The sequence below is a fragment of the Phragmites australis genome, chromosome 21 (genome assembly GCF_958298935.1).
Source record: "Phragmites australis chromosome 21, lpPhrAust1.1, whole genome shotgun sequence".
In the NCBI taxonomy this organism is placed as follows: Eukaryota; Viridiplantae; Streptophyta; class Magnoliopsida; order Poales; family Poaceae; genus Phragmites; species Phragmites australis.
The window spans coordinates 5,030,923-5,099,699 of record NC_084941.1 but is presented as its reverse complement, the minus strand read 5'-3'; the positions used below and the strand labels follow the sequence as shown (position 1 = coordinate 5,099,699).

At 47.1% G+C, this 68,777-nt stretch overlaps 7 protein-coding genes and 1 pseudogene across 9 annotated transcripts in view; 4 read left to right on the top strand and 4 right to left on the bottom strand.

Annotated features, from left to right (window-relative positions):
- Positions 1 to 4,027: 4,027 nt before the first annotated feature.
- LOC133902975 (probable inactive receptor kinase At3g02880) lies at positions 4,028 to 6,842 on the bottom strand. The gene is made up of 3 exons (XM_062344303.1): positions 5,544 to 6,842; positions 5,061 to 5,450; positions 4,028 to 4,982 (listed from the first exon to the last, which is right to left on the bottom strand). The coding sequence occupies exons 1-3, from the start codon at positions 6,469 to 6,471 to the stop codon at positions 4,378 to 4,380; spliced, it is 1,923 nt and encodes a 640-aa protein (XP_062200287.1). The 5' UTR covers positions 6,472 to 6,842; the 3' UTR covers positions 4,028 to 4,377.
- Positions 6,843 to 8,721: 1,879 nt separating this feature from the next.
- Positions 8,722 to 10,468, top strand: LOC133903826 (glutathione S-transferase T3-like). Of its 2 annotated transcripts, XM_062345288.1 has the most exons (3): positions 8,722 to 8,776; positions 9,307 to 9,741; positions 9,819 to 10,468. In XM_062345288.1, the coding sequence occupies exons 2-3, from the start codon at positions 9,322 to 9,324 to the stop codon at positions 10,383 to 10,385; spliced, it is 987 nt and encodes a 328-aa protein (XP_062201272.1). In that variant the 5' UTR covers positions 8,722 to 8,776; positions 9,307 to 9,321; the 3' UTR covers positions 10,386 to 10,468. The 2 variants fall into 2 exon arrangements, with proteins under 2 accessions (XP_062201272.1, XP_062201271.1); XM_062345287.1 differs by lacking the exon at positions 8,722 to 8,776 and having other exon boundaries at positions 9,176 to 9,741.
- Positions 10,469 to 10,680: 212 nt separating this feature from the next.
- LOC133904058 (uncharacterized) lies at positions 10,681 to 12,206 on the bottom strand. Its single transcript, XM_062345533.1, has 2 exons — positions 11,790 to 12,206; positions 10,681 to 11,713 (listed from the first exon to the last, which is right to left on the bottom strand). Exons 1-2 carry the CDS (start codon positions 12,026 to 12,028, stop codon positions 10,681 to 10,683), a joined length of 1,272 nt encoding a protein of 423 aa, XP_062201517.1. The 5' UTR covers positions 12,029 to 12,206.
- A 796-nt stretch (positions 12,207 to 13,002) lies between these two features.
- LOC133903044 (protein TIC110, chloroplastic-like) lies at positions 13,003 to 30,629 on the top strand. The gene is made up of 15 exons (XM_062344387.1): positions 13,003 to 13,780; positions 14,926 to 14,985; positions 17,893 to 18,016; positions 18,160 to 18,228; positions 18,312 to 18,410; positions 19,240 to 19,306; positions 19,514 to 19,578; positions 19,846 to 19,934; positions 26,449 to 26,573; positions 26,652 to 26,752; positions 27,037 to 27,250; positions 28,174 to 28,328; positions 28,464 to 28,586; positions 28,732 to 29,709; positions 30,093 to 30,629. Exons 1-15 carry the CDS (start codon positions 13,266 to 13,268, stop codon positions 30,342 to 30,344), a joined length of 3,036 nt encoding a protein of 1,011 aa, XP_062200371.1. The 5' UTR covers positions 13,003 to 13,265; the 3' UTR covers positions 30,345 to 30,629.
- Positions 30,630 to 32,096: 1,467 nt separating this feature from the next.
- Positions 32,097 to 34,081, bottom strand: LOC133904139 (uncharacterized). 2 transcript variants are annotated; one of them, XM_062345641.1, is made up of 4 exons: positions 33,905 to 34,081; positions 33,737 to 33,790; positions 32,810 to 32,929; positions 32,097 to 32,464 (listed from the first exon to the last, which is right to left on the bottom strand). In XM_062345641.1, the coding sequence occupies exons 1-4, from the start codon at positions 33,938 to 33,940 to the stop codon at positions 32,333 to 32,335; spliced, it is 342 nt and encodes a 113-aa protein (XP_062201625.1). In that variant the 5' UTR covers positions 33,941 to 34,081; the 3' UTR covers positions 32,097 to 32,332. The 2 variants fall into 2 exon arrangements, with proteins under 2 accessions (XP_062201625.1, XP_062201624.1); XM_062345640.1 differs by having other exon boundaries at positions 32,097 to 32,467; positions 33,905 to 34,079.
- An 8,087-nt stretch (positions 34,082 to 42,168) lies between these two features.
- LOC133903707 (aquaporin TIP3-1-like) lies at positions 42,169 to 43,427 on the top strand. The gene is made up of 2 exons (XM_062345149.1): positions 42,169 to 42,635; positions 42,751 to 43,427. The coding sequence occupies exons 1-2, from the start codon at positions 42,488 to 42,490 to the stop codon at positions 43,386 to 43,388; spliced, it is 786 nt and encodes a 261-aa protein (XP_062201133.1). The 5' UTR covers positions 42,169 to 42,487; the 3' UTR covers positions 43,389 to 43,427.
- Positions 43,428 to 45,043: 1,616 nt separating this feature from the next.
- Positions 45,044 to 45,834, top strand: LOC133904057 (aquaporin TIP3-1-like; annotated as a pseudogene).
- A 19,773-nt stretch (positions 45,835 to 65,607) lies between these two features.
- Positions 65,608 to 68,777, bottom strand: part of LOC133903847 (uncharacterized) — a 3,282-nt gene continuing 112 nt past the window's right edge. Inside the window, exons 1-6 of the mRNA XM_062345313.1 lie at positions 68,224 to 68,777; positions 67,573 to 67,692; positions 67,415 to 67,468; positions 67,146 to 67,309; positions 66,198 to 66,374; positions 65,608 to 66,118 (exon numbers count right to left, since the gene is read on the bottom strand). The exon at positions 68,224 to 68,777 is cut by the window's right edge and continues 112 nt beyond it. Of these exons, the coding sequence (XP_062201297.1) occupies positions 65,899 to 66,118; positions 66,198 to 66,374; positions 67,146 to 67,309; positions 67,415 to 67,468; positions 67,573 to 67,692; positions 68,224 to 68,658 (1,170 nt within the window). The 5' untranslated portion in view covers positions 68,659 to 68,777 and the 3' untranslated portion in view covers positions 65,608 to 65,898. The remainder of the gene's footprint in view (positions 66,119 to 66,197; positions 66,375 to 67,145; positions 67,310 to 67,414; positions 67,469 to 67,572; positions 67,693 to 68,223) is intronic.

Genomic DNA, 68,777 nt, shown 5'->3' with positions numbered 1-68,777 from the left:
CTTGTCCTCAAGTGCTAGAAGGGAGGGAGGGTCAAATAGGCGAGGGACCTAAGGAAGGGGAAGTCATGGACGGGGCTCACCTTATGGGACAACGACGATGATGTTTTTTGGTGCCCCTGCACCATTGGCTGAGCGGCCTCATCGTCTTTCATGGCGATGACTTGCGCGAAGAGGGGCGAGCAGCCGAGGCGCATGCCCCTCATGGCATCGTTCAACCCATGGAGGGTGTTGCTCAACCCATGGTGCCTTGAGGCGGCCAGGCGACAACAGACGGTGATGGTGAAAGCAAGGCAACGTCAGTAGCTTCACAGCATTCACCAAAGAGAAAATGAGGGCAAGGGTCAAATTCCTGGGATCCTATAGATGGTTTAATAGCAAGGAATTGGATAGAGGCTCACCGGAGAAGGAGATCGGGCGGCAATGGCGCCATGGCCAAAAAGGAGAAAGATGGCTTGAGCTGCTCGACTGCTGCATGATTCACACTATAACTTGAGGGGTTTTACTGCTGGAAGTAAGGGACGCATGGTGATGCACTTTTGGCGAGGCGGGAGATCGCTGAGATGGCATGGATAGTGGTGGAGGCTTCGGGCGTGCACACCGGCAACGAGGAACATGACACGCTGATCATGGAGGCTGGTGCGGTGCACGAACCCATCGAGCTAGAGGTCGTCACACCATCGGCCCCATGCTCTGGAGCAGGAGGCAGGCACGTGACGAAGCTGACAGAGCGCCACCACCATCACTGTTGATTTCCAACTCCGACAATCGTCCATCCCATCCGACCCCACGGTGAGCTCCACCATCCTCCACTCTACCTCCTTTGCCCCTTCTTTTAACCTATCCATGATCCAGCCAAACCCTCACCGTAGCCTCCCTCTATGCCACTACTGCTCGTTGCCGCTAGCCACTGCCAGTGCTTCACTAATCGAGTCAAGTGCCTAGAACCATCCACAACGACCCATTGCTACTCCCCATCGCACAAAACCTCGTTAAACCCCAGCTGAGATCGATTCCTGTCGAGCACCTCTTTCGGCTTCATCTCCAGTGAGGTCGCGTCGGCGATCCTGCCGTCTTTTGATGATGCAGACCGTACTAGCGCACTCACTATGTCCCGTAGGTGCCTCATGCCTCGCACGCACTTGAGGCCATCGTCTTTTTGCCATTTTTGGTCGAGCTCCAGCGAGAGCACCGTCGCTGTCGCTCTGTGTTGGCGCCCCTCCGTCGCTATCTTTCTCTCTCTACCTCTCCCTCTCTCTGTTGGGCTGACGCGCAGGACCCACCGCTGTCGAGTCAGCTGGGCCAGCCACCAAGTCAGCTCTCGCTGGCAATAAAGCATACTGGGTTGTCGCCACGTAGGACGAAACTGCCATCAAAACCACTTAATGAGGTAAATTACAATGGTTTGAATAGTTAGATGAGGTGGGATATCTGTTTTGTGGTTCAGGGGGAGGGGACAAATAGACTCGAGCAATAGTTGAGGGAGACAATATGGACTTTTACCCTTTTGAAATTTAGTTCAAGTTATTTGTGTCCTCTGCAAATTTGAAAAGCGAGCCTTCAACCTAGCCCGCTTCTTCCTTTGCCAGGCCACCCCTTACCTTGTCCTCTCTCTTGTTCTTTCCTTTGTCGTGTGGCCCAGCCCACCCTACAAGCCCATCTCTCCCAAGCACATCCACGGGCCACGACTAGACGCCAGGAGAGCCAGCCTATCTCGCCTCTACATGTCACACTCATAGTCGTGCCCCGTAACACTCCACTAGTTTCCCCACACTCCCTCATCCTACCCTGACACCATCGTCCGCTGCCGGCGTCGTGGCCCCAATCCGTCAATTTGTGTGTAAGTGTATTCAGAGTGAAGCTGGGATTGCGAATTGCCCTCATGTCTTTATAGTGAATTTGTTATTTGTGTGCTAGTGTGAATTTATAGCTGCCGAGACGACTATCCTAGGGTTACCAAAGTTATATTCACATCAAAAACAATCAGGCTGACTAATCTAAATAGGACATAACTAGCTCAACATTTCAAATTATGCCGATAAATAATATCCTATGCAATTATTTTGTAGAAAAATGGCTACTACGGATTGTGATGATAAAATATGGGTTTAATATGATCAACGAGAGAAACGGATTGAAACTTACCTCCGTTGAAGTCCTCGAGGGGGTTATGCTTCACGTCTTGTGTTCCTAGCTACTACTCCTCCTCTTTGAACTCTTCGGTTTCTAAAACACGGCACATAAACAACACAAGCCCACAATTAAATGAAAATAAAATACAAATAAATTTGAAATAAATATACAAATGATGAGAAAGGATAGTATTTGAATTTATATCGGTGGAAGAATCATCTAAATCAGAGTTGCGACGGAGGACAAACGGGCTTCAAAAGTTGGCCAACAAAATAAATTCGGGAAAAAGAAAAGGGAAGAATATTCCCTATAATATTCTCTAAAAAGGATTTTCGGAAAAAAAAAAAAAGAAAAAGGTTACCGTGCTGTAGACTAGGTTCATGGATCTTGTGAACTGGAGGAGCTCTAGTCTATGGTTCATGGTGGACTGGGGCCATAGACTGTGTAGACATGGCATCTAATTCGGTTAAATGGTGGGGCCTGTGCTGATGTAGCGTCAACGTGGCGGCGACGTGGTTGGCCATATGTCGGCACATTGGAATTGGTTCCCGGGGCAATGTTGAGATTGTGGCATTGGGAGTCCATGGCGGGGGTTTGCTGTAGGTGGATCCCGGCCTTGAATTGGACTGAGAGCTAGTCTAGGAGGACCAGCACAACACGACGGAGCTCATGGTAGGCATCTCGACGATGGGCGACGACCAAAACAGTGCTAGCAACATGCCGGAGTTGGGAGTGGTGGTGACCGTTGGGGGAAACACACGGAGAGGCAATCTGGGCTGGGGTTTAGGGTGTCGAGAGTGTGTGCGGGGTGTGAGGAAGCGATCTCAGCGCTCATATTGGCCAGTAAGGCATCAACAGCGGCCGGTGACGGAGGTGGAGATCGGTGGCCATGGCGACTCGGTAACAGCTTGGAAGAGAGAGGGGGAGGCTAAATAGAGGGATAAGGGAGGTGGAGTGAGGTTGGGTGAAGCTCTCCACGGGCCCAATTGGCTGGCGATGGGTTCTGGTGGTGGATCGACAGTGGGTGCCGCCAGCAAAGGGGGATGAGACAATTGGCAAGAGAGAGAGAGAGAGAGAGAGAGAGAGAGAGAGAGAGAGAGAGAGAGAGAGAGAGAGAGAGAGAGAGAGAGAGAGAGGGAGGAGCTGCTACCTACTCAAGATAGCCGGCGGGCATGGGATGACGGTGGCTTGGCTGTGCTTTATATAGGTGGAGGGGGAATAATAGCCACGACAATGATCGGCAATCACGTGGATGTCGGGTTGTGGTGTGCAGCTTTCGCCATACACAGAGAGAGCGAGAGAGAGGTGGAAGGGGAGACAAAGCGGTGACCTGCCAATGCCCGTACGCGGTTCTGTCCGCGCGGAGCTGTGTGCTCGTCACTGGTTCATGTGCGCAATGACATTGCAGAGAGGGGAGGGGCGACAGAGTGGCGGAGGCGGCACGATGGTGGCAGAGGGTAGGCGGGTGGTACTGTAGGCCGTGACTCGGCACGGGGTCTGTGGCTGGTGAGCTTTGGTGCAAGCGCGCGCGGCAGGTGCGGGAGGAAGAAGAAGGAGACGACATGCCGGTCAGGCTGGTGCAAGCGGGCCGCGGGAAAAGAGAGGGTGGGCCAGAGGGGTGAGCTGGACCGGAGGGAAAGAAACAGAGAGTGGGCTAGGCTAAAAGAGATTTGGATTAGATTGAGCTCAAGGGAGAGGAAAAAGGAAGATATTTTGAAATTAATTTGAATTGATTCTTTTGAAAAAGATTTTTGGATTTTAAATTTTGTTAAAATTTAGGATGTTATAGAGTTGCCGAGATATATATTAAGAAAAAAATAAAAAGCTAGCTAGTTTTTTTTTCATCATAGGAGAAAAAACTAGAGCTTACAAGAAACAACACAACTCGATAATCTCCTAGCGAAAAGAGAGAAAAAACATCTAGCATCCTCAAACGGACAAAAAGTTAGCTAGAGTACATGATCACAGTTAACCGCTGGTCAATAGAATGAATGGATCGGAGTGTTCATCACCAAACCCCGGAAAAGAAAATTCTATGCATTGGTGCCACCAAACACTCATATGAAATTATGAACTCTGCATTCTTCTCCCTTCTGTATCAACGGAATCGATCGGAGAGCGTTGAAGTACTACCCAATTGATTACATTGATACATTTGGAAAAGAAAAGGTAAAAACGACTTTAAGAAGCTTGAAATCAAGCATGATCATGTCGATCAACCAATCCAACCCTGCACCGTGGCAGACCTCAGCGCTCGGCTAGTTCCGACCCGTCGCCGGCGGCTATCTCGTCGATCATCCTGACAATGTCCTGCACCTTGGGACGCCTGTCGGGCTCGACGGCGGCGCAGAGCAACGCGACCTCCGTGAGCCGCAGCATGTCACCGTGCCGGCCCCGGTCGCCGACGATCTCCACGTCGAGGATGTCCGTGGACCACTCGTGGCTGAGCGCCAGCCGCGCCCACTCCGCGAGGTCGCCGTCCTCCTCCACGGGGACCTTCCCTGTCACCAGCTCCAGCAGCACGAGTCCGAGGCAGTACACATCGGCACGGGACGACAGCCGCCTGCCGCCGCCGCGCGAGAACTCCGGGCACTTGGCCGCGGCCAGCCGGTGCGCGTGGCGCGGGAGCAGCGGATGGAAGCCGTGGTCCGTCAGCTTGGTCACCACCTGCTTCTGCTGCTTGCTCTTGGCGGCGAACAGGATGAACACGTTGGAAGACTTGAGGTTGCCGTGCGGCGGCCGGTGGAAGTACGGCAGTGACTGGTGCAGGTAGGCCAGCCCGCGCGCCATGCCCTTCGCTATCGACAACCTCGCCGGCCACGGCAGCGGCGTCCTCCCCTCGCCTCTGTTCCCTGCGCACGCGAAAGCAGAGCAAAGTTTTCATTGCGATCGTGTCAGCCGTCAGGTGCGACGCACGCGTACGGACGTACCATGCAGCAGCTGGAAGAGGCTGCACCCGGGGACGTGCTCGTAGACGACCAGCTTCTCCTCCTTGGAGTAGTAGCACGCAACGAGGTCGACGACGTTCTCGTGCCGGAGCTTGCCCAGGATCTGCATGGTGTGGTTGAAGTCCCTGCGCGGCACGTGCGCCATGTTACGCAGCCGCTTCACGACGACGGGGCCGGCGTCGAGTGTCACCCGGTACGTGATCCCCAGCCGGCCCTTCCCGAGCATCTCCGCCGTGGACCGGAACAATTCGTCGAGGTCGAAGCTGGCCCTGTCAGCACGGAAGAACTGCAGCTCCTCGCTCTTGCCGTAGTCCGTGCTCCGGCTGCCGCTCCCTCGGCCTTGCTCCGCCTTGTCCTTGATGTCTCCGGCTCCTGCCAATTTGCATTTCACAAAGCAACAGTCCCTGTCAACACTCAAGAACGTCGCAGGAAAGATAAGAGTTAGGCAGTGAAGTGAACTGTCACCTGCGGCACCAGCACGGCCACCCAGACGGACCTCCCGGCTCTTCTTCGTGTGGTGAAGGAAGATGAGCACGGCCGCGAACGGGACCAGCGCGGCGATGAGGGCTATCACGATGATGCTCCACGTCGCCAGCCTGAAGCGCACGGGCTTCCGCGCCGCCCGATCTCTGTCGTTAGCCGGCCTCACGACCGGATTGTCGCTGCTGGTTCCGGCGGTGGCTGGAGCAGCGGCCGACGGCGGCCCCGCCCGGCACACGGCATTCACAGCCTCGCCGCAGAGCCTGAGGTTGTGGTCGAACGCGCTCACGGGGAACCGGCGCAGCGCGCGGGTGCCCGGGACCTCGCCCTGGAGGAAGTTGTAGGACACGTTGAAGACGACGAGCCCGCGCTGCTCGAACGCCGGGACGGTGCCGTTGAGCAGGTTGTCCTGGAGCTCGATCCGCTCGAGCGCGCGCAGTGAGGTGGCGTACTCGAGCGGGATGGGTCCCGAGAACCGGTTGCTGGACAGATCGACGGCGCGGAGGCGCGCAAGCCCATCCAGCCCCGGGAGCGCGCCGCGGAGCGCGTTCCCGCGCAGGCTGAGCGCCTCGAGCCGCGACACGCTGCGGAGCGCGCCACGCGGGAGCGCGCCGGTCAGCTGCACGCCGTCGAGCGCCACGCCCACCACGCGCCCGTCGCCGTCGCACGACACGCCGTGCCACCGGCTCCGGCCCCCGTGGCACGGCGGGCCCGTCCAGTTGGAGTGCAGGTCCAGCGCGGACCGCAGCGTGTCGCGCAGCACCAGCAGGTCGCGCCGCTCGTCGCGGAGTTCCTCCAGGTTCGACTCCGTCACCTCCGCACCTCCCTTCACCACCATCACCGCAAGAACCCAAGAAACCATCACCCACAGCCATAGCCGCCACCTGCGCTGACCACGCTTGTTCCGGCTCATGGCGTCCTCGATGAACTCGCATCAAATAACATACATCTTCCCATTCACCGAACAGGGTGATAAACTAATCGATCCTAGAGGTTGGAGGAGGATGCTTGCCGAGAAGTGCAAGGCAAGGGAGTGCGGGAAAGATCGGAGCAGCGGGCAGAGAAACAAACCATGATAAGAACACGTGGAGACAGACGCCGGGTGGTAGTAGGCGGCCGTGGTGCGTGCTGGTAGCAACAGGGAGCCAGGGAGCTAGCTGGATTTGGTGGATTCGACGTGAACATCTCAGCAGATCGGTCGCGGCGGCCGGGACGGGCCAACCGATCCGGATGGATGCAGCTGGAGTGCGGAAGAAGAGCTGACGAACCCAAGTGCTGAAGAGACTTGGGACGTCGAGACGCTTCCATCTGTCTGCTCACAACAAGGCCTGTATATATGATCTTTTTTTTACTTTATTTGTGCATAAATTTCTTTTTCTCCCAATTTTTTTTTTTAAAAAATGAACAAAAAAGGTTGCACATCTGATGGTACATAGCTATAGGCGAAAGAAGTGCTAAACTAAAAATTAACCGGGCTAATGGGACTAGAATAGTATGCCTTTTTTCTTCATAAATAGAATAGTATAATTTGAACGAACTAAACATACATTTTCTAGTAGCCTGTGCTCAGCAGGCTATCCTCTAGTAGCTCCACCATTAAAAAAATGACTCCACAGTGGCCAAAAGGGCAAAAGAGGAGAAAGATCTTGGTACTTAAGCGCTGATGTGTCACAATCTTAAGCAGAGTTCAGCTTTCATATCACTTGTAACACTTTGAGACCATATGCTTCGTTTTAAGACCTCATTGGTATTATTTTTGTCCCAGTGAACGCTTTACTAAATCAGCTCATTCTCAGAGAGCTCTGCAGGGACTGAATATGGCGAAGGTTATTATCCCCTTGAGAAAAACTTGGGCAGGTTTACGGTGCAACTTTGATCTGGAAATTGCACCAACCGATGGATATGGTGGGGCGGGGGAATTGGACGGCTGGGATCTGACCTGGCCCGTGGCGCGTGATTGACGAGTCGCACCGAGAGGCTGAGCTTTACTCTTCCTACAAGCCATCACCGTGCAAGAGAATCTGAAACCATCTTCATCTTTTTCCTTTTTCTTTTCCTTCTCTTTTTTAAATCTTGCCCTCTCTTTCGGGCTTCGAAGAAGCATCATGCTTTGTGATTGCTTGGGTCTAGGGCTTAAAGGCTTAACCCATTCTCTCTGAAGATTATTGGAGCGTAAATCACTGTCCGATCTGGGTGAATGAGCTTTGGAAAAGAAGCTAATGACGCAGACATGCAGCGGCGAGCCTTTGAGGATCGTGAGATCGTACTTCGGACACGAGACAGTAGGATATGCAGATGCAGGTAACGGTGTGCCACTGCCAGCAGGGCCCCTTTGTATTTTCTTTCCCATTTTTTTGGCAGTAGGATTGAACACTGAAGCTATGTGATGGCTTTTGATCTCTGAAGGTGTTGGGCTTTGCGTCGACTGCTCAATGTTTTTATTGTCACGGGTGAAATTTTTTTTGCAATGATCTTCCGTAAGCCAACCGGTGAGTTGAACAAGAAAAGGATATATGTTCGGTTTGCAACACCAACTAATTCACTTTATATATTAAGGTGTGTTCAGAATGTAGGTTATGTAGACATTTTAACTCCCATAGCATTTTAGAAAAATTTCAACTTCCCAAATGGACCTAAATTGTTGAAAGTCAATTCAAACTGCACCACCCACAATTCCCATACCATTTTAGGAAATTTTTAGCTTCCTAGATGGACCTAAGAGCATCTCCATCCGGCCCCCTTTCCCACTCCTTATCCTATTTTTTAGGAAAAACAGTACAAAAACCTCTCCAACCGGCTCCCTTTCTCACCCCTCATCTTTGAGGGACCCCTAAAATTGCATCTTCGAACCTCATCTGTAGGAAGTGTGTACCGAGCCCCTATCCATCAACGACCGAGCTTCCCGCGCCGCCACGGACATCTCCTCCGCCATCCACGCCAGGTACACCTTCGCCCCCCCTCCCCTGTCCCGCCGCCTGGCACGCCGACGCCTCCTCCGCTTGCCCGGCAAGCGGCTCCTCCGTTTTGGCCGACGCAGCCGCCTCCTCCGCGTGCCCCACGCCGCCGAACCCCGTGGCCGCCCGCGCCGCTGGCCCCCTTCGCCGCTCGCGCCGCTGGCCCCCTGGCTGCGCCACCGGACCCCTTGGCCGCCCGCGCCGCTGGCCCCCTTCGCCGGCTTCCCGCGCCGCCACAGACATCTCCTCCGCCATCCACGCCAGGTACACCTTCGCCCCCCTCCCCTGTCCCATCGCTTGGCACGCTGATGCCTCCTCCGCTTGCCTGGCAGCCGGCTCCTCCGTTTTGGCCGACGCAGCCGCCTCCTCCGCGTGGCCCACGCCGCCGGACCCCTTGGCCGCCCGCGCCGCTGGCCCCCTTCGCCGCTCGCGTCGCTGCCCCACCGCTCGCGCCGCCGGGCCCCTTGGCATCCCGCGCCGCTGCCCCCCTGCCCGCGCCACCGGCTCAGCACCTCCGGTGCCCCGCCCAGCAGATCTGAGCGAGAGAGGAACTCGGAGAGGGAGGGAGTCTGGCACAGAAGGAGTCCGGCTGGAGAGAGGGAGGGAGTCCGGCCGGGGAGTGGGAGAGAGGAGGAGGGAGGCGACTGGGAGAGTGAGGCGACGGGGAGATATTTGGAGCCGGCTGCAGAGAGGTTTGGAGTGGGCCGGCTTTAGAGAGAAATGGTAGAAATTGATTATGTGTAAATTTTGCAATGCTAAAAATTGATTATATGTATACAATTTGTGTTATGCAGGTGTAGGTTACAACAATGGATAGTTTTTTGGATTTGATGAGTGATCCAAACATTGAAGACAATGGACCGTATTGGGATGATAGTCAATTTGCAAGCCCACTTGAGGAGCAACAAACGCCACATGTAGAAGCTGGTGCATCCCAAAAAGCAAAAAAGGCTAGATCAAAAAATTTCAGTGTAAAAGAAGACAACATGTTGGTGTCGGCATGGCTAGAAGTTAGTTTGGATGCTATACAAGGGAATGAACAATCACGTGCTACGTATTGGCAAAGAATTACTGATTATTTTCATGAGCACAAGGACTTTGCATCTGATCGTAATTCCAATTCTCTACAGCATCGTTGGTCTGTCATACTAGAAGGTGTTAACCGATTTTGTGGATGTTATGTTCAGATTCAAAACAGGAGGCAAAGCGGGGTGACAGAACAAGATAAGGTATAATGTTCTCTTCTTTATTTGATTGTCATTTTATATGGTGGTGCAAGTCTAATAAGGTGTACTTACATGTGTAGGTAATGCATGCATGTGAATTGTATAAGTCAAAAGATCCGAAAGGCAGATCGTTCGGATTGTTGCATTGTTGGAATATCTTGCAGCACGAGCAAAAGTGGAAGGATAGGTGCGGCGAGAAAAAACAGAAGACATCCACCACTGGAAGTCCATTGTCCAGTCCTGGGACCAATGAGAGTCATCTAGAGGTTGATGGGGAGGGTCATACTTCAGAGCCCGTGGTTAGGCCAGTAGGTAGGAAGGCGGAGAAAGAGCGACAGCGGCGAGGTAAAAATCCCATTTCTTCTGGAGATAATCTTTACATGGAAGCGATGGAAAACTTGTGGGCTAAGAAGAAAGAGGCAGAAGCCTTGAAAGAGGTTGCAAAAAAAGAGCGCAATGATGAAAGACTTGCACTTGAGAAGAAAAAGATTGAACTGAAGGAACAAGATATTGAGTTAAGGAGAAGGATTGAAGATGATAAGGTGATGAATATGGATCTTAGTGCTATGAGTGAGCGACAACGACATTACTATACACGCTTGCAGGATGAGATCATTGCTCGGCTGTTTGGCACAGGCTCGGGTTGAGCTACTTCATATATAGAACTTTAAGTATTTTGTTGGCACTTTAAGTATGTTGTATAAACTTTAAGTATGTTGTATAAACTTTAAGTATGTTGTACAAACTCTATGTTAGTTTTATGGACTATCTATGTTAGTTGTACAGACTATCTATGTTAGTTGTTGTGTGATGAAAAATCTGCATACATTACCATACGTTATTACAACTGCATACATAATAGGTACTGACTACATTATTACGAGTGCATACATAATTAAAACAGTACATGGCAGGTACCGACTATATTGGTACAACTACACACTACACCCCTCCATATTTTTTCCACAGGTGCTCGACTAGATCATCACGAAGCTGTGAGTGAGTTTCCCTGTTAGTAATGGCTAGATGAGTTCGAAGAAACGCTTGCAGTTCAGCCGTAGGACGATGAGAAGCTGTCACAACTTCTCCCATCCCATCAAAATGGTGGTCACCTTCTGCATCTCGCTCATCTTCAACGATCATATTATGCATGATGATACAAGCTGTCATGATTTGTCCTAGTGTGTCTTGATCCCAAAATCTTGCTGGCCCACGAACAATGGCAAAACGAGATTGCAGAACTCCAAATGCTCGTTCCACCTCCTTCCTCACCGCTGCTTGTACTTTCGTAAAATATTTCCTCTTATTCCCTTGTGGAGATGGTATTGGCTTAACAAATGTGGCCCATTGAGGATATATGCCATCTGCAAGGTAATACCCCATTGTATAATTATGATCATTAATGGTGTAGTTCACTTCTGGAGCGTGCCCTTCAGCTAGATTTGCAAATAGGTGAGAACGGTGCAGAACATTAATATCATTGTGAGATCCTGGTAAACCAAAGAAGGCATGCCAAATCCAAAGATCATGTGAAGCAACGGCTTCTAGAATAATGGTGGGCTCGTGCACATGACCGGTAAACTGACCTTGCCATGCTGCAGGGCAATTCTTCCACTTCCAATGCATGCAATCTATGCTCCCAAGCATACCGGGAAAACCCTTTTGCTCTCCAATTGTAAGTAATCTAGCTGTATCATTATCATTTGGGGATCTCAGGTACTCATCACCGAAGATTTCAACAATAGCTTTCACAAACCTTTTAAGACTCTCTACAGCAGTACTTTCTGCAATCCGAATATAATCATCAGTAGCATCTGCTGCTACTCCATAAGTTAGCATCCTAAATGCTGCGGTTATCTTCTGCAAAGGAGATAACCCAAGACGTCTGATTCTATCTCTTTTCTGCACAAAATAATCATCATGTTGTTCTACAGCTTGCAGTATGCGAAGAAATAGAGAACGAGACATTCTAAACCTGAAGAAAGTAATAAGAATCAGCCGAACCCCAGAGGATGCACAAAAATAATGAACAAACAAAAACAGATACAAACCTGCGACGAAAGAAAGTTGGACCGTAGGTAGGAGCATCTGAAAAGTAGTCTTCGTATAGCCTCCAATGCCCGGCTTCTCTGTTGCGGTTGATATACTGACGTCCAGGCACAGAACCCCCAGGTCGTGCAGCATTCAAAAGCGCATATTGAGTGTGTGCTTGGTGTAGTGTAGCAAGAATGAATTCGTCGTCATCATCCTCCTCCGACGACGATGAATCTACCAGAAAATGATGACTCATTTCGATCAGAGAGGGAACTACAAAGGAGTGTGACTTGTGAATGGCAACCGGGGACTGGCCGGGTTTACATAGAGTTGGAAGTAGCTGTTAGAAAAAACTAGCCGTTTGAAAAAAAGTAGCCGTTGAAAAATAAATAGCTGTTGGACAAAAGAGTAGCCGTTGGGAAAAAATAGCCGTTGGGAAAAATAGCCGTTGAAAAAAAAAACGTTGAAAAAAAGTAACCGTTGCAAAAAATAGCTGTTGGGAAAAAACCGTTAGAAATATAGCCGTTAGAATTAATTTGGTAGTTAAAGGATAATATTAAAATATGGGTGAGTGAAATATAAGGGGTCAGATTTAGGGGGTCGGTTGGAGCGCACAGAGAAATAGGGGGTCAGTCTGGATAGGAAGAACCCCTATATGAAGATATAAGGGGTCAATTTTAGGGGGCCGGATGGAGATGCTCTAAGGTGTTGAAAGGCTAAGGAGTCAATTTAAATTACTCAACTCACACCTACTGGTGGAGATGGAATGTGAGAGATATTTTTGTTTATTAGATATTGGAGTCTGGCTATACCATAATGTTAAAATTGAAGATTTTACATGTTTACATTACACACATCCAATAATTTACATAAGGTAAAAACATTTATAAATATCATATCCACTCATCTTGCCGTTTCCTACTAAACAATATGAGGTAGAAAGAAAATAGTAAATCTCATATTCAAATACACATAAGTAGAAAAGTTTCACAGCCGTTACAACTATAGTAATCTCCTAGAAATGGATAGCTTGAGCTTGACATCGAAAACTACCGGATTCTTACATAAAATAGGAGAAAAAAAAACTCCACCAAAAACAGTACATGTAAATCCGGCAGATAGCAGCTGCGAGACGCCATAACCATACGCCCAACCCAACCAAATCTTGTTCCCACGTACAGGAACCAGAAATTCTCTGAATTTCTAGGCACGGAACGCCCCTGAAACAGGCGACGGGATCACGGCGCGGGGCCCCTGACCGCGCCCGCGCAACCGGCCGAAAACCCTTGGTCCAGCCGCCCCCTCGCGCCCGCCGCACCAATCCCACCCCATCCCAACGCTATCCGCAGCCCTCAGGCTGGTCCGCCTCGCGCCTCCTCTGCGAACCCTCCCCTCCCCATCCACCCCACCCCACCCCACCCCCGCCGCCGCCGAGGAGGAGGACACCCAGCGCGCCACGCCCGTCCGCGAGGCAGCAGGGATCTCTCACGAGCATGGGGCTGCCGCTCGCCTCCGCGAGGCCCTCGCCGCGCGCGCCCGGCGCCTGCCCGGCGCTCCTCTTCTCCCCGCTTAGGCCCTTCCCGCTCCTCCGCTTCCCCCCGCGGAGACCCGCGGCCTCCGCGCGGCTCCGCCTCCGGCTCCGCGCCGCGTCGGGCGAGGGCGTGCCGGGCGCCTCCGCGGGAGAGGAGGTGTTCGGGGCCCGGAGGGAGCTCACGGGCGTGCAGCCGCTGGTGGAGGCGCTGCCGCCCGCGGCGCGGACGGCGGCGGAGCTCGCGGTCGCCGCGGCGGCCGCGGCGGCGGGGTACGGCATCGGGCTCCGCGCGGGTGGGGGGTCCCGCGCCGTGGCGGTGGCGGGGGCGGCCGTGCTCGGCGCGGCCAGCGTCGCGGGTGCGGCGGCGGTGAACTCCGTCGTGCCGGAGGTCGCCGCGGTGGGGCTGCACAACTACGTTGCCGGCCACGACGACCCCACCAAGCTGGACAACGGCGAGGTGGAGGCCATCGCGAAGAAGTGAGTTTGGAACGGGTTGCCCTGTGTATGGTTGCTGCATTGCCTGTATGCTTGAATGGTGTTTGAACTACTGCCGTGCTACTGAAAATATCAGGCTAGTTCTGGTATTTTTGTCAGCTCCCTTATGTTAGGATTTGAATGAATGATTGTTGTTCTCATACTAAGGCCGTGTTTGTTTGAGCTTCTGCTTTTGAGCTTCTCTGAAAAGCAGTGCTTTTGGCTTTTCTGAAAAGCTGCTTTTGGAAATAGGTTGTTGGCTTCTGCAATAAATTTTTGGCTTCTCAGCACATAGCTTCTCAGAGAAGCACATCTCAGCGAGCTTCTCAGCTTTAATTTATTTTCCTCAGAAACAGGCTTCTGGCTTCTCCAGAAGTCACTTCTCCAGAACCTCGTTTGTTCTGGTTTCTGGCTTCTGCCAGTAGCAGAAGCAGTTTTAGAAGCAGCAAACAAACACAGCCTAAGGCCGTGTTTGTTTGAGCTTCTGCTTTTGAGCTTCTCTGAAAAGCAGTGCTTTTGGCTTTTCTGAAAAGCTGCTTTTGAAAATAGGTTGTTGGCTTCTGCAATAAATTTTTGGCTTCTCAGCACATAGCTTCTCAGAGAAGCACATCTCAGCGAGCTTCTCAGCTTTAGTTCATTTTCCTCAGAAACAGGCTTCTGGCTTCTCCAGAAGCCACTTCTCCAGAACCTCGTTTGTTCTGGCTTCTGGCTTCTGGCTTCTGCCAGTAGCAGAAGCAGTTTCAGAAGCAGAAACAAACACAGCCTAAATAGAGTAGTGGGTAATGGGTAGAGAGCTAGCTGGTTCGAATCAAGTGCCGTTTAGTTGAGGTTTTTATTTTGTTTATGAACTGAAGACCTTTTGTTGTGATATGCACTTTGGTTTTTTTTTTCCAATTTAGCCTCGCACTAATGTTTATTTAGCCACTTACTTTTGAAGCTCCCATTTGTTGTTGGAATGCTAGTAAATTTTGGTTTACCTAATTATCTTGTTTTGGTAAAAAGAAGCAATGTAGAGTTTTCATGTATGTAAGCTAAGATTTTCTTTTGGGAATGTGAATTGCATAATCAGTCCTCTCGAAATTTGCTTTGTTCAATGCCACTCTTACTCCTTTCTCCATAATCTTATGATTTATTATTTTTTGTTTTAGATATGGAGTTAGTACACAGGATGCAGCCTTCAAAGCAGAGCTCTGTGATTTGTATGCCAGGTGAGATTCTTTTGAGGCCCTTGATGTTTTTTCAGCTAACTCAAATGCTTGTGAACATGGGAATGCTCATAGCAACCAGAAAATATTGTCTAGGCCAAATGTAATTGTATATGGCATTAATTCTATTGTGATCGAGGTGCCGAATTGTGGTTTGACCAATCCTTAGTTACTATCACTACTATCTTACCCCAGAGGGAAGTATTTATACTAGTATTTCTTCCCTTCCCCAATAGCCTTAAGAAAGTGTTATTTTTTTACCTACCATACTTCTCCTGTATGCAATTTTTACCATTTATTGTTTTTATGATAATATATTTGAAAACGCACAGGCGTACAACATTTTGAAATTATTTTTAATGACATATTGTTCTCATATTGTGCCCATATAACCAATCTACTAATCTAGACATTTAGCGAGATATTATTGGTTCAAGTGATCGAGATTCATCCACACATCTGGTACTTCCCATAATGACACTTGTATGGCCCGGAGGAACAACTTTTATGGTACTCATTTGAATTAGTTCTTAAATAAACTTACATCTTTTGGAAACTGGCAAGCAGTTGTCAATTTCCATGGATGTTGGCAGTTACCTTCTGTAGTAAACTGAGAATCTCCATAATTGAATAGTGTCAGTTTTGTTGCTGAATATGATTTTACACTTCCTGTATAATGTTTATTTTTGGTCAAGTTGCAATCAATTGTATATTTTATCTTAAAACATTCTTCCTGTGCCGGTGAATGTGTATAGACAGTATTCCTTGTAATTAATTCTGTATGTTTTTGTGAGATCATTTTCATTATTTCACCAAATGATTCTTCTCTGCAAGCGGCCCTGTTCAAATTATGGGGTACAACAATCTTTGGTTGAGATATAATTTATTGTTTTGCCTGATAAAATTGCTAACTATCTGTGAGAAGACTTGGTTGCAACTTTTAGGTGATCAAGTGACAGTATTAGATCCTTGAAAAATGGGAAAAATGCAACCCCCCCCCCCAAAAGTTGTTTTGTTGCAAAAAATCCCCCAAAAGTTTGACTTTGTTGCAAAACCCCCCTCAAAAATTCAAAAAAAAAATTCACAAAAAATTCTAAAAAAAACTAGAGACAATTCTAAGACCTGTGAAATTTATTTTCAAAAATAATATCCTTTGCATCATATTTCATGGAGAGGAAGTTTGGAAAAAAAAGAAAAATGTGCAGCTCATTTATTAACTCATGTTATTTTAACTTTGTCATGTCTACCATTATTTTTCCTACACAAATAATTGTTTAAGTAAACTAATAAAAGTGGTTTCACTAATTTTGGGAGTGTTATGGATTAGTTATGAATTAATCTATCTGCAACACATTTACCCAATCCTGCACGTTACAATAACTATTTCAAGATTTCATGTATTTTTAGACGATAGAGGATCATGTAAGAAGAGTAAAAAAATTGGTTTCATGATTTTTTGATTAGTAAATAATTAACTATGCATTTAACTCGAATTAATAAATGAGCTGCATGTTTTTCTTTTTTTTTCAAACTTCCTCTCCATGAAATATGATGCAAAGGATATTATTTTTGAAAACAAATTTCACAAAAGGTCTTAGAATTGTCTCTAGTTTTTTTTTAGAATTTTTTGTGTTTTTTTAATTTTTGGGGGTGTTTTTGCAACAAAACCAAACCTTTGGGGGGTTTCTTGCAACAAAACTACTTTTGGGGGGGGGGAGTCAAAATCCAAGTGACTTTTTTTTTGGGGGGGGGGGGGTTGCATGTTTCCCTTGAAAAATTGACAGTATTAGATGTCATAGACTTGTCTTGTAACTTTTACTAGGCTAAATTTGTAATATGCTATTCACCATTCACTACTTGTTGACCCCTCCATTGTACTACCAGTTGGAGGCATGAAGGTTGTTGATTATGAAAAAAGAAATCATTATAATCTTCCAGTTTAAATGATCTTCTTTCAGTAGTTCATCTTCACTAATGACTATATTTTAATAAGCAATTAGTCCCTGGATGTTTTTAATCTATGCTAGGGGATTTAGGCAAGTAATTACAATTATTGAAACAGATGTACAATTAACAGATGCCCTAATTGATGCGAGTGTTGGTTTACATCGGGATAACTACCGCACATAACGTATGACTTGAAGGGGATGAGGGGTTAGTAGAAGGGAGATTGGAGCATGGATTGGGATGAGAGAACTAGAGTGGTTCAGGGAGGCAAATAGATTAGAGAAGATCTTGGTTGCCTGATACAGATATTCAATGCGTCCCTTTTACTATGGACGTGCTTGCCTCCTTTGGCTCTATTAGCTTACAAATTAATTTTCATATTCTCCCTAGACTCTTATCTGCTAAACCATGGACTCTGATTCCTAACCAACTATGCAATCCTCAACATGGGTACCGATCTCCTCCTGGAGTCCTTGCTGGACTTGGACTGCACATGCATACTAAGCCGCGAGATGCTTCTGTACTTGTTGCCCTGTTCCGTGCAGAATTTTCAATGCAGTGCTGAACTGCTGTCATGCCATGTCCTGCTGCAGTACATCACCATTAATCCAGCGTTTTCCTTCACATGAAATCCTATTGTGGTCAGAGCCAATGTGGTCCACAGCACTAGTAAATACCAAGCTCATCTGGTGGTGGTGGTGATGGTGTTTGTGTTTGTGTTTGTGCATTGGGGGTGTGGGGTCCAACTTTGAATTTCAGCCTTCCAATTTCGTGATGGTCAGCAATTCAGCTTGCCATGGGTACACCCCATATTTTGAACTCATGCTTTTTATTACAAAAAATATCAACTATTTACAATTCGCATATCAGTATTTTTGTAATGGGTTATTATTCTTCAAGAAGCCTCACCATCCTGAACATCAGTTGTTTGATCATCCTTGTCCTGCCCATGCTTTTGTGCAGGTTTATTTACTCAGTACTTCCTCCAGTAGATGAAGATCTCAAAGGTAGTGAGGTTGAGGCTATTACAAAATTTAAAAGAGCTCTTGGGCTCGATGATGTAGATGCTGCTAACATGCACATGGAGGTATTGCCTCCTGATCCAAGCCCTTTTATATCTTACTATTAGTCTCATATGTTCTTATTGCTTTACTCTCCATTTTTCACATTTCCTCTGTTTTATGCCTATATCTTTATGCCTTTTACCTTGCTTTTTGTAAATTGTGATAGATTGGTAGACGCATATACAGAGAGAGGCTAGAAACAAGTGATCGTGATGCTGACATGGAACAAAGGCGGGTAAGTGTTTATGAGAACATGCATTAGACACTTTGAAACCTTTTCTGTTGACCCTGATTATAACCATGGCAAATACTTTGTAGGCATTTCAAAAGTTAATATATGTATCAAATCTTGTCTTTGGAGATGCATCCGCATTCCTACTTCCATGGAAACGCCTTTTTGGGGTAACTGATTCTCAGGTAGTTTTAGCTCTTGTTCATTTACCATCTTATACTCTGTATACAATGTCTCAGTTTATGCTTTGATCTCATGGAGGAGCAGAATGTCACCTTGAGTATGATATTTGATTGCTTGTTCTGAACTGTGAACTTTGAAGTCTAATTTCACCTAATTTCTAACAATATTGCCACTGTGGTTATGAAATATCTCTTAAAGTGACAGGCTTGCTCTTTGAATAATGCTGTGCTACTTGTTCTTGATGCAATGGGGTATTTTAGAGGGTTTGGCCGAAATGTTACTTTCTTCCAGTCCAAAAAGAATGTGCTTTTTGACTTGCCATGGTTGTCCTACATGCTCCTTGTGCCCAATTTGAATATGTCCAGATATATCGAGAGTGCATATTTGATGTTCCTATGGGCATCTTCCTTTTTATGAGAAGTGCATAAAATGCCCACCCCAACCCCCCACCAAAAAAAATAAAAATAAAAATTGATGCGTGTAATGTATGTGATGTTATCCACACAAGCAACATTTGAAGCTCCACTTTACAAAAAGAAAAAAAACATAAAGACCAGTAGTGCATGAGACATAAAAATGTTTGTTTTTTGACTAGCATTGTCAAAGTTCAAACATTTGACTAGAATGGATGCAAATGGAAAGAGTATTTCTGCTGATAACCTGAGAATACAAGTTGTCTGTGACTTGTACTATATGGCCATTCACATGTCTCAGATCCTTTTTGTTCATATTTTGGCGCACGTCTTTTCAACTGTTTGTCTGTTCCTTATTGATCTGGCGACGGCTTTTACTTTTCTATACGTCTAGTTTTACATTATGGTTGTTTTCCAGATCGATATTGCTATGAGGGAAAATGCGAAGAATTTATACTTGTCGCAGCTCAAGTCTATCGGGAGAGGTACTGCTGTAACACATTTCTTTTGTAGGCATTAGTTCCATTTTGAAGTCATGCTGTGCTTACAAGATTTGCTATATCAAGTAGATTAGAGTAGTACACTGGACAGATAGCAATGGTATTTTTTGTTATATTAATTACTTGATATATCTCTTATAGTCTTATTGCATTTCTTGAATATTCACAACTCAAAATGTTCTCTTTTTCTAGGTCTTGACATAGGCACGCTCATTGATGTAAGGAGAGCACAACTTGCATATAAACTTTCTGACGAGGTAACCCTTCTCTTCTAAGAATATATGCTGCTCATTTGCTTTTGCTTCATTGGGTCTTAAAATTCATCAATACTTGGAGCACAACGTCATATCCATATAGCATGCTAACTATGTACATACACCAGTTAAGAATCTAAACAAAAACAAAAGGTTACTATATTTGATTATTGGCATTGATCTAAGTATGCTGGAAAAAGACAAATTGCATCAATCTAAGCATGTTTTGTTGTTAAGTAAGATGTCCTAAATCTCTTAGATTTCTTGCAGATTGCTGCGGAGATGTTCAGGGAGCATGCTAAGAAGCTAGTTCAAGAAAACATTTCATCAGCTTTAGACATCTTGAAGTCACGTAAACCGTAAGAAACCTACTTATCTATTGCAAATCATGCTACCAGATTTCATCATTTGACAATTTTCATGAAAACCTGGGTGATGTTCTAAGATAAATAGTTAATGGTTCTAAGGAAAGGGCATAACCATTTTTCTAAAACCTGATATATAAGATTGTAATTTGGTATAAATTTTGGCCATATGTAATAAGGAAAAAATCTCTAACTAGCAATGAGTAACAATCATCTTTTTATCCTTGCTTAAATCAAGAAATCATCCATCATGTGCCACATTTCCCACACATGGCCCAGTCCTGTTGTTATGAAGTGTTTATTGTCCTTGCAGGGTTTCACAATTGTCTTGTCTATCATGGGCAACCACATATGTTCTCAAATCTCTAGTTAACATATGAACTGTGTTCATATACATTATCAGTTAGACTTGTAGTTAAGAGAAGTGTTTAGGTTTGGTTTTACTAGTAGAGGGACTATCTAGCTATAGCTACTATTAGGAGCAGCTGAGCCATTTGCCTTCCAATGGAATGTGAGGACTGAGGAGACCAGAGGATATTTAAGAAATTGCATGAGCTTTTCTTGACCCATAATTAGCAATTATGAATCCTTGTGGAGGATGATAGGATAAGTCCTTGTGCAGTCTTTGTGGGGCTGCCACATGGTGGTCTTGCTGCCCATATGCTTTAGGACAGCATCTAGGACACTAGGACAGCATCTTAGACTAGAGGACAGCATCTAGGACAGCATCTTAGACTAGAGGACAGCATCTAGGACAGCATCTTAGACTAGAGGACAGCATCTAGGACAGCATCTTAGACTAGCATCTTAGACTAGCATCTTGGCATATGCTTGGCTGGCTATGGGCCTATAAATATGTATCCCCAACCCCTCAGGTTGGTATGGCATTTGTGTGAGAAATAGAAAAAATTGCCCCAATTCCTAGTGTCATCCTCTCTCGATGAGAGTAAGAATTCTTCTACTACCAAAAGTAAGAATTCAGCGACTAACAAGTGGTATCAGAGCCTGTTTATCCTGTAGCCTGAGCATCTCCTGCTCATCTCCCCCCTCAGCCTCACAGCAGCCCCAGCTAAGAGCAGCAGCAGCCCCGGTTGCTCCTGCTCATCCCTCTCCCTCTACGCAGAGCAGCAGTAGCTCGTCTGAAGCAGCCCTCTCCCCACGCAGCAGCCCTTCCCCGGTAGCGCGTCATGTCCGCAGGGCAGTCTCAGCGCTCGGTCGCCTCGAGCACGCGGCGCCGGCAGGAGGCCGAACTTGCCGCGGCAGAGGAACGCGAGCGAGCGGCGGCAGAGACCGCTGCGGCGGCGGCAAGGGCGTCGAGGCTGGCAGTGGCGGAGCTAGCAGCAGCCAGAGCGGAGGCAGAAGCAGCGGCGGCGGCGGTTGCAGCGCGTGCGGCGGCAGCGGAGGTCGAGGCTCTGCGCGGCAGCACCGGCAGCTCCATTTCTGCTGACGACAGCGCCGACGCGGACCTCGAGCTGCCGGAGGCAGAGGCAGCGCGAGAGCGGGCGGCACAGTGGGCAGCGGCGCACGCCCACGAGCGGGGCGGCAGCCCAGACAGGCGCGGAAGCGCCGGCGGCGCTCCTGGAGGAGGCGCGCACGCCGGCGGCGCTCCTGGAGGAGGCGCACACGGCAACGGTGGCGGACGGGTCGATGGAGAGCGCGGCCTTTACAGGCGGCGTGGCTCTCTCTCCCCGGATCGGTACCGTGGTCACCACGGGTTCCAGGCTGTTGTCAGGGACGTCGGCCCCGGCGGTGGGTGGCCTACCCTCACTAAGACCAACTACGTCGAGTGGGCTGCGGTGATGAGGGTAAAGCTCCAGGTGCGGCACATATGGGAGGCAGTCCGGTACGGCGACGTCGACTACGACCAGGATCGACGGGCGCTGGATGCCCTCATCGCAGCAGTCCCGTCCGAGATGCAGTTCTCGCTTACCAATAAGCGGACTGCCAAGGAGGCTTGGGACGCCATCGCTGCGGCACGCATCGGCAGCGACCGCGCCCGCAAGTCCACACTGCAGGCACTTCGCAAGGAGTGGGAGAACCTGGCCTTCAAGCCAGGTGAGGACGTTGATGACTTTGCTCTCCGTCTCAACACTCTGTTGCAGAAGATGGTGCAGTTCGGCGATGACACCTACGGCGATGAGAGAGCTGTCGAAAAGCTCTTCCGCTGCGTCCCCGAGAAGTACAAGCAGATGGCTCGCTCGATCGAGTCTCTGCTGGATCTCTCCACGATGTCGATCGAGGAGGCGATAGGTCGCCTCAAAGTTGTCGACAGCGATGAGCCACAATCTCTCTCGGGGCCCATCACCACTGGCGGGAAGCTCCTTCTCACTCGGGAGCAGTGGGATGCCTGCCAGGGTGACCGGAGGAAGGGGGAGCCTTCTTCCACGACAGGCGGCCGCAAGCGTGGCAAGCCGCGCAAGGCACGCAGAGACGCCCAGGCCGGGGCGCGAGGACGTGCCGAGGGTGATGCCCGCGGAGGCGCCCAGGGCGGCACCGCCGGCAAGCACAAGCCGGCACGAGACGACACCTGCCGCAACTGCGGCCGGCTTGGCCATTGGGCCAAGGACTGTCGTCAGCCACGACGCGGCCAGGCCCACGTCGCACAGGCGGAGGAGGAGGAGCCGGCTCTGTTCATGGCTCATGCGAGCATAGAGCTACCTCCAGCGGCACCGGCCGCAGCGGCTCTCCTCCACCTTGACGAGCCAAGAGCACACGCCCTCCTCGGCGACGGCTCCGGCAACGACAAGACTGACGGGTGGTGCCTCGACACCGGCGCCACCCATCACATGACCGGTCGCCGGGAGTTCTTCACCGAGCTTGACTCTAGCGTCCGAGGCTCCGTCAAATTTGGGGATGCCTCCGGCGTGGAGATCAAGGGCGTCGGTTCCGTCATCTTCACCGCCGTGTCTGGTGAGCACAGGCTGCTCACCGGAGTCTACTACATTCCCGCGTTGAGGAACTCTATCATCAGCTTGGGACAGCTGGATGAGAACGGTTCGCGCGTGGTTGTTGAGGATGGAGTCATGAGGATTTGGGATCGCCGTCGTCGCCTTCTTGCCAAGGTAACCAGAGGCACAAATCGACTCTACGTCCTTAACGTGCAGGTGGCACAACCCCTCTGTCTCGCCGCTCGTCGGGACGACGAGGCGTGGCAGTGGCACGAGCGCTTCGGGCACCTTCACTTCGAGGCCCTGAAGCGGCTCAGTGCCGCAGAGATGGTGCGAGGCCTGCCGTGCCTCGACCATGTGGAGCAGCTCTGCGACGTCTGCGTGCTAACGAAGCAGAGGCGACTCCCCTTTCCCCAGCGGGCGAGCTTCCGAGCCAAGGAGAGGCTCGAGCTTGTGCACGGGGACTTGTGTGGCCCGGTGACACCGGCCACACCGGGAGGACGACGCTACTTCCTGCTGCTCGTCGACGACCTCTCCCGCTACATGTGGGTGATGGTCCTCGGCAGCAAGGGAGAGGCTGCGGACGCCATCAGGCGCGCGCAGGCTGCTGCGGAGGCGGAGTGCGGCCGCAAGCTGCGCGTGCTGCGCACCGACAACGGCGGCGAATTCACAGCGGCTGAATTCGCGTCGTACTGCGCTGATAAGGGCATTCAGCGCCACTACTCCGCGCCGTACAGCCCGCAGCAGAACGGCGTCGTCGAGCGGCGCAACCAGACGGTTGTGGGGATGGCTCGGGCCCTCCTCAAGCAGAGGGGGATGCCGGCTGTCTTCTGGGGAGAGGCGGTGGTGACGGCCGTCTACATCCTCAACCGCTCGCCTACCAAGGCGCTCGACGGCAGGACGCCGTACGAGGCTTGGCACGGGCGCAAGCCGGCGGTCTCCCACTTGCGGGTCTTCGGCTGCCTCGCGTTCGCCAAGGAGCTTGGCCACATCAGCAAGCTCGACGACAGGAGCACTCCGGGAGTGTTCATAAGCTACGCGGAGGGCTCAAAGGCCTACCGCATCCTCGACCCGAAGACACAGCGTGTGCACACGGCGCGCGACGTTGTGTTCAACGAAGGGCGAGGATGGGCGTGGGACAAGGCGATGGACGACAGATCGGCTCCGACGTACGACGACTTCACTGTCGAGTACGTCCACCTCGAGGGAGCTGGGGGAGTAGGCAGCTCTTCTTCGACGAGCGTGTCTACCCCAGTCCCCGAGCCTCCACCGACCCCGGCGCCTGCTACTTCGACAGCACCACGTTCTCCAGCCAGGACCTCGGCTGCGATGAGTTCTTCGCCGGCTCCACCACAGTCGGCAACGCCACGCACTCCAGCACCGACAGGCACCTCTCCGGGCACGTCTACTCCAACACCAGCTCGTGTCGAGCACAGCCCGGTTGAGCTCGCTACTCCGCTCCCTCACGACGAGGAGCGCATCGACGCGTACCACGACGGCGAGCCGTTGCGGTACCGTACGATGGAGAACCTTCTCGGCGACCAGCCGGTGCCGGGACTGGTGCCTCACGATCTGGAGGCGCAGTTGCACCTTGCGTGTGACGACGGCGAGCCTCGGTCGTTTGCAGAGGCCGAGAGACACGCGGCATGGCGCGCCGCGATGCAGTTGGAGATGGATGCGGTTGAGAAGAACCGCACCTGGGAGCTTGCTGACCTCCCTCGTGGTCACCGAGCGATCACCCTTAAGTGGGTGTTCAAGCTGAAGAGGGATGAAGCCGGCGCCATCGTCAAGCACAAGGCTCGCTTGGTGGCACGAGGTTTCGTGCAGCAGGAGGGGGTCGACTTCGACGACGCCTTCGCTCCCGTGGCACGGATGGAGTCCGTGCGACTCCTCCTTGCGCTAGCTGCCCAGGAGGGCTGGCGTGTTCATCACATGGACGTCAAGTCGGCGTTCCTTAACGGCGACTTGAAGGAGGAGGTCTACGTGCACCAGCCGCCGGGATTTACGATCCCCGGCAAGGAGGGCAAGGTGCTCCGCCTGCGCAAGGCCCTCTATGGCTTGCGGCAGGCACCGAGGGCGTGGAATGCCAAGTTGGATTCCACGCTAAAAGGGATGGGCTTCGAGCAAAGCCCGCACGAGGCGGCCATCTACCGACGGGGCAGTGGAGGAACTGCTTTGCTGGTGGGTGTCTACGTCGACGACTTGGTGATCACCGGCATCAAGGATGCGGAGGTGGCGGCATTCAAGGAAGAGATGAAGGCCACCTTCCAGATGAGTGACCTGGGACCTCTCTCCTTCTACCTGGGGATCGAGGTGCACCAGGATGACTCCGGGATCACGCTTCGACAGACCGCCTACGCTAAGCGCGTCGTTGAGCTAGCTGGGCTCACCGACTGCAACCCAGCTCTCACTCCGATGGAGGAGAGGCTGAAGCTGAGCCGCGACAGCACGACGGAGGAGGTGGACGCTACGCAGTACCGGCGTCTTGTGGGGAGCCTTCGCTACCTCGCCCACACACGGCCGGACTTGGCATTCTCCGTCGGCTACGTTAGTCGGTTCATGCAGCGACCGACGACGGAGCACCAGCAGGCTGTGAAGAGGATCATCCGCTACGTTGCGGGGACTCTCGACCACGGCCTCTACTACCCTAGGTGCCCTGGGGCGGCACACTTCGTCGGGTACAGCGACAGCGACCACGCCGGCGACATCGACACCAGCAAGAGCACGAGCGGGATCCTCTTCTTCCTCGGCAAGTGCCTCGTTAGCTGGCAGTCGGTCAAGCAGCAGGTGGTGGCTCTGTCCAGCTGCGAGGCCGAGTACATAGCGGCCTCCACCGCTTCAACTCAGGCGCTCTGGCTCGCTCGATTGCTTGGTGATCTCCTCGGCAGAGACACTAGAGCGGTGGAGCTCAGGGTGGACAGCAAGTCCGCTCTAGCCCTGGCAAAGAACCCCGTTTTCCATGAACGGAGCAAGCACATCCGGGTGAGGTACCACTTCATCCGAGGCTGTTTGGAGGAAGGGAGCATCACGGCGAGCTACATCAACACCAAGGATCAGCTTGCGGACCTGCTCACCAAGCCTCTTGGGAGGCTCAAGTTCCTTGAGCTCTGCTCCAGGACCGGGATGGTTCAATCTTCCCACAAGACGACGCACAAGACTTAGGGGGAGAATGATAGGATAAGTCCTTGTGCAGTCTTTGTGGGGCTGCCACATGGTGGTCTTGCTGCCCATATGCTTTAGGACAGCATCTAGGACACTAGGACAGCATCTTAGACTAGAGGACAGCATCTAGGACAGCATCTTAGACTAGAGGACAGCATCTAGGACAGCATCTAGGACTAGCATCTTGGCATATGCTTGGCTGGCCATGGGCCTATAAATATGTATCCCCAACCCCTCAGGTTGGTATGGTATTTGTGTGAGAAATAGAAAAAATTGCCCCAATTCCTAGTGTCATCCTCTCTCGATGAGAGTAAGAATTCTTCTACTACCAAAAGTAAGAATTCAGCGACTAACAGAGGAGTGGTCAATCCTCTGAATGTTGGCATGCTTATAGATTTGGGATGTACCATTTCAGAGCATGGGTTGTTTTACCTTGCTTCTGAACGATGTGATTGCAGGGATAGCCTACCGCAGGCTGTTGACGGAGTGAAGAGTGTCCTTAAATTTAATAGTTTGCTTACAATATTAAGCAAGCACCCTCAAGCTGATCGATTTGCACGTGGTCTTGGACCTGTTTCATTAGGTAAAACGTGAAGCTTTTTGAAATCATATTTTAGTGAAACCTTATTTGATATTGTTTTTTGTTGCTTGGTCTGCATAGGTGGAGAATATGATCATGATAGGAGGGCTGATGATCTAAAGCTACTCTATAGGGCCTATGCAGCAGAAGTACTTTCAGATGGAATTGTTGATGATGAGAAGGTGATTCTATGTATCTTACTATCATGTCTAGTTTACTGATGTTTTCTTGTGAAATGACATGTTGAAATAAGTCCCCTGCTAATTCAGGTGAACTGGAAAATTGAAATAAGCCCCATTAGCCAAGTAGCTTGATTTGAGTAGATCAATGCAACATTGCAAGGCTGCATTATTTCGACTCCTCAAAATCGATCGCCATGTATTTCTGCACATGCCTTATGACCATAGCAATGTGTTTTACATGGTAGCATCTTAACAATAAATCTTTCCGTGATAAAATATTGCAGCTTGCTCCTTTGAATGAATTGAGAAATATATTTGGACTGGGGAAGCGTGAAGCAGAAGGTATCTTGTCAGATGTCAAAGCTCTCATATACAGAAGGAGACTTGCTCAATCATTCAACAGTGAATTGGCTTCAGTCCCTAGCAAAGCAGCATTCCTCCAAATTCTTTGCGAAAAGTTGCAATTTGATCCTGAACTTGCTAGCAAGATGCATGAAGGTACCATCTCGACGCTTTCTTATTGCAACATTTCTTTCACAGCATAGCTGTGGTGACCACCTGGATATCATGAGCCAAACAGATACGTGGTTTCGTTAAATGGTTCCATATGGTAGCTTTCTATCCCTTTGATGTACTCCCTCCTTTTGTGTTTACTTGGCAACTTTGACCACTTCTCTTGTTTGCAAATACTTGTCACCTCTACGCTTTATGAGATTTCATTTCCATTTTTACCCTTCTTTATTCACTTGTGTGGGCCCACACTACTATGCCATGCAGTACATAGACAGAAAAATCCGATGACACTGATTTAGAAAAAAAGGCATAGCAGGAGATTTTTTTTGTGAAGGCTCATGGTGAAGACTAGAACATTCCTGGACAGCCCAACGTAGCATCAGAGTAGCACAACAAGGCCCATTTCTGGCACCAGGACGAATTATTTTCATCAGCTTCAACCTGTGACAATTTTTTTTAATCAGGGACATTTTGGTCACTCCATGTAGAAAAATGATTGCCTTGGTTTTTGTGCCATGGTCAAAGTTGTCAAATAAGTGAAAACGGAGGGAGTATCAGTGCATGACATTGTTACACCATAAACTCTGCACTGCCATGCTGTTACTTTGTCAAAGCTATACCTTAACTGTAGGAAGTATATTTGTAGAAAGACAACTGTTTGTTTGGTTTGCCTGGATTATATTGCTTATGATCAGGAATGAATTTTCACTAGCAAAAAAAAAAAAAAAAAGAGCCAAAATGTTTTGATCAGAAGTAGCCTGTCATTCATATTCATAATACTAATGCTGTAACTTGTTTGTATAACTGTAGTAGTGCCAAGTTACGATGTAGCACGCTTTAGTTTCAACATTTTCTGGCTGTGCCACTGTTCACTTGTATCCTGAATATCAATGTGGTTTGAACTTCAGACATTTACAAACAGAAGCTTCAGCAGTTTGTCGCTGATGGAGAGCTGAGCAAGGAGGAAGTGGAAGCTTTGATGGCATTCCAAGTGCGTCTCTGCATCCCTCAAGAAACTGTGGATGCTGCTCATACTGAGATCTGTGGCCAATTGTTCGAAAAGGTGATACTAAATATTTTGGTGGCGCCTTTTGTTTGACATACTCTGCATATTTTTAGTGTGCGTTCCGTATCTTGTCGAGGCAAAGTTGATGGCTTGTTCTGTATCAGTGCTCTTATATTTGTTAGGACATTGCAGGTTGTGAAGGAAACTATTGTATCTGTTGATGGATATGATGCTGATAGACGAGAGGCTGTTAGGAAGGCAGCGCAAAGTCTAAACTTGAAAACGGAGGCTGTCATGGCGATCTTTAGTAAATCAGTATGTATTTTCCCTTCAAAAAGATAAATTATTCTGTTGTGTCTTATTGCTCCTGATCTTCTCTGATAAACTATTATATCCTTTTAGTATATTCCATCTGCAAATCTAGCTCACTATTCTAAAATTGCCAAATTCAAATGACCAGGTTCGGAAGTTATTCCTCAACTACATTCAGAGAGCAAAAGCAGCCGGGAACCGCATTGAAACCGCAAAAGAGCTGAAAAAGTTAATTTCCTTCAACACGGTTGTTGTTAGTGAGCTTTTAGCTGACATTAAAGGAGAGCCATCCCCAACTGCTGAAACTGAACCATCAAGCGCAACCTCAGAATCTGAGGGAGAGGATGATGAATATGAATGGGAATCGCTGGAGACATTGAGAAAGACTAGACCTGATAAAGAGCTCAAAGAAAAGCTTAGAAAGTCAAGCCAGAAAGAGATAACCCTCAAGGATGACCTTCCATTGAGAGACAGGGCTGAGCTCTACGAGACATATTTGATGTTCTGCATCACTGGGGAGACAACTAACGTATCATTTGGAACAGCAATCTCCACGAAGAAGGACGATTCAGAGTTTTTAATGCTAAAGCAGTTGGGAGACATACTTGGTTTAACCCGCAAAGAAGCTCAAGATGTTCACATTAAGTTTGCAGAGAAAGCTTTTGTGCAACAGGCAGAAGTGATTCTAGCTGACGGGAAATTAACAGAGGCCAAGGCTGACCAGCTTGCAAAGATTCAGAAGCAGGTTGGTTTGCCTACTGAACATGCACAGAAAATCATTAAGAGTATCACAACGACAAAGTTGTCTTCTGCAATTGAAGCTTCTGTTGCTCGAGGTCAGATCGGTATACAGCAGGTCCGAGGATTGAAAGAAGCAAATTTTCAACTGGATAGCTTGATTGCGGAACCACTGCGAGAAAGCATTTATAGGAAAGCTGTTGAGGAGATCTTTTCATCAGGCACAGGTGATTTTGATGAAGAGGAAGTGTATGTAAAGATCCCAGCTGATCTCATCATTAGTGCTGAGAAGGTAAAGTCAATTGTTCAGGATATTGCAAAGGTTAGGTTGGAAAACTCCCTTGTTCAGGCTATTGCCTTGCTTCGGCAGAAGAAGAGAGACGATGTGGTATGTACTAAGTGCCTCTTTACCTGCTGCTTATCATTTGTTTCTCTGAGAAATTTTGTTCGCTGCTAGAAGCACTTCTAGAGGAAGACAAATTAAAACCTCCATTTACAATATTAAGTATCTCTTAGACACTGTTAGTAACCTAAAGGCATATTGGGTTTAGTTTATTCTAGATCACTGGCACACCATATCAAAGAACCTAAACAGGAAAATAGTACATAGCGCCTACTAAAAAATTGGAAAATTCTAGCAGCTTTAGTTGTGATATTAGAACTGCTCTGATGTCTGTCACTAATTCACTGAGTTGTAGTAAGTTCCACTTACGATAATGTAATTGTGATGCTCAATGGGTTATGTGCGGTAACAATATATTTCCTATGCAGCTTTCATCTTTGAATGACATGCTTGCTTGTGACGCTGCCGTCCCCGCATCACAATCCTTGTCATGGCCCACACCGGGAGAGCTAGATGACCTGTATTGCATCTACCTGAAGAGCATTCCTAAGCCAGAGAAGCTATCAAGGTTGCAGTACCTGCTTGGCATAAGCAACGAGAAGGCTAACCAGCTCCGGGACGCGGCCTCGGAGGGAGCACTGCCGGTCACAACTCAGGAGGAAGAGGAGTTGGCGTTCTAGGAAGGGTCCTGTTTTTGTTCGGTAGCTAACAGAGTTGAGGTCCTTGCCAATGAAACGAACTTGGTGCTGTGGCAAACTGCTACTATTGTAGCTAGGTGCATACACATGTTTTTGAAAAGTAAAACGACGCATAATCCTGACATGCATAATTATTTGTATAGACAAGTCTTTGACACCGAAATTCGGTGACAGTCTTCCGCTCTTTCCTGGTTTCCTCTTTTGTTCACCATGTATCACAGCTATGACTGCAAACCCTCTTCTCATAACCCGGTTTTGTTGTTAACCCATCTGAAGTGCCAATGGCAGTTTGGAGCCTTCTAGTGCTCATCATTAGCTTTCTGTTTTCAATATGTAGCATGTTAAGCTAGTCGGTGTTACAGCAGTGGAGTCTGACCAATCAATGTATCTTTGACTTTGGGTGTACACACGCAGGCTTCATAGATGAAACCACGCGGCTTTTTGTATGCCATGTTCAAGTCTAGGTTTTTAGGCTTGGACAACGCTTGTTTGGTTGGATTAGGCTTTTGGTTGAAAAACTACTTTTCTGGTTTCTGACTGTTTGTTTTTGGCAATAATTTTTTAGTTTCTTAACTCATCAAAATCTAGGAAAGTTTCTTTCAACTAGTTTCTTAGCTTTTAGTTTATTTTTTTCAGAAATCAGTTTTCGAGTTTTCTAAAAGCTAGCTTAACAGCTGAGCAGTTTAGTTCGATTTCTGGCTTCTAAAAAGCAAAAGCCAGCTAGAGTGTATTCAACGGCGCAGCAGAGCGCTCGAGCCCCCTTACTGCCTGCTGCGACATGAGCCCCTTTTGGCCCATTCTCTATTTTTTGCAAGAGAAGAAGGAGAAGAGGAGGGAGATGATGTAGGGAAGGAAGAGGAGGAAGAAGAAATGAAAACTAGGGGAGGAAGAAGATATGCTTTCCCTTAGATTGGTTACTGACTCGGCCACTAAAATCCAGAGTAAACCAAACCAAACACAACATCAATCTCAATCTGAGAGCTTAGTTGCCTTAGCAGGATCCGGCCTCGACAAATACCTCGCTCCTCATAGGCTCTAGCCTAGGCACACCTTGCAGGCCTAGGTGGAGCACTGCATCTGCAACTTGGAGAAGAGACAGCGCTGCGGTGGGAGAAGGTGCAAGTTTCATCAACCTCATCGGATCTGGAGTTGCTTGGAGCGCGAACTCGTATTTGTTCTAGCTATGATGTAGTAGGAGTTGATGGTCTTTCAGTTAGCTCATAGCAGTGTGGTGCTAACTATCTGTGCAAGGGGTGATTTTTTCAGCTAAATCTCTCTTTTTGGGTAGTTGCAGTTGCCATCTCTAGTTGTTTCGTTTCCAGATTGGCTCACCTTGTTTTGGCACGACAACTATTAAGGCCCTGGTTGTAATCAGCTGACTAACCAGTTGCTAATATGTACTCTTATTACTTTATCTTAATGATAGACTTGTGCGGCAACTGACAGGTGACCGAATTGAGGAATGATAAGTTTTTTCAGAAACTTTCATGGCTTGGAATGCACCAAATGTGGCACCGGATCGTTTAAGACTTCAAGCCAGATAGCTCTTACAGCAGAGATCAATCTACATGTTCCTTAACAAGTATGACTAAGGTTCCAATTGGCACGCAGCTTAGGATTAGATTTCACAGTACAAATAACCGAACTGTAAAAGCTAACCAAACTGTAAAAGCTTGGGGCCAAAGCAAACTGTTCTAAAGATAGGGCGTATAAGAACACCCGGGACAAGGAAACTGGATATAACAAACAATTCTAGGTGATCTTTCACCAATCAACCAAATGTAACACAACAACACATCTCTGCATAAAACATGCACCAAACCAATGGTAGCATTTTGATGACCGGCAGGAATGCAAGGGCAAAAAGAGGTACAATGGTAGTCGCAAAACTTGCAAAGTAATTGACAAGCTGTACAATGGCGTTATCAGCCGAGATCAGCAGCTACTGTACAGATTGTTAAGTAGCTGCTTTACACATTCTCGGGCCAGAATTCCCTGAAGAAAGCCATCTCGAATTCCCTCTCCTGTAAACGCTTCTCCTCTTCTTGCATCTTCCTTATCCTCTTTGCAGCTAGTTTTGCCCTCTTCTTTGAGGGCATATCCTGCTGACAATGGTGACATGTTTGAAACGGCTTAGTTAGAATATGTTCAAGCAATGTGATGACTAAAAGTAGCAGTTGAATATGCATAAATGTGTGTGGAAGAACACAACAATACTATCAGACTAATATTCCACAGAAACTAAGCAAGGTACATGTTTATGAACCTGTAAGCAAGTAACATTTCTACACCACAGATATAACCTGCATTCAACAAGTTACAAAAATTTGTAAAATCGACCATATTCTAGACTGAAACTCTCCAACTCAAGATTTAGAAGAAATTACAAACAATGACGCTACAACACAAAAATTGAATGCATTAAAAGAATCATATCCTTAGCTCACCTTGGGCTTTTTGGGATCTTTTTCAACATGATCCTCGACCTTTGGCTTCAGCTTTGGTTCTTTGGAACCTAAGCCACGCTTGTTGTTCTTAACACGAGTCTCCACAGGTTCCAACCTTCCCTATTCCACATACAATTGAGACAAGTGAGCATGCAAACAGAAATCCCCAAGAACTATCCACGGATAGAAGCATGTGGAAGTTAGCAATCCACGTGCCAGAACCATAACTCATACATCAGTCTCCTTGTACCGTTATTATTTTTATTTTTTTACTATTACTAGTACCTTTATTACCTTTATTATTATTGTTGTTGTTGTTGTTTTGTCATCATCTTTTTAGTTGAATTCTATGAGTTTCATCTCTAGCCTACCCCAGCTTGCTTGGGACAAAGGTTTTGTTGTTTTTGTTAGCACACAAACAGAAACAGTAAAAAGAGCAGCTGGGAAAATCTAAGCTGTACGCTGGCTTAACCAAGTACCATGTAACTTACATAGGATCACCAAATAGAAACTCATAATTCAGACCCATCAATGCAAACGATTACTGTTCCGGTCGAAACTATACAAAGTACTTAGCTAACTTCAGATCCTTCTGAACTTTAGGACTTAACAGCTAACTAAGGTAAGGAAATTGGATACAGAATCCATGTAATTATCTGAAGTCCTCCTAGAGTGATCATGACCCAGGAACCAAACTTATTTCTCCATGCCCTTTTACCCTCCGAGCCGATCTATAAGAGCCTACACAATTTGGGACCATTTATTTCGCCAATAATCTCATAATTCCGCCTACGTAGTACCAGCAAGGCAAAAACACTACAAAACACACAATCAACAGATACCACAACAGTAGATCAAATTTAAATCGGGGGAAAAATGGAAAGATGAACTCTTGAGACGGGAGGAAGCGAGCATCAAGACACGGACCTGCTCCTGCGCTCCGAGGCCGGTGCCCTCCTTCCACCCGGACTTCTTCAGCAGCTGCAGCAATCCAAGCAACACGTATCAATGCGACGGTCAAATCAAACCCTAGAGCAACCGTAGTGGGGAACTAGGGATGGACCAGCCATGTGGGAGATGAGGCGACGCACGGACCTGGAAGCCGATGTTGGAGGAGCCGATGGTCGCCATAGCCTCTTCCCCTTTCCTCTCCTCTCCTCCGGCGCCGGCGCCGGCGCTGCCTTGCCTCTCCTCTTCTCCAGGCGTCTCGGTGTCCCGTGCGACCGCGACGGGCGTGTTGGTGTGGGTCAGGTCTCCTCGACCCGTGTCGGGCTCGGGCTTGCCGTGCCAGGGCTGGACTCGTGCGCCGACCTGGCTCACGAGTCGGTTCCGACCTGGGCTCTATCCCGACTGCCCGATTCCGATCCGACGGCGCACACGGCCCGTATGGACAAGCCAACATCTTAAAAAAAGGAAAAAAAGTTCAGATAACCCCTCTAACTATGGGTGGACGTCTGCATAACCCTCAAGTCTTCTAAACCAGGTATTTAACACCTACATCTTTTTATAGATAGCTAATTAATCCTTTAATTCAGTTTTACATACTGGTTTTGCTTGCATGGCCTAATTGATGAGCGATTTTGGCCACATCGAATACCATATAAGATGCATGACCACATGATCAGTTTTATTAAAAAAGGGTACGAGGTTTCCATCTCCTGAGCCTTTATTTTTCCTTCCTAGCGGCGACCATGGTTACGACGGCGGCTAGGTGATAGCGCGAGATCATGTGCAGACAGGAAAGCAAGCCAAAGCTAGACTAGTCGCATAGCAGCCCCTGCACCTGATAATCCCTTGGCACGACGAAGTGCGTGGCCTGCGGTTCAAGACCGGCGTGACACAGTGGGTGATAGCCGCAAAACGGAGGCAGACGTGGCTCCAAGAGGCGGTAAATACTCTACCTTCAAGAGACACGGTGCCTCCGGACCTGAAGCAGGAGGTCAAGTCTCAGGGCGCGGGCTCAGCTGGTCAGTTCGGTGGCTTCCAGCGGTGACAGAGGCACACTAGTTGTCGCAATCCCCTGTTCTGTACAGAGAGAAGCTGAAGGATGTAGCAATTTTTTTTTACTAATGTTATTCTGTTGAAAGGGATCTCATGAGATGTATGATAATGCAATCTAGTTCATGACACTTAAGGATGGAAAATGGTGTGCTTCGTTTGAAAGATGTGATGTGCAACATGGAATGTGAAAGCAAATTTCAAATGTTACAGAACATAAAACATCTGTAGCAATGTAGGAATATTTTAAGATAATAGTTTTCAGCTAGTAGTTACATCATTACATATTCTCAAGGACTAGAAAAAAATAGATAACATCCAAAAAATCATAGTCACATGGACAAAATTCTAACAAGGACATTGTCTGTTGAACAAAATTTGTTATCTTTATTCGACTTCTCAAAGCATCATCACTAGTCATTCCTTTCTTCCTGACTTGTAGCTTGTTGGCCTTAGCGCCACTTGTGACGATTGTTTGAATTGTCATCCCAGGCTGCAAACATATGAATCGCAACATTAGATAGATTTATGTCAACACAACTCGGTTCCAAGCCCACAGTACTCACATTCATCACAAGACTCTCTGGTCTCTCTGAATGTAGCACTCCAACATCAGTGCATCTGCCTGGTATTTCATGAGTACTCCCTCCTTCTTGAGATTGTGGCACCTTGCAATTGGGAAAGAAAAGGTTAGATTGATACCTAATTATTGGGCAACAATTAATGCAGAGAGTTACCTTGAATTTTCTTGCAGGTTTTTCTTTAGCTGCTGCCCTTGCTGCTTGCTTTCTCAATCTGTCCTTCTCCCTTCTTATATGGGCATTCTTTTTCTTGCCCCCCTCTGGGTTTGAGTCACAACCTCTGCTATTGTGGCCAGGCTTGCTGCAAATCCTACACGTAATAATTGTACCAACTTTTGTCATTTTTGTAGCTTTAGGTTGCTCCCCAGCCTCCCTCCTCCTCTCTTTTTTGGGCCTCCCTGGCATTCTAACATATCCTGGTGGTGCAGGTTTTGGATACCCAACTTCAGACCATTTCTCTTCTCCTTCAATTGGCTGCAAGCAAAACTCGTATATTTTCTTGTAATCCTGAATGGTGTAGCACTTGTCAATGAAGTCATCTAAGCTCTGTGAGGACATATAGATGGCACTAATAGCATGACAACAGGGGAGCCCACAGAGCTTCCAATATCTACATGAGCATGTCTTTTCATGCAAGTTCACAGTGTATCTCCTCTTATCATCCTCCTTGACCTCAAAACCATCTTTTCCATTCCATAGAACATGACAAAGAGTTGACCTGTTAATGTTGATCTTCAGCTTCGTGAAGATGTTAGGGCATATTTCCCTTGCCACTTGTTAGCTTTTTTCCTGTTTTGTTTGATACTTACCATGATTTTACACCTAATTGCCTCAAGCATTGAAATAATTGGAAAGAACTTGGCCTCAATGATGGAGTTGTTGAAAGACTCACACATGTTGTTATCAGTTGAGTCACAGTTCGAGCCCAACTTGAACCAGGCTCTACTCCAGTGGATCGGTTCAGTGTTCATCATATCCTTAGCACCATCAGGAGTTATTTGAGCTAGCTTTGCTTTGTAATAGTTGAATAGGATTCTGCAAGAGGCCTTTGCACATCTCCAGAACCTCTTCTGAAGTTCCTGGTCTCTGTATTTTTTCTTCCAATTGGCATAGATATGTCTGGCACACATTCTATGTTCTACTCTTAGAAGATATTTGTTGATGGCACCGAGCAGCCCCTGCAGCCATTAAATTGGCTCAAAAAATACAAGTGCATGCAATATCAGAATGCGAAGAAATAAAATGAGTTTTCAAGTAAGTACCTTTTGCTGATCTGATATGAAAACCCAACCTTCACCATCTGCACTGATGCCTAGATCCTTAATCAACAATCCAATGAACCATTCCCATGAAAGTGTTGTCTCCTTCTCCACAACTGCCCAGGCTATATGGTACATTTGGTTATTTGCATCTCTACCTATAGCACACAATAGCTCTCCATTACATGCTCCCTTGAAGAAGCATCTTTCCAGCCCAACCACCCTTCTACAACCAGCTAGGAACCCCATTTTGCAAGCATCAAAGCACACATAAAACCTTTGAAATTATGACTTCAGGGTCCAGAGCAACTGCAATTGTGCTACCAGGGTTGCTTCTAAGTAATTTAGCTTGGTAATCAAACACCTTTCTGTACTCACCTTTAGTTTTATCTAGCATTTTTTTTGCAGCACAATAGATTTAGCTCTCTTGCACTTGGATAGAGTCACATGAGCTTTCATCTCCCTAAGAACAATCTGTTCGATGTTCTGAAGCTTCCAAGTAGGATTGGCCTTTATCAACTCCCCGTACCTTTCAGTAATTACATTTGCAGTCACAAGTTTGTTATCCCTCCTAGGTGGGCAGTTGTGCTCATCAACAAGTGTGATAACTTGAAACCATTCACATTGGCTACGTTTCCCACCATAAATCAGCCAGAGACATCCTACCCATGAACATTTAGCCCTGATCCTAGTACTTTCATCCTTCGGAAATATCAAGTGTCTATGGGTGGTTAATCCATACTTAATTAGAGCTTTCTTCATTTGTTTCTTGCCTCTAAAGATCATGCCAATTGAGAAGTGTGGAATAGTAGCTTTGGAGTCATACCTTAGCCAATTGATAATCATTGTTTTCATCGCTTGCTTCATCATAAGAGTACTCCTCACTAGAGTCAAAGTACAGAGTATCATACCCATCTTCCAAATCTTCAACTATGTTCCCTTGTGCAGTTTCAATCAAAGTAGCCACCATCTTAGAATTGCCCATATCTACCATCTCGCCCTTCAACTTTTGCTTGTAAATCTTGGCAAACAATCTGAGCTCTTCGGCTTCCTCATTGTCTACAGATGAATTGTCACTATTGGGATGATAATCACTATCACTGTCCTCAGTCTGGTAGGGTTTAGAGCATTTAGGTTGAGAAGTCTTCTTACGCTTCTGTTTAGGTGTGTGTACCCCATTAGCAGTAGGAGCCATGTCACTCACATAAGGCAAGGGCACTTCCACATAGATGTTAGCCACTCCTTCTGTTATGCAATCGCTCATGACACAATATACCTTGTTGTCTGTTATTAATCAAAGGCCTGAAGACAAAATTTTCCTAGGAAACAACCAATGTAGCTGCATTTCATCTGTAACTATCACATGATCACCAAGGTGCTATTTGATCTTAGGCAAAGAAACTTTGTCTCGTTCCACATAGGACATTGCACTAATTCCGCCTAAGTACTGAACATCTGTACCAATATTCTTGAACTCGGCATTGTAATGAAATCAGACTGAAAGCGAACCTAAATTTTCCATTACAGCACAAAGATCCTACACGGTAAAGTGTAAATTTCAGTTTACTTATACACACGAAGCACCAGGTATTCAGATTATGTATACTTTCATATTTTAACAAAGGTTCAATCACAATCCAATTTTGTCACCATGAGTTACTAAAAAAAATTAGACTCCATAGAAAATTGTGCTCCTACAGTATGCTTAAAAAAGAGTACATTCTTAATTTCCATCACTACAGGAGCACATGTCTACTTATAGATAAAATCTGCATGCAAAATTTCAGGTGTCATGGAACAAGAGCATATTGCGGTTGGATTAAACCCCAACAAAGCATCGAGCAACTAAGTAGTGCACCCGACAAACATGACTTTGCATGGTCACACGCGAGTCGGCTTTCGCTTCGGTGAGCATGAGCCCGACGCTCAACCCACCACCGCCTTCGCTTGTGCCATCGCAAGCCCACCACTCACCGTTGTCCTCTGCAGTGACACACAAGCTCGCTGCTCTGCCACCAACCTCACTTGCACAAACTCGAGGCGTCATTGTCCCATCATCGGCATCACTTGTGTTGCTCGGTTGATAAACCATTTACTCCAGGAAGCCCAACAAGGGCACATCTTGCTCTGCTCCTACATGAGAGCAACACAAAATGTCATGGATATGCTTCACAAATGGTGTTGGACAATTTATGATTTTGATACGAGGTTCACATTTGTTGTGGCTAGTTGGCTTGTATCTGTTCAGACACTCGCATATTGTTGGATATTTTGGTAACCTACAAAAATTAATTTCCACTTCCTAGAAGGTATCTTACTTATACGTGGACAATTTATTATGATTAATTAGGCATTGAGCACTATACTAACATTTATGCTATGTAAGAAAATATTATCTCGTCAATTCAGAATATCCTAATCGAAAGAGTTTTCTAGCACCATACATGGGTCAAAGGTCTTATGTATCTGAATTCCAATATGGTCACTACCTAGTGGGATTGAAGGAAGTGTTCGACCTTGCACATTCATCTCTCTGGAATGTGATCGAGTGTTGCTTCGGAATTCTAAAGATGAAGTGGTATATTCTCTTAAACTTGTCTAACTATCCAATAGAGAAGGCATTTGTAAATCATAATTGGTGTAGTGGCTCTCCCTAATTTTATTAGGGATAGTGTCATATATAATGCAGATTTTGAAAACTATATTGGTGAGGATGTAGGCTCTCAAGCTACCCAAGATACCGTGGATGATGGTAGTGCAAGAGATGAAAGTGACATGGCACATTGCGTGATTCTATTTTTTGCTGTTTTGGTACCATGATCATTGGTAATACACTTGACTACTATTTTGTTAGACTTAGTAATACTAATAGTTTAGCTGTCTTTGATATTTGGAGAGAGAGAATGTAATCAAGTTTTTTTTGTCATACTTTACCTTTATATGCAATTACTGATACTAGAATATTTCCATCTTTAAATAAAAAAATAGTAAAAAATAATGGCATATACACTTATTCAGAAACCAAACAAGTTCATACGATCCAGAGGCATAATAGTTAGCGATGATTGGTGAACATATGATCTTATGAATTTGTACGAAGGATAGGGATGCTTCGAGTAGATGAATCACAAAGTGCACACACGATCTTATTCAGGTTCAAGCCTCCATCAAGATAATAGTCCTACATTATGTTGGTCTAGTATTATACTCTGAGACTGTTTACAAGAGGGTGCGTGGCTAGCCTAGACAGATCAAACCTAGTCGGTGGGCTCGCTTGTATGTAGTCAAGGCAAGTAGCTAATACAAATCTAAATTGTGAAGAGCTCCTGTTGGCTTGAATGGTATCAATGGAGTTGTGTTGACCTCTAATGACTTGTTCTCTGCAGGGTCCTTTAGCTTCGTATATATACAGGGTCATCGTACGACCTCTAGAGTTCTTTATTCCTAGTCTTGGACATAAACTTCCCTATTTACGAGATATCCTGGACATCTGTGTAGGGGTGAAATCAGATCGAATACGGACGGATATCGCTGATCCTATATCATATCTCTTTTTTTTTCAAAATCGGATCCGGGCACAGATGATGCCGGATATAGATATGGATGCGAATAGTCATAGTCACGAATACGGATCGAATATGTGATAAGTCATATGCAAATAATGTTGGTTATGAATATTTATTCGGATATTGAGTAAAAGCAATAACCACAAATATCACATATGTTATGATGTTCGACTATTCCACATATCCAAAACTCATACATTAGAGGTCCAATAAGCAAATCAACAATATACTCCCATGAAAATCGGAGAAGTTACGCGTGCCTAATATGCTGGCTGAAGGTTCTATTAATTATCTGAACATATTAATTACTTCAAATGAAAAAAAGTTAAAAAGCAAACTTGTATATCTCGTTGAGAGCTATAATTTTCATATAAAAATCATCTTCATACGACTCAGTATTAAAAAGTTATAAGCTCCGGAAGATATGCTCGAATAGTTATCGGATAGTCTTAGAATATATCCGATTTTATTCTCGGATATCTAATATCTGACGGATACCTGACTCTCTATATTCGAATCCGATATTCGAGATTTCTTTTGGATATTCGATATTTGGGATTCAATTAGCATATAAAACGGATCGGACAATCGGACGGGTGGGAAAAATTCAGCTTGTTTTCATCCCTACATCTGTGAGCAGTTCCATGCATCTAGGGATTCTTTTTCTGAGGATAGAGATATGTTCCGGTAATAACGAAAAACTCTGAGATATCCGGATATGGTAGTTCTATACTACTCATCGTCAATAGTCACTGAAAGAAAATCAGGATTGCTAAATAGCCAACTTCTCGGGTCAGCCAATTCTTCATGTACCAGCTTCTCAGGACGGTCAGCTTCTTAGAAATAAATTATCCCAAAGGGGTAGAACTTAATGCCTGCAGTAAAGTATAGTTTTTAACGATTTTACAGTATTTTTATTTTAAATAAATATTTTCCAGATTTTAAGTGTTATTCTGGGTACTAATAATTGCTCTTAAGATATATACAAATTCTAAATTTGTTTGAAAGTTCTTCGTATTTTTTTTAAAAACAATTGTGCTAAAAAAACATGATATCACGGTGGATTTTATGTAATCACAGACATGATATGGATAAATACCACCGGTAAAGTTTACATTTCTGAAAAAAACCATTGGATAAATACCTAAGGGAACTACGATTTTATTAGCAGTGTATTTATCCACCGATCTTGAAAGGTCAAATAGACGACAAGTTTACAGCAGACAAATACATACCGACTAGAGGTTCCGTGATGTGCATCTGAACCCCTTTCTACGTACATCCAAATACGACTTTAAAACCGCTGAAAATAAAATGCTACATCAACAAAGTAGGGCCAAAAAATGCACGCCATATATGGATCATACGTCTCATGAGTCATGACCCAACCACAGATTGAGATAACGTCACGAAACAAGGAGCCAGTTCTGTCGTATCAAGGTAGACCTGCTGAGTACGTGCACTGCACCAGTTCAAGTGGTACACTTCAAGCTGTACAGCTATAGCAAAGCGCAAAACGACCAGAACGATAGCCATTGACGACACAGCATGCACCGAGCAGATCAAGAAGGCAGTACATGTGTGCCTGTGACCTTCCTGCGGTCTTTCAGAGCAATGCCTGATCTTTTTCGATAAAAAATTTTATTGACTCTCGGTCGTTACATCAAACTAATATAACCGTATAAAAATTTATCTTTAATCTTTGCACTGAAAATTTATAAAAATCTATCTTTAGCCTTTGCACTGAAAATTAAGTAACCGAAAAGTTAACAAAGCATACGACGAAACAAGCAAGAAACTGATCTGTCGATCATTAGCCAGAAATTAAAGTGATCCGTATGACTTGTTGCACGATCAGAGCCGAGCAGAGAAGCAATCGGCAAGGCAAGGCAACGCAACGCATGGATGCATTTCCATCCATGCATGAGCAGCTAGAGCTAGACTGCCCGCCGTGATGTGTCCGTGACCTGGCGCGCGGCCCCCCGCGGATAGGGGTGAACGCGTGAGAGCTTTCGCATGGGCGGGCACCCGCTGAGACGTGCCGCCCCTCTGGCCCGCGGCGCCCACACGTGGCGCGGCCGCGAGCGTGGCGCGGCCACGTTATAAGCCACGCGCGACGGCCCTCGTCGCCAACCTACGATGCCCTGGCCTCATCTTAACGCTCGCGCGGCAAGGCGGCACACTTGGTCTCGCCGGTGACAAGAAGCAGAGGCAGCACGCGCACGGCGAAGTGTAGCTGGTGAGTTTGGCGTTGTTTGGTACACGCCGATCGAGATGAGCACGGGCATGCGGCCGGGGCGGCGGTTCACGCTGGGGCGCAGCGAGGACGTGACGCACCCAGACACCATCCGCGCCGCCATCTCCGAGTTCCTCGCCACCGCCATCTTCGTCTTCGCCGCCGAGGGCTCCGTCCTCTCCCTCGGTACGTTCCTGGTCTATGCTACAAAACAAGCATGCACGCATCCGTGGGCACGTGCCTTGGTGTACGTACGGGTCTTGGATCGAGATGAATGGTGCGTTTGCGTTTGCGTTTGCAGGGAAGACGTACCACGACATGAGCACGATGGGCGGGCTGGTGGCGGTGGCGTTGGCGAACGCGCTGGCTCTGGCCGTGGCGGTGGCGGTGGCCGTGAACATCTCCGGCGGGCACGTAAACCCGGCCATCACCTTCGGCGCGCTGCTCGGCGGGCGCATCTCCCTCATCCGCGCGGTCTTCTACTGGGTCGCGCAGCTCCTGGGCGCCGTCGCCGCAACGCTCCTCCTCAGGCTCGCCACGGGGGGCATGCGTCCGCCGGGGTTCTCACTGGCGTCGGGGGTCGGCGACTGGCACGCTGTGCTGCTGGAGGCCGTGATGACGTTCGGGCTCATGTACGCCTACTACGCCACGGTGATCGACCCGAAGCGGGGCCAAGTGGGTACCATCGGGCCTCTCGCCGTCGGGTTCCTGATGGGAGCCAACGTGCTGGCGGGCGGGCCGTTCGACGGCGCCGGGATGAACCCGGCGCGGGTTTTCGGGCCCGCGCTCGTCGGGTGGAGGTGGAGGCACCAATGGGTGTACTGGCTCGGCCCCTTCCTCGGCGCCGGGCTCGCCGGGCTGGTGTACGAGTACCTCGTCATCCCGTCCGCCGACGCCGCGCCGCACGCGCACCAGCCGCTCGCACCCGAGGACTACTAGCCTGCGGCCTTGCTTGCCAGTTCTGGCGCCGGCGCCGGCGCGGGCTTTATATGTGTCGGAACAAAATGTGCTTGCATTATATATGGTGTTGTGTCAAGTGGTTAATAAGGGGATGCGTTCTTGTTGATCGCCCCAGTGTTGGAGTGGAAGCTCAGGTGATGTACATTTCGTGTTCTACTTCTTGATCTGTACAAATAATGAACTGCCAGTGATGTAATAAGTTTCGATCTAAAAATGTGTCGAATCTTGTCAGCTGGTTCTTTTGGCACATAGACGCATTCCTAGGTTGTGTCATGGGACATTGATATGTTGAGCTCAAAACTCCCTCTCTGGAAGGGGTGTTCCGTTCTGTGATGGGTTTCGGACCCAGAACAGAAGAGGCAAAGGCAAAGGCAACTATTCATGGGACATTGATATGTTGATGTTGTTAGATACTTGCATCAAGGTTTAGCTTTTTTGGCCATGATGAATCAGAAGAGTCCAAAAATAAGGAAATTTTTTGAGAGTTGGTATAGCTTTTTGCAAAGAAAAACGGACAAAACAAATAAGGTTATTCTAAGGAATGCTCAAATGGTGGCTCTAGAAATTCAGAAAGATATTGCGAACTGTTTTGCTTAGGTAAGAAAAAATGCTTTATTATTTTGGTTTACAAATAATGTTATCTCTCATAGACTGTTTATAGAGGTGAATTAATGGTATTTATATACATTTTTAGTTCATAGTGAAATCTATTATTGAAGAAATTGGTGGTGACTTGTTTTGTTTATTGGTAGATGAGCCAGCTAATGTTTCTGGTAAGAAATAAATGATGGTGGTTTTGAGATATGTGGACAAGTTTGGGTTAATAAGAGAGAGATTTATTGGTGTAGTTCATGTGAATGAGACCACAGCTTCATGTCTCAAATCTAACATTGATGGTATGTTTGCTAAGTATGAATTGAGCATGAAACAAGTTAGAGGCCAAGGTTACGATGAAGCTAACAATATGGGAGCTGAGTTCAATGGTTTCAGAGTTTTAACTATGAGAGAGAATAACTTAGCATATTACATCCACTTTTTTGCTCATCAGCTGCAGTTAGTTATTGTTCTAGTAGCTAAAAAGAATGATAATGTAAGTGATTTCTTTGACATAGTATCCTATTGCTTAATGTTGCTGGAACTTCTTGCAAAAGGAAGGATATGATTCGAGAAAGTCAACAAGAGAGAGTTAGTAAAGTCACAGGCAGTGGACAACTTAGTAGTGGAACAGGATTAAATCAAGAACAATCACTTCAAAGAGTTGATGACACTCGTTGGTCCTCTCATTATAAAACCCTTACGAGGCTAAATAGTCTATTCCTCGAAGTTATTGAAGTGCTCCAATATGTTGAAAAAGAAGATCCAAACGATGCGAAGAGACATCAAGCCTGTGGTCTCATGGACTATCTCAAGGATTTTGCCTTCGTATTTCACTTGCACTTAATGTTGCTTATATTAGAACATGTGAATTATTTGTCACTATCATCACAAATAGAAGATAAATACATCTTAGATGCCATGTTAGATCAGGTGAAGGTAACAAAGCAGAAATTTCAGCAAATTAGAGATGATGGTTGAGTTTCTCAATTAGGGACTGTATTATCTTTTTTGAAGAACCTGGCATCTCAAAGTTAGATATGGAACAAGAGTACATTGATCGGCACAAACCACGGCAAATGTCAGTTATGCTGTTGCTAATTTCATCCCTTTGTTATGCATGTTTAATTTTTCATAATATATTATTATTATTAATTTTATCTCTATGTTATGCATGATATTAAATTATTAGAAGCTATAGGTCAGTGACTTAGTGTCATGATGTTTTACCGACCCCGGTAACAATTTATCCTAGATTCGCTCCCTGGGTGGCGGTGGCCATGAACATCTCCTGTGGTCATGTTAACCCGGCCATCTCCTTTGGTGCGCTTCTGGGCTGGCGCATCTCCCTCATCCGCGCAGTCTTCTTCTACTGGGTCGCGCAGCTTCCTGGGCGCCGTTGCCACAACGCTCCTCCTCAGCTTTGCCACGGGGGGCATGCGTGCGCCAGGATTCTCAGTGGCGTCGTGGGTCGGCAACCGGCACGCGATGCTGCTGGAGGCCGTGATAACGTTCGGGCTCATGTACGCCTACTACGCCACGGTGATCGACCCGAAGCGGGGCCAAGTAGGCACCATTGGGCCCGCTCGCTGTTGGGTTCCTGATGGGAGGCAACGTGCTGACGGGCGGGCCGTTCGACGGCGTCGGGATGAACCCAGCGCGGGTTTTCGGGCCCGCGCTCGTCGGGTGGAGGTGGAGGCACCCATGGGTGTACTGGCTCGGCCCCTTCCTCGGCGCCGGGCTCGCCGGTCTGGTGTACGAGTACCTCATCATCCCGTCCGCCGACGCCGTGCCGCACGCGCACCAGCCGCTCGCGCCCGAGGACTACTAGCCTGCGGCCTTGCTTGCCGGTTCTGGCGCCGGTGCCGGCACGGCGACGTCAGCTTAAATTCGGCTCCTGCTGTTACGGCTTTATATGTGTCGGAACAATACATGCTTACATTATATATGTGTCGGAATAATATGTGCTTGTCTTACATTTGGTGTCGTGTGAAGTGGTTAATAAGGGGATGTTCTTGTTGATCGCCTCGGTGTTGAAGCGGAAGTTCAGGTGATGTACATTTCGTGTTCTACTTCTTGATCTGTATAAATAGCAAACTACCAGTGATGTAATAAGTTTCGATCTAAAAAAAGTGTCAAATCATGCCTGCTGGTTCTTTTGACACATAGACGCATTCCTAGGATGTGTCACGGGACATTGATATGTTGCGCTCAGAACTACACTCTGGAAGGGGTGTTCCGTTCTGTGATGGGTTTTGGACCTAGAACAGAGGAGGCATAGCTAACTGTACAAGTGTCTTCCCTCACCATCGCATCGACACCATCTGGACAGGTGCTCACGCCGTTGGACTGGACCGTCCTACAGGAGGTCCTTATGAACTTGATATCCCCACATGAACACCTAAGTTGTCACCAAATGAAATAAACATCTGGTGCATGCCGCAAAATTATTCTAAGTAGCGCCATATTGCAAGTTCCAGAGATCAACATAAATTTCGTATCCAAGATTCCACAAATGAAAGCATCATCTTCGAATGCACATCATTTGGCGAAATACTCCTTGAATTGGGTCAGTTAATCTGTTCAACCATAGGAATATAATTATTTTTTTACTATTAGACGACATTAAAAAAAGGCTGGAAGATAATAAATAACTTGACTGCAATTCCAGCACAATTTCACGGCAACAAGTTTTGCACAAGCAGACAATAAAGGGAAGAAACAGGTGCATTGTCGCAAGGATATTTACACTTTGCTCATAGAGAACATGCTCGTATACTGACAGATGTATTATCATTGTCAGGCGTGAAACCATTGTTGGAAAATGATTCATCAATTTCTACCTTTCATAAGAAAATGGTACTTTTCAGGGAGCGACCTCACAAGTTCCTGACATTCTGCCTTCGAGGAAAGCGATATTAGCATTGATACAGTGGAAACTTCAAGTGAGAAGTTCTTCTCAACAATTCGGGAGAGTAAGGCCCAGCTCTGCTTAGGTCACCCCTAAGCAATAATCTCCTAACTACAACATTAAGCATACGCGAGTCTGGAGCACAGCCACTATTCTCCATGTCTGAAAACATCTTGTCTGACTCTCCCAGCAACCCTTCTTCTTTGAGATTTTCCATTATTATGCTGTAGGTTACCACATCGCCGTTGTCTGAGATAGCATCAAACAAATTCATGGCAGCGTCCTTTCTGCCAACATTGAATGCATCAATCATAATATTGAAAGTACTAATACGAAGTTGAAGATCCATAGAACACAGGCTCTGAAACATTCTAAGTGCATCAGCAATACAGTTACTTTTACAGAGACCATGGAGAATTATGTTGTAGGTAGTAATATCCAAGTAAATTCCACTATTAACCATGTCCAGATAGAGTTCCTTTGCAGCAGAAGTCCTTCCGGTCTGAAATAACCCTTGCAGCATTATGTTATATGTGTAGAGATTTCTTTCCCAGATACAATCTATGCTCTGAGAATCCAGAAAATCATAGGGGATCGTACATATATAAGACAATTGTATAGTTAGTTTTATACTACTTATCATCACTCACATTGTCTAGAATTAAATTGCAAAATGGAATTAAATATCTTGAAACCGAATTTTAACATTTTTTGTTCTTAGAATTTTAATAGTCATACTATTGTTTTTGAATTGATTTTTGCCTTGAAATCTTGAAGTAACAAGTTCTAAATATAAAATTTTGGACTTGTATATTCAAATTCTGTAGCGTTGAAATTCTAGAAGTACTTCAAACTTTTCTTCAAACCAAATAAGTTGTTATCATAATTTCATGGTAATGTATTTTCTAGTATGAAAAGGAGGAAGTACAATATAAAAATATTATTTCCATGTGAAAAATATTAAACTATTCCTTATCATTATCTTATATAAATTAGTAAAATGTTAATATTTTGGGCCTTGACAGAGCCTCAGTTTTTCCATTCCCATCATGAACTGGTGTAGCCGGGTGACAGAGAGTATAATTAGGAAATTCAACATTGGAACGGAATTCTCAAATGGAAAATAATGTAAGTTTAAAGGTCATGTTCGAGTTTCTTCAAAATGTGTAAGAATGAATAAGAAGCTATAAGAAGTTTGGGGATCATTCCACTCCAAGCACCGACCTTGGAAAAACATTTACGAAATATGTATCCTTCAAATTGTAAATCATCTGCACTACAATAATACGGATGTAGCAGACTAGCAGTGGAAAAACATTTACGATATGCCAGGAGCAAGTAGGTTAAATAACCGCACAAATGCATGCTGGTCCAATCAGTTTTATTCTCACGACAAATGGCATCCACATAAATAGGATAAAAACATTTATACAGTATATATCCTATGATGTAGGATCTAAGATACTGATTAGAGAGGTGGATAGACAATTTTTAAAACTAATTGCTTAGCTATTAATAAAACTTATGGAAATTGACTAGAGATCAATAAAACAATATTTAGCAACTTAGTACTATATTAAGGTTTGTAATCTTAGGATGATATACAACAATTTATATTTTATGAAGATAAATTGTATGAATATAAGAAGCACAAGAGATGACACCTGAATTTATCCCGTAGTATCAGTGATTTGTCATTCACCCTTAATTCACGTTAAGATGAGTTCAAGCTTCTAACTGCTTCTCTATCAAGTATGTAATTCTTACACCGAGAGAGGACTCACACCAAGTAACTTGATCTTAAACCGGAATAGAACAATGAACTACTGATACATCAGTTTCACTAGAGTAGCACTTTACCGCTTCGGCAAGGCGTGCTCAAAGCCTTTCACAAGCACACCGCCATGACTCCTTCACAATCTTCTTTGAAAGGCTCAATGATGCAATCACCTCCAAGCCATCTAGAAGGTGGCAACCTTCAAGAGTAACAAGTCGATGATACTTGCTTGAAGGATCACTGATGCCCTAAAGTTCAACCTCTACAATGCAATATACCAGATGCTCTCACACTTCCAAATGTGCAACCACTAAGCCAAGAGATGACAAGTGCTCAAGAGATAAAAAATGTGATGCTTGCTAACCCCTTTAAACCAGCAAGGGGTCTATTTATAGCCCACAATTCGAAATGTGGTCATTGTCTATGATTTGATAACTCTGCGCATCTGGCAGTCAAGCTGCAGATCACCTGGCGATCAGACCACCAGCAGCACAACGACTATAAAAGGTGTAATGATGACTCTGACATCAGCAGGACGATCAGACCACCACTTGTCTTGGTCAGACCGCGAGCTGAAACAGAGTATCAAAACTCTCTGTTCTATGGTGGTCAGACCGGCTTTGCCATGCGGTCAAACCGCTAGTCGGAGCAGAGGATTCGAACCCCTTTGTTCCTTAGCGGTCAGATCATGACGCACCACGGTTAGATCGGAACTGGGAACCTACTCAAAGTCTAATTGGTTTATACAGTGATCAGACCGGCCATGTCTGACGATCAGACCGTCACACCTGAAACTAAAAGAAAATTACATTGTCTATACAGCAGTCAGATGGGCCACTACTGGCGATCAGACCGCTATAACTCAGAACACTTCAAAGGCATTTTTTCTTTGATTCTTCTCAAACTAAAATCCTTATTTTAGATGAAATACAAGTTTGAGCAATTGTGACACTTTTAATATTTTAAGTAAACGCACACCAGTCCTTCTTAATACTACGATACTTATCATATTAATTTGATCATTTTCCTTCTTTAATCACCATTGACTGGCAAAAAAAAATCCTATATTTTATACCTTTGTCTTAAACTAGCTATTTGCATATCTTTTTTCTAACTTAATTAAACATATTAGTTCACAAATTTTATATTACCATTAATTATAAAAAATAGAATTGAGTGGCTAGATGCTTCACATGCATAGACATCCAGTCCAGGGACATGGTTCGTCCATTGCTGACCTTCACAAGCAAACGGTACTTTTCAGGGAGCGACTTCACATGCTCCTGATATTGACCTTTCGCGATAATCGCCCTACACCGCCGGGTCGTGCTGTACACTGATGATACCTTATGTCGTTGCACTTTGGTATTCCCGGACGTCGTCAGTCGAGATGGGGAAGTCACCGTTGACGTTCACGCAAGAGCTCTGTCACCGCCATGGGCACGGGATGAGGAGGGCAACATGTGGGGTGCATTGCGGCGGCGCGATTCCTGGCCAAGGTTAGGGGAGGAGACGCACGGTTCGTAATGAGCGGTGGTCCTGCCAAGATGGTCGGAGGACAGGGAAGACGGCAAGTATGGATGCCGTTGGGTACCTAAACCCGATGTTTACATCCACACCCATAACAAACGGGTAGGGTACGGGTGTAACCATTGAGAGAGAGGACATTACACAGGTATACCTATTAGTTAAGAGGGTGTGGGGAGGGTATTACTTATTTGTCTATTTTTATAGGATTTGTTTGATTTGTTGTATTTGAGTTTGTATATATAAGAAACTCGTATTTACTCGTGCATTTCTGTATAGAAGCCTGTTTAGTTATCTGTATAGCAAATGCAAACTGTATGAGTCATCCTAGCTATACGATACGCTCAAATTGAGCTTCACTCGCATCCAGTTTGAGTGGATACAGCCTGCATGAGCTACAGTGTCAGTAAAACCCACTCATCAGTTTCAAGTTATAGAATCATTGTATCCACTCGTACAGGCAATCAAAAAACTTCATAAATTGATTATATCTGCCATTATATTCGTTTATACAGCCAACCAAACATTCTTTTCAAAAGCTATATGACTCTTCCTGTCTATTTCCATTCAACTAGGTTTTACTGTCAAAAAAATACTAGGCTTTACGATGTAACTTTTTTTTAACCAAAACACACCCATAGATACCTATTTGCTGGTCGTCGAGTCGTGAGTAAGCGCCGTGGAGGGCGATCGAATCGCGTCGGTCTCACGGGTCTGCGTCCTCGGTTTTCAGATCTTGAAGTGGGCCAACAGAGCAGCACTGGCACGTGGGTTAGCTTTCTGGCAGCAAATCCAGCCCAGCCTGGAACAAACAAGGCGCCCAGCCAAGTCGTCCCGAGACCGACGCGGACAACGGCAAACGTGCACAGCAGCAGGCTCGGAGCTTTTGTGGCCTGCGTCCACCGATTCTCCGAGTCAGACCAGAGCGATCGGAACTCGGACCGACCCTCGCCAATTTCAGTCGAGGCGTCGAGCCGAGCTGTGCATGCTTTAGCCTGCCGATCACCAAGACACGGCAATGGATGCCGCGGCGAGCACCAAGAGGGCCAAGCAGGCCGTGCATGCGCATGCGCATGCGCATGCGCCTCCGCCTCCGCCTCCGCTGCCCGGGGAGATCGTGGAGGACATCCTCTCCCGGCTGCCAGCCAAGTCGCTCCGCCGCCTCCAATGCGTGTCGCGGTGGTTCCACGCCACGGTCGCGTCGAGCGCGTTCCAGGACGCCCACTTCCAGCGAAACGGCGGCAACCGCAGGCTGTTCATCAAGCCGCCCGGGCTCCGGGTGCCCTTCTACGCCTGGCAGCCCGGCGGGGCAGTCGAGAAGGCCATGAGCACCGGCCACTTGCCACAGGGTTCAATCTTTCCCGTCACCACCAAATCTTGCCATGGCCTCGCCCTCCTCTGCTGCTTTGAGTACCAGACGCACTACGTTTGGAACCCTTCAAAAGGTGAGACGCTGGCTCTACCTGACAGAATTCCAGCCGGGGCAGCCCGGTACGTATTCAGTATCCCCCACCCGCTCGTGTCCTACGGCCTGGGTTACTGCTCAGAGACTCGCCGGCACAAAGTAGTGCGTATGTATTGTGTCCGTGGATCTGTGCCCGCCGCCTTCTGCGAAGTCTTCACTCTCAACGAGTCCGCGTACTGGAGGCCCGCCGCCACGAAACCGCCCCAGCACTACCCCCGAGAAAATTGGCGGCAAGGAGCGGTGGTCTGCAACGGCAATCTGCACTTCCTCCAGGACAGCGGCGACATCACCACCTTCAACATCACAGACGAGACCTTTGGCATCCTGAAGCCCCCACCGGAGTTGCAGCGTTGCTCCAACTTCGAGCTAACGGAGCTGGATGGTTGTTTGTGCGCTTACGTTTATATGAAGCCCTTACGACGTTTGGCTACTGAGAGATTACGCGGCTGCTGGAATTTGGGGAAAAATCCGCTGCTTCGGTTGGGGGAACCTGCGAGAAATCGCGCGTGCAACACCAAAGTCATCCTGGATGGCACCTCTTGATGTGTACTGTGATGGCAGTGGTAAGAAGAAGATCATGTTTGGCACAAGTTCTTGCACTGTGTTCACCGTAGACCCTGGCATTGGCGGTCGCGCCTCGGAGATTCTTCTCTCACCAAAGGACACGGTCATCGGCGAAACTCATGGTGACCAACTCCCCACCATGGGGTTGTTTCAGGAGAGCCTTGCGCGGGTGGGCAACACGAGCGAGAAGGCCATCTTGTCGTCACCATTGATGCAGGCCTGGTCAGAGGTCCTCTCGCGGCTTCCAGCTCGCATGGTCGGGAGTGTAAACCAGGTGTGCAGGGATGGCGTGCCATGATCAAGACCGAATCCTTTGCCGCGGCACACCTGCGCCATGCAAACCTTAGCAAAATCCCACGGATGATGTTCATTGATGGAAAGACCTGTGGATTCGAGGTCGTCGAGTGGTCTGCGAACGCATCGTATTCACCGCCCTTGGTAGATGATTGCTTAAGTCTTGCTCCAAGTCTTGCCATGGGCTTAACACAGTAAGCTTCACCAACCATGATTTCGTTTGCAATCCTATCGTGGGATATTCAAAGGTCCTACCGCTTGACGACACTAAGAGGGACAGGAAAGGGCGCTCCTTTGATAATTTCCTCAGGGAAGAAGCATCATGCCAGTACAGTGGAGACACCATGTTAGCTGGTCGTCTCGGCCTAGGATACGAGCAGGAGACATCCAAACATGTATTAGTGCCCCTCGCATACAAGGAGAGGAATTTGACAACAGGAGATTACAAACTTGTGTGCAAGATGCGGTATGTCGACGACATGTTCTGGGATGAGGTGGACCCTCCTCCAAGACCCATTGCCAACATGGCTCCTGCCCACATGAACGGCAAGATCTATTGGATGGCAGACAATAATCTTTTGAAAGGATCACCAGGGAAAGAAATCATCGCGCTCGACGTTAGAACACGCAGATTTCATGTCTTGCAAGGGCCACCATGTGGCCATGACAACAACGAGCGTGTGTCCATAACTGAGCTCCAAGAGTTGGTTTGTGTGGTGTGCTTGCAGCAAAGCACAGGAAACATGGAGATATGGGAAATGAAGGACGACATTGTTGGCATGTGGTCCGTCAAATACCGTGTAGAGATCGGAAGGTTCTCGCCGGAGCATTTGCCTGAGCTTGCGACGCCGCTAGCAATAGATCCCAAGGACGGAAGGATCTTGCTAAGCACAGGGAGGGCATTGGGATATTACGATCCCAGGACCGCGGAGCTGGAGACGATTTACCATTTAGGAAATCAAATCAAAGGCAAGAAGTTCGTCCCAATTTTGTCCAAAGAAAGTTTGGTCAAACCACGTGATCCAATATTTTTTGGACACGAGATTTCTACATCATTGTCCTAATATAAAAGGCATCAATAGTGAATTCTCCTAGATCCACACCTTAGCGTACACTGAACAATTTCACCCCTCACTTCATCTGATGGCCATTATTCATTTGATATCCTGCATCCTAATGCAATTGATCGATGTATCTAATTTTACCAATAGCATTGAGATCAAATTGAAAGGTAAACCACAAACAGAGGGTTTGCGGCGGCATAGCCTCATCCCTCGGTCTTGTCTCCTGGCATCCAGACACCATACCTCCTCTCCCGGTGGCACTTACATAATATTCTTTTATTTTCGTTAGTAAGGTGGTCTATATTAATAACGTGGTTAGTTTCGTTGTAATATTTTATCATAATAATATTTAATTAATTGTATTTTACACGGACTCTTTTATTTAGATATTTGATTTTCATAGTAATTTGTTTTTTCTAAGACTAATTGATATGAATCCTTCTTTTTTTATTCTAACCCCAATTTCAATTATTATTTATTATATTATATTTGGACTCTTTATTTAGATATTTTGCTTTCCAAACCATATGAAAATTGAATTGCTAATTTTTCATAATTTTTAATTTAGAATTTAGCTATTTATTAATTGTATTTGATAGGAACTCTTTAGTTTAATCTAGATTGTTAGATGTTCATAATAATGAGTGGTTTAGATTTTTTTTTCTGATTAATGTAGTAATTTCATAACCTTGAGAGCGAACGTGGTGAGTCCTTTTTTCCCCTCAAATATTAAGATAATAGATTTCATTTCTAAACTAGCAAGTAAAAACGTTAACAAGTCCTTTTATTTTATTTCTTCTCTATACTAGCTAGTACAAACCTCAACAAATTAGGGCATGTTTGGAACCTTTGCCCACGCTTGCTTTGTCCGGCTAGGCAAGCTTCCGCTCGTTTGGTTTCCTGGCGAGCTTGCCTTAGGGTTTGCGTTGGCAAGCTTTTTACTTGCTTCCGCAGGAGAGCCAATCTGACTCGCCAGCGCTGGCAAGGCAAGGCTTGCTCGCGCAGGCGAGGCGAGGCAAACCCATCAAAAATTCCAAACACGCCCTTACTTATTGAGCATTCAATAGTAAGCAAAAGGTCATGTACCCCCCTCTCCCCGCTCTAGCTCATGGTAATGGCTAAGGTCATGGCCAATCGACGACACTGATTGCTCGAGTACTTTTGGCTTGGTAGGCAATGGCCAGCAGTTCGCTTCCAGCATGGCACGACGACTAGAGAATGCAAAAGCACTCCTTAACCCTCAGTGAATATTAGACACTCCAGCTGGAGCATGGTGGATGCAAGAGATGGCAAGAGTCATAACCAACTGTGACGTCGGAATTTTTGCTCAACCTGACCCATTTCTTCAGCCGCAGTCCAGCTCCCGACCCAACCTGTTTCTTCAGCACAGCTGGCCCATCTCTCTCTCTCTCTCTCTCTCTCTCTCTCTCTCTCTCTCTCTCTCTCTCTCTCTCTCTCTCTCGCAGATAGTCAGGCCTTGCCTGTCAGAATCTTCCTCGCGCCCGCACCCGCAACCGCCGCACGCAGCTCGCCCGATTTCGCCGGCACGTCCAGCCCGCCCGCGCCCACGATCTCCACAACGGCCTGCGCGTCCCAGGGCTTTAAGATGCATTGTAGCCCCCGCGCCTCCCCCACCCCACACTCCCTCATCCATTCCCGAGCGCCATTGTTGCCGTCGCTGAGCTCGCCGAACGCCGTCCGCCGCGTCCGAGCTCTCCCCTTCGCGTCTGAGGCCGTCGCCAGCTTCACCGAAGCACGAGGGTCCCATTTCACTGCTTATCGACACCTCTCCGCCGCAGAAGCCACCGTTTCACCGAGCACTGGTAAGACCCGCCGCCACCTCACCATCGATAGCGCTAACCAAAGCACCCCGCAGCAAATTGACCCCCTGTTCGGCACCACATGTTCCCCAGGAAGCTTCCCCAACCATCGGTTTCGCTCCTTCGTCGTCATAGCCGCTTTTCTCCGAGCTCCGATCTCCGCCGCCATTCTTCTCCCTCGTCGACCGTCGAGAACCCCCTAGTGAGACTCCCCGTCACCGTCTCGTTCATTTGCGCCAAAATTCGTCGAGTTTGGTAGCCTGTAGCGGTAGATCGAGCCTCGCCGGCGATGCTCCTATGAAACCCACGGCGGCGTCGCCGTCCGCTGGCCCCTATCGCCGCCCCTCCCTCCCCAAACGCCGAGAGCCGTTGGATCTCCCATCGACGGCCCAGATTAGATCGGCCGAACCCCACACCCCTTCGGTCCACCGTAGACCCGTGGACCCAGTCCATGGTACTGGTCTACTGTCTCGATCAGCAGCCCCGTAGGTGCCACGTCAGCATCTGACCTGAGTCAGCAGCCGCGTAAGCGGCCACGTCAGCCCACTGAGCCAGTCAGTCTGCTGACGCAATAAATAGGTTTTCCAGTACAAAAATAATTCCCTTATTCCCAGAAAATAGGTAATTTTACATTTAGGCCTCCAAACTTTTCTACTTTCATAAATATGCCCCTGATTAGTTATGTACTTTACTTTTAGCCCCCTAAACTTTTGTATAATTACAAATAGGTCCCTAAATTTTACATAGGTCCCTATAGCTTTCTATTTTTACAATTTAGTCCCTGTAATTTTTCAGAAAGCCCCTGTAGATTAAACCTATCATAACTTTTTCATACGAGCTCCAATTTAGGTGATTCTTACGCTCACGCGATCGTAGGAGTGTGTACTGTCCATTAGTAACCTTTTTAGAGTGCTTTACCTCTGTTTTGTGTGCTGTACTTAGCTGTTGTGTTTGTTTATTTTCTGGTGTGCGCAATTGCTTTATGAGACGAGCAGTGTGTCAGCTTGCAGGACCAGGCATTCGAGGACTTTGAGCAATCTGCATTCAAAGGCAAGTTTCCTTGACAACTTTGACACCATTGTAGGATAATATAGCTTTTATTTTTCCTAGATGCATGATTGTATAATATGGAATCCTATGGTTAGGGTTTTACTAGATTTTGTGTGACATTTCTTGTAGCCTTTGAAGGGTCATGGGAAATAAAAAGGGTAGCTGTGCTAGTGCTATCATGGTTGGAGTAAATATTAATCTTGACTAATGTTTATGTAACAAGAAATTGGGTATGGTAATCTTGTAGTAACATGGAATAGGGATCCCAATTGGATGGCTAGTTTGAGGTGGAGCTGCACAGCAGGGTTGTGTTTGTTCCGGTGTGGGATCCTAAGGACCGGTTTGTGAAGCCTGTTACCCGGCATAACTGCACAACCTTGAGGCCTATATGGGTACAGCCTGGCCAAATAGTTAGTTGCCCTTCATGTTCTGTACGCACCAGTGGACGGTTAAATGGCACAAGAGGGGGCCTCTGCAATGGATGAAATCCCTGTTAGCGATGAAACCTTAGTGGGTGCTTATAGATTTGGAGGCGCTTTGTAATGGCCTTATAGTGAGGCCCCGGCTCTACACCCCGGAAGTGTAAAGCAAAATGGGAATCACGACTCGTGAGTAAAGTGTGCAAACTCTGCAGAGTAATAAAACTGATCGATCAGCCATGCTCACGGTTAATAGCGAACTTGGACTTCTTCATAATTAGTGGATCCTGAGTGGTTGGTTTGGGTAGTCGGGTGGTGGAAACCCCGATGAGTCGGTAGCCGGATATGGGATATTTGGTGAGTCTGGTAGTCGGATAGAATCCGATGAGTTATTTCCTTTATTGTTGGAGTCATAACCTAGTAAATAGGTTGCTATATGTTTTGAGTCCTAGTTTAGTTTGGCATAGTTACAGTTATCCCGAGTCTAGCTTTTCCTTATCGTAAAGCCTGCATGTCATGTTTTCCCACACTTGCTGAGTACTCTATGTACTCACACTTGCCTTCTGCCAACTTCCGAATGCTGCTCAGAAGGCGAAGTGTTCGAAGACCTTCTGGACGATGGTGCTGAATTCTAGGTGAAGAAAGACATCGCTCTGAAGATCATGTCATAGGCTGGTGTTCCCCCAGACAACGCATGTGGATGAATGGAAGTCCTACTGCCGCTGTAAGATTTATTAGTGTTTTCTTTTAAGATCTGTGGGTCCTTTTGTATGGAATATTTTTGTTAATTAATGACACAGTTATGTTATCACTGATGATATCACTGTATGTATGAAAACTTGATCCTAACATACATGTGAAATACATCTGGTTTGTTCCCTTGAAAATCGGGTGTGACACCAACGCACATATACAGACGGAAAAATGAAGTCAGCGCATCGCCGAAGTGCTCACAGCATGAAAGTCTCAAGCACTACTATAGAAAAGGTCATTCATGCCCTATTATCATTGTCAGTTGGGTTTTAACCGGCAGTGATAAACCATCATTGCTAGTTCATAAATGTCAGGACCCCGATCCCGGGTTCCCCTGTGCCTCCTGTATCAGTCCCTGGATCAAGTAGCTGATACGCACAGAATTCAACAGAATGATATCACAGTCAAACTTCGTGCATAATTAATATGGTTTAGAGTACAAAAGGTTACAACCCATACTGTATATTACATATCTGGCCTAGCGGCCATCAAAGCACACAGCGGAACAAAAGCTCAAGCCACAAGCAACGAGGGTGCGAACGCGACTTTAGATACTATTCTTCATTTCTGGCTTCTCCTCCGGCGAAGTCAGCATCGGCTTCTTCATCTGAATGACAGCAAGAGTGAGTACGGAAGGTACTCAACAAGTCCTATATTACTTCAAAGGGGTTGATAAATGCATAATGGATATTTTCAAGGATAAGGCTTTACGGCATAGTTTTAAGCGTAAAGCAGGTTTTATGCAGGTATCAAGTTATATTCTCCACTGTTACCCTTTTGAAATAAACGCAACAAAGCTTTTGAAACAAAGGCAGGCATCTTCTGTTGGTACTGAGTATCACCTCAAGTCCCCAACGTATTAGAAGGTGACCTGGTAACAAGTTGTATCTGGGGGTTTTCAGTCCTGGGAGGGGCTATACCTCACTCCGCAGTCCCTTTTATCACATCTGGTGTACCTCTAGTACCACACAGCTTCTGGCGGATCGAGCCAGGAACCACATCACACGGACATCTAGTCCACACACTCACACATCAAGATGCACGCACCCGGAGTCTATTCAAGTGAGGTCAATGCTTTGCATGTCCATGACCGTGGACACGGCTATTCGAATAGGTTTACACTCTGCAGAGGTTGTACAGCTTTACCCATACGATATGCTCAGCCTCCAACCGTTGCAAGCGGAGGAGCGAATCATACCGAGACTCTCCAAACACCTTTCCTGCCGGGCTTTTCCACGAGACACGCCAAGTTCCAGAGTTGCATGTTCCGAAGGCCAGCCTCCATTTTTAAGCCTAAGCCGGTCCCTGAACCTCCAAACAGCGGGACAGATAGACCCCTGGCTGCTCGTTGCTCTCAGCCTCCTGGTATGATGCCCAACTCAGTCTAGTGAAGGAAAATCAAGTCCTGCCCATACAGGACGCATGGTTGCACGGGGTGACTAAGCATGACGGCGCAAGACTCGGTCCTTAAGCGGCCGGGCTAGGCATCTTCATGGGCAATGAATACCATCATGTAACTCAAGCCCCCATGAGCATCCTCCCCGGAGGATCACTCTACCTGCCCGCGCCAAAACAGTTTTCACCCATTTTTACACATCACCTTCCATGTCCCACATGACATCAAGGATTTCTCGACCATCACGGAATTCACAACCATCAAGGAATCATGGTATATGAGTTATTGTTGATAATAGCAAATTGGTCTCTAAGAGAAGTGTTTTAAAAGCAATATCTCCGAGGAGACGTATTTTAAAAGCGACATCTCAGAGGAGATGTATTCAATCCTAAGCATGCTAGATATCAAGACGTCGTCCATCGTTAATATATTTAACAACAGGTATTCCTAGGGTGATATGTATTCTGGATGATGACATGTATGGCATGGCAGTGTTGATAGGGTTAACTACTACAAGTAGTTTGAAGGAAATGCAATATATAGCACATGCGATAATAAGTCCGATTTTAGTTGATCATGTATATTATTCGAAAACATAGGTTCAATATGATCAAGGAAATAGGACTTGCCTTCTCCGGAGTTTTCTTCAAAATCTTGGTTGTAATCAGGATCTTCTTCGCTTCTGATGCTTCCCGCGCAGCACTCACAGAATTCTGGCAGATCTGCAATTGCGACTACGACCATTAACGAGCTATACTAGGGAAGAACCAATCACACCAATGGAAAACCAATGAGCCTTAACAAACATCATAATGCAACAGATAACTAGATCTCGATTTTAGATGAATTTTGGCGAAAGAATTGCCGAAATCGGAGCCAGAATGGAGTAGTTACGGCTCCCGGAAGATTTAATATAAAATTAAATCGGAAAATTATGAAATGACACTATTCATAGGTGGGACCCACATGAATAGTACCCAGTGGGCCTAATGGCTCAGATTGGGCCGAATTTGGGCCTAGATGGGCCTGGGCCGGGCTTGGACTGCACAGTAATAACTACACAGTACTGGCCCATTCGGGTCTGGGCTGGCTAGCTAACGGGCTAGAGGAGCTGGGCCGGCCCACGGTGCACGGCCTGCTGGCCAGGCCGGTCAGCCGGCCACTGGGCCGAGCCAGGCCGGCTGGCCAGGCCGAGGCATGGCCCAGTTGGCTTGCGCGAACGCGCCAGCGCGCGAACGCGCGCGAGCGGCGGAGCGGAGGGGAAACAAGCCGGCGGCGAGGAATCACGGCGGCGCAGCGCCGGAAAGCTCGCCGGGATCGAGTTTTCGCCGGAGTTTCACGACTATGAGTTAACGCCGGGCTTCTACGCGACATGGCGGACTCGGCAAGGATCATCTTGACGGCGACCGGCGGAGAGAACGACGCCAGATCACCGCCGGAGAGGAGATGGCGGCGCGGCGCAACTGGGCAGCACCTCCCCCGCACGGAGAGGGGCCAATCCTGCAAGGAAAAGAGGCCTAATGCCTCTAGAGCATATGGCACGATGGCCGGATCACAGCACCGGGCAGAATCATGCCGGCGGCGAGCGCAACTGCGGCGGCGGAAACCAAAACACGGCGGCGCACGGTGAAAAGCTAAGGGAGAGCGCGAGGACACCTACACGCTATCTAGGAGGGGGGTGCTAGGGCTTGGGGTGCTCACCGAGCGCAGGAATGATGACGGGCGGGGTGGCGGCCGGCGATTCGTCAGAGAGATGGCGGCAGCGCAGCTCGGCTATCGGCACGGACGAGCTCCAGTCGAGCTTCCGGTGAACAAGCAGCGGCCCAGAGACGGCGGTAGTGTCCTGAAACTCCTTGACGGCACGTGGACGGTGAAGGGGTGACGGCGAGGTTGCAGCGGCGGAAATGGCGGTGGTGGTGGTACGGTGGCGTGGCGAAGGGGAGAAAAGGAGGGAGAGAGAAACGCAGGCTGCTCTACTTATAGACGGGAGGGAAGGCACGGGGAGGCGGTTCACGTGCTGGCGTCACAGGGGCGTCGGTGGCGAGGTGGCGGCCGGCGCCCACCATTTTCCCCGGAGCATGGGCACTCTGCGCCGGCCAGCGCGTGGGCCACGGAAATCACGATGCAGAGGCATGGGTAGCAGGGAGAGAGAGAGAGAGCAGAGGGTGAGCGGGGACTGCGGAGAGTGGTCGGGCGTGCGCGAGATATTTCCCGGAGAGACGGCGACCGGCGATGTCGTCGTCGCGCTGGAGGGGAGAAGGAAGGACGCGTGCGGGCGGATCAGTGACGCGTGGCTCAGCGGACCGCCGAGGGCGTATGAGTGCGCGCGCGTGAGTGGGCCGATACGACGCAGCGAGCTGGGCCGGACGCAGCGCGTGGGAGAGAGGAGGCCGAGCTAGCCAGCTGGGCCAAGAAGGGAGAGGGAAGGGGAAAGCCGGCCCAGGGAGAAAAAGAAAAATGGAAGGAGGAAAAAGAAGGAGAGAAAGAAAAGGTTTTGGAATAATTCAAATTTGGAGAATTTGAATTTGGTTTTGACTTTGGATTCAACAACTCTATTTTGAATATTTGAACTTGGATCTCGAGATTTTCAAGACGATTTGAACCAAAGGATCCAACTAAATTTTTGGATTTGCGCTGAATAGAATCTAAAAGTATATTTTGAATTTGATCCTAGTGCACTTCGAATACTGCTGCAACTTAGCATAACTCACAACTACGAAAGTATACATATACTTGTATATATACATCCACACTCCTATTTTCTTAACCTTAATCAGCCTAATTTACCCTAAAAAGTTTCAATTTGGAGTGAGATTTGCACTAATTGGCAGGCTTAAACTCAGGATGTTACAATAAACTCAACTAGCACATAAAAAGATGGAGGCTTCTCATCCAGATACTCCCAGCGGATCTCTTGAAAGTTGCATCCATGTGGGTAAGGCTTGCTGCACACGTACACTTGTACCCGTCCACATGCCATAGGCCCCGGTACAGCTGTTAGGTCGGACACACTTTGTGGAGGAACATGCATATTACTGCACGTAGATTGAACAAATTACTAGTCGTGTGAGTGGTCGTGCGTCTCCTTCCGTGTGGTCGTGAGCACACGAAAAAGATCCGTGAGGCCAACATTGGAGCCACCCATCTAGGTTGATCTCCGGTGTACACACGCGGATGTACCCTCCTTGGGTGAGAAAAAGAAAGGCGCCCTTGTGGTAGAGGACGTCCTTCACTTCCAGATGAGGACTTGGAGCGTCTTGCGACATGCGTCCACCACCAGCTCATCTCCTATGCGCCAGAAGGCAAACTGGCGCGGACCAATGCACGACGATGCCAGCGGCGATGCAGTCCTTGTCATCGGGCGGGCACGAGAGGGTGGCTGCGAGGATGACCATGTCCTCAGGCTGTAGGTCATCCCGGCACGAGCGCACCTAGTCGGGGATGGGACGGACGGTGCTCCTGGGGTCACAGGTGCGGAGGTTGACGAGGGAGTGGCGATGCATCCGGTCAAAGGCGAGGAAGAGTCACACCCCGTCGAACGAGCCGAACAAGCGCGCGCCATGCGCGGAGCTGAGGCGGTGCCGAATGTTGTAGAGATCGACGTCGCAGTAATAGCAGCAGACGCAGGTCGATTCAGCGCGGAGAAGGAGCCACGGGAGTAGGCGCGATGGCCTTGGAGGAGGCAGGGGCTGAGCGAGTGTCGCGTGCCACTTCGTGCACACGACACCCGCGCTGTCTTGATCCGCTGTGCATGGCAGTCGGCGTATGATCTCCCGCAGCTCGTCGGACGGGAGGTCTTCCACCCAAGTTGGAGAGGGAGCGGCCATGGAGCCGGGATAGGAGTGGAGGGAGGAGGGTTTGGTTGTCTTTATATTGCTATTTGAAGGCCAAACACCCATAAGGGGCAAGAAACTCTGCATCCAGGTTCAAAAATGCGTCAGTTACCGCTCGAAAAGCGTGGTAACCGACCCTCCCGGTCCTGCTCGGTTTCATAATGCGATCGGTAACCAAATTTGAATTCAAAAAATTCAAATTGATTTTTAAAAAACTCAAAAAATTCAGAAAAAATCCATAAAAAACTAGAGGTAATTATAAGACTATATGTGAAAATAATTTCAAAAAAATGTTGTTTGCATCACCAAATAGTTGCTCAAACTTTGGTAATTGGTAAAAAGGCTGAAAAGATTAAAAGGCCGAAACGGGCCAAATGCACAGTGAAATCGGCTCATTTCGGCCCAACTAAAATGGATAAGGGTAGCTGGCGTTCTGCTCATGTCTGTGCACATCGCACTTTCCCCTCGCGTTACTCCATAGCAAAAAGCAAAGAAGCGGCGCCTGGTCGGCCAAATCCGCGGCACTCTAGCGGAAATCCGACATTGAAGCTTCGGTTATCGAGTGATTAGCATCGGTAATCAACCGCATCTGAGCGGTTACCGTCCGCCTTCGAAAAGCAGCACGGAGCGCTTGACGCCAAGCGATTTTTGAAGATCCCTATTTGGTAACCGCCCATTTACTAGCGATTTTTCGTGTAATTCGTTCGGTAATCGTGCTTAGGTGGTTGGTAGTTCGTTGTGTGGTCGATTAGGATGATTTAGTGCTTGATTTGCTCGATTATTGACCATTTACTAGCGATTTTTCATGTAATTCGCTCGGTAATCGTTATTAGGAGGGCGGTAGTTCGTTGTGTGGTCGATTATGATGATTTAGTAGTTGATTCGCTCCGTTATTGACCCTGTTGCGTCGGTTTTTAGCCCAATGTGCACGGTTGTTACCTTGTACTAGCAAGGGTTGTTAATATTGGTCAAGTTAATTGTTTATTGAGACATTTATGCATGATTAGCAACATGACAACACATGTTTATCAATTTAACATGCATGAAGATAATTATTAGTAGGTTAACCATTGAGCTTTCTTCTTCCAACATAGACAATACAAACTAATCGATGACGGATAGAGATGTGGTGTGGCAGCACGGGGATAATTTGGCTCCAGAGTTTAGGTGCAATTACTGCAATAAGGAAAAGAAAGGCGATGGTGCCACAAGGTTGAAAGAATATTTGGCTGGGCGCGGATTGAATGTTATACATTGTGATAGGGTGCCTCTAGATATGCGTGATTATTTCAGACGTGAGCTAGATAGAGCAAGAGATAAGAGGAAGGGAAAGGCTGAGGAGATGTTTCAGAGGCAAGAGTCAGCAAGAGTTCAGGTAGATTTGACAAGCGATAATGAGAACACGGAAGAGGAACATGTGCAGCATGTCATGGCTCAGTCTAGTGACGAGGAAGAGTTCAAGGGGAGAGCATGTGAGTTTAAGGCAGAGTTGCTATCTATACGACGGATAATGCTCATATCTATTGAGGAGTACAATGCAGCCGAATTTAATCACCCCCAAGCTGGTGGTTCTGAAGGTGATGATAATTTATTTTCTGCAACTACTTTATTTCCATACCATGGTATTATACTCATTTTTTCTATCTCGTAGGTTGCACGTGGCGTGGATACTATGCAAACTACATTTTAAACATCGATCATCAATTTGGTAAGTACTGATGGATGGCATGTGATTGTGTTTTTAGCTTTTGTATGGACAATTCGACATATTTATTAATTTGATGTGCTACGTATGTAATGTATACATATATTCGATGAAGCAATTATATGGTCATGCTCGTATTGCTATTAGTATATATTTGTTTCCTTGGAAATGTCTAAAATATAGCAAAGGTCATGCCAAAGAAATTTCTGATTAAACAAAACATAGCAAATCTCATGCCATATTTGTTACTATTTTTTTCTATTTTTTGGAGATTTTTTATGTTTTTTATTTTCCTAAAAATTTATTGATTATGAGTTAATCCGGTCGGTTACCACTTCAAATCGCTCGGTTTTTGATCAAATTCGCTCGGTTATTGAGTCTTCGGTTTTCTTACAAACCGTTTGGTTTATCGTAAGAATCACTCGGTAACCGGTCCAATTCGACCGGTTACCGAACGGCGAATCTGGTATTTTTTATCCAAATTTTAAATTTTATCGAATGAATTTTGAGCGAATTTTAGTCAAATTTCAAGCAGTTAAAACAATAACCGCGATTTTTAGGGAACCACGGGGACAGGTAACCGTTTGCAAAACGGTAATTAAAACCCTGCTCTGTGTTACTCTCGGGTTCAACCCCACGTCCTTCCTCCCGCCCCTGCAGACCGTGAAGTGGCTCCCCTGTAGCGACCTTGCCACCTCGTCGTCTTTGGCCCTCTCTTCCCCTCCCCGCACGACGATGCCTTCGGCTCCCTCCAAGAAGGCGTTGATAGGCGGTGCTAGTGCTGATGCTTCTTATTCTACGGGAATTGTGAGGACTAGTGGAGCTAGTGCAGCGATGAGCAGGTCAAAGGAGGGTGCGGCGAGGTGAGGCAAATCGGGGAGACAATGTGGTAGGGCGACGAGCAAAGGCGGGCGTGGTGTTGGATGGGCGGCCAATACAATGTGGAAGCACATTTTTCTGTGATTTTGCAGGTCTCTACTTCACAATAGGCAAGAGCTGCAAGACACGAATAGTACGCCCGTTAGATGAACAGAACCAGCTAAATGTCACTATCTCTGTTACTCTGCAGCAAGGCTTCAAAGAATCTTTACACGTTTTTCTGCAACATACATTGAAATATTGAACGGAAGCGGGCGCTTAAGTGCCCAAAAGTTATAGGGTAAGAGTGGAAACAAGAAAAAGGCAAAACCAAAAAGAACATGTACAGGTAAGACGCTAAAATCTCTTTTTAACTTCAGGTAAATGCAGGCTTCACACTGCCCTGAATAGATTATCCGTATCGAATTCGGCAAAACATGAGGGATTTGGGAGTAGGGGTCAGTGAAACTTGTGGTACTTCGCGAAATGTCTGGCGACCCACGGCGCGAGCTGGGTGTTCTCAGGCTCCCTTTTGTTCTTGTTGTAGTAGTCTGACCACAAAGCCGGGTATATTTCAGGGTTGAAACCATCACGGTACACACAAAATGGCAGCCACCCTTCGCCGCCGTTCATCCTCCGTTTTCTTTCTCGAGGGTATGCCAGAGGTGCTTGTATATACCTAAGAGTTGGAGGTTTTATATAATTAGAATTCGAATAAGCATTGTGCATTTTAGTCTTGGAAATGGGCAGACTGGTACCTGATCTCATCAACCACAGAATCCCAACAGAAATGAGTATGTCCAAAAACATGGCAAGCTGATCCATCTTTTCTGTTACTGTGTATAGCTCTCAGTCTCCTCTCCAAAAGGTCAGAGCCAATAACCTTCGGAAGGTATGGGTAATAAAGCATCCGCTTCTCTGGACATAACTCTTGCCTGCAGAGTTGTATAGAAAACATTGGTTTGGGAGTCTCTGACTATCAGGATTGCAGGCTGTATATTAAGACATCCTAAATTGTTTTAGTGATGGAATTCAAATATAACAATGAAGACCGAAATACAACAGGGGTAAGACAGGTCAGTTACATCACTGAGGATAGGTTTCATCATAGTAGTAGCAGCTAACACATGTAATTAGACACAGTACAAAAAGACCGTCTTCCTTGCAATTAGCAATTGTTATATTACCTAAATAACAAATGTCTACCTCAGGAAAAAAAAAACAGTCATACATGCATACTGCAAGCCACTAGTGCAGTTTTAGATACTGTTCCTTTGTGGTTACTTTGAAAAATTTATTTCTCCATGAGGTGTTATCATCTTTATAAATGCAACAGGACCTGAAACACATTTACCAAGAATGAATATAAATGCTCAAAGGATGGTGACTAAGGGCCTACTCGAATAGAGGGGTTTGGGATCCAAGCCCTCAGGATTTAACTAAATCCTACAAATTCCTAGAAGATCTTCTCCTGCCTAACAGGCACTAAAGAACAAAAAAAGGATGCATAGGGAAATTGCCTAGCTGAGGGAATGACAGCCCTAAAAAGCTTTACAGTGCAATTATCATCATTCTACAGATGTTACGGAGCTTGCATAGAGAAAGATCGATTGCAATACACCAAGTAGAATTGAGAATCAAACAGATTACTAGGGAAGGGAACTTTGAAAAATGGAAGACCATAGATAGGAGGCACAAGCACTCACCTTGGTACAAAATGTGAAAATGTTAGTATTTGTTTGCTGGTATTTTTTACTTCTTCAATAGCATCATGATTCTTGTCATTCAGTTTGTCAAAGTAAAGAGCGAGAGCTTCATCATCGTTTGCCAGGTCAGCAGGCCACTGACAAGCATGAAAATCTTTACAAGCCTGATCATACAAAACCATTAACTTATCAGTATATAGATATCAGGAGGATTTGTTTGCTGTTCTTGAGAGAGAGAGAGAGAGTATGCATCACAGAAAGACCCTTACCATCTCTAATGAAGGAACGCGCACACTATTAACATCCTTTTCCTTGTCAAAGCTCTGGAAGGAAATTAAGCAAGATGAGAAAACAGGATGACCCTGGAGAACATAGTGCACTATAATATGATTGGAAATGTAATGTGAATTAAGGAAAATTGAATAACCTTGTGATACCATGAATATAACGGTATGATTCCCAAGTCACCTATCATTCTTGGGCCTGTATCCACACCCAGATCACTACACGCATCAAGCAATGCAGTCAGTTTCTCCAGCGAATCCATCTGGAAGAAATAGATTGAGTAACTGAGAGAGCCCCACCAATGATTTATATTAGCATATAAGATCAATGTTGTACTCAAATAAGAACATAAACGTACTGTCTGTTAATTAAAGATAACTCTCCCAAGTCCCAGCAACTACTATTATGTGAAGACCACGAACAATATTATCAGTACATTACTACATTGAAATCTGAAATGCAGTTCAGATAGATGGGACTGCTATGAACACATCGAGCAAAATGAAAACCCCTTTCATTGGTAACCCTTTACATCAAAATAGGCATTCTAAGCAGCTCACTACCCAATGGCAAGCACTAACCAGGCAGACGTTCCAATACACCATTTGATCAGACTCAGTGGTAGTCCACAGATAGTTGCATCGGCTCCGAGAGGAGAGGACTCACTATGCAATAGCATACGCCGGAACAACTATGCCAAGGCATTTCGTCAAGCACCCTGCTTGCAGCGCACGGAACACGGAGAGGAAGAGACAGAGAAGGAAGGGGGTGGGAAACGGAGGAATGGACTCACGTAGCGGCCGCCCTCGCGGCGCAGCCAGAGGTCGTGGTTCCCCGGCACGTAGCAGACGGCCCCGAACCGCTCCCTGAGTACCTTCATGGTGCGTACGAAATTGTCCCGCGTCTCCGCCACGTCCCCGGCCACGACGAGCGCGTCCACCCCTCCTCCGCCTACCCGCGCCCCGACCTCGGCCGGGAGCCGCCGCACCCAATCCATGTTCGCCGGGTAGTCGGTGTGGAGGTCGGACACCACGAACACCCGCGTCCGAGGCGCCGGCGCGGTGGCCGCACAGCAACGGACGGGCGCCCGCGGGCGGCGCGGCGGCAGCGGCGGGCCCCCACACACCCGGCGCCGCCTCCGTCGGCGGTGGTGCGGCGGCGGCGGCGAGTCTAGCAGGCGGCACTGCGCGGCGGGATGGGAGGATGACACGGGCAGATGCGGTGTCATGTCGGGGGATGGTCGCTGCCGCTCTCTCTCTCTCTCTCTCTCTCTCGCCCGGTTGCTGCCGCAAAAATATTTCTCCCCTTTCCCCTCCCACTTTCCCTTTTCTCAGTTCTGTGATTTGC

Bases quoted from the DNA above. Each gene is read 5' to 3' on its own strand.
- LOC133902975 (XM_062344303.1), bottom strand. From the start codon at position 6,471: ATGAGCCGGAACAAGCGTGGTCAGCGCAGGTGGCGGCTATGGCTGTGG. The intron at 5,451-5,543 runs GTGACAGTTCAC...GCAAATTGGCAG, and splicing joins TGGCCGTGCTGGTGCCGCAG to GAGCCGGAGACATCAAGGAC. The intron at 4,983-5,060 runs GTACGTCCGTAC...TCGCGTGCGCAG, and splicing joins CCTCTTCCAGCTGCTGCATG to GGAACAGAGGCGAGGGGAGG.
- LOC133903826 (XM_062345288.1), top strand. From the start codon at position 9,322: ATGGATAGTTTTTTGGATTTGATGAGTGATCCAAACATTGAAGACAAT. The intron at 9,742-9,818 runs GTATAATGTTCT...TTACATGTGTAG, and splicing joins GGGTGACAGAACAAGATAAG to GTAATGCATGCATGTGAATT.
- LOC133904058 (XM_062345533.1), bottom strand. From the start codon at position 12,028: ATGAGTCATCATTTTCTGGTAGATTCATCGTCGTCGGAGGAGGATGAT. The intron at 11,714-11,789 runs GTTTGTATCTGT...TACTTTCTTCAG, and splicing joins CCAACTTTCTTTCGTCGCAG to GTTTAGAATGTCTCGTTCTC.
- LOC133903044 (XM_062344387.1), top strand. From the start codon at position 13,266: ATGGGGCTGCCGCTCGCCTCCGCGAGGCCCTCGCCGCGCGCGCCCGGC. The intron at 18,229-18,311 runs GTAAGTGTTTAT...AATACTTTGTAG, and splicing joins CTGACATGGAACAAAGGCGG to GCATTTCAAAAGTTAATATA. The intron at 28,329-28,463 runs GTGATACTAAAT...AGGACATTGCAG, and splicing joins GTGGCCAATTGTTCGAAAAG to GTTGTGAAGGAAACTATTGT.
- LOC133904139 (XM_062345640.1), bottom strand. From the start codon at position 33,940: ATGGCGACCATCGGCTCCTCCAACATCGGCTTCCAG. The intron at 32,930-33,736 runs GTCCGTGTCTTG...TATGTGGAATAG, and splicing joins GCCTCGGAGCGCAGGAGCAG to GGAAGGTTGGAACCTGTGGA. The intron at 32,468-32,809 runs GTGAGCTAAGGA...CACCATTGTCAG, and splicing joins AAGATCCCAAAAAGCCCAAG to CAGGATATGCCCTCAAAGAA.
- LOC133903707 (XM_062345149.1), top strand. From the start codon at position 42,488: ATGAGCACGGGCATGCGGCCGGGGCGGCGGTTCACGCTGGGGCGCAGC. The intron at 42,636-42,750 runs GTACGTTCCTGG...TTGCGTTTGCAG, and splicing joins GGGCTCCGTCCTCTCCCTCG to GGAAGACGTACCACGACATG.